This window comes from Eublepharis macularius, chromosome 8 (assembly GCF_028583425.1).
Source record: "Eublepharis macularius isolate TG4126 chromosome 8, MPM_Emac_v1.0, whole genome shotgun sequence".
In the NCBI taxonomy this organism is placed as follows: domain Eukaryota; kingdom Metazoa; phylum Chordata; class Lepidosauria; order Squamata; family Eublepharidae; genus Eublepharis; species Eublepharis macularius.
In genome coordinates, this window is record NC_072797.1 from 95,810,738 (window position 1) to 95,879,600 (window position 68,863).

The 68,863-nt window shown below is 40.7% G+C and overlaps 1 protein-coding gene across 3 annotated transcripts; it reads right to left on the bottom strand.

Moving 5' to 3' along the window:
* Window positions 1-22,186: 22,186 nt before the first annotated feature.
* Window positions 22,187-58,445, bottom strand: PSAT1 (phosphoserine aminotransferase 1). Of its 3 annotated transcripts, none has more exons than XM_054986625.1 (9): window positions 58,321-58,445; window positions 48,802-48,862; window positions 47,400-47,469; window positions 46,038-46,243; window positions 43,067-43,239; window positions 42,165-42,334; window positions 35,247-35,375; window positions 27,698-27,835; window positions 22,187-24,613 (listed from the first exon to the last, which is right to left on the bottom strand). In XM_054986625.1, the coding sequence occupies exons 1-9, from the start codon at window positions 58,378-58,380 to the stop codon at window positions 24,508-24,510; spliced, it is 1,113 nt and encodes a 370-aa protein (XP_054842600.1). In that variant the 5' UTR covers window positions 58,381-58,445; the 3' UTR covers window positions 22,187-24,507. The 3 variants fall into 3 exon arrangements, with proteins under 3 accessions (XP_054842600.1, XP_054842602.1, XP_054842601.1); XM_054986627.1 differs by having other exon boundaries at window positions 58,289-58,400; XM_054986626.1 differs by having other exon boundaries at window positions 58,108-58,400.
* Between the last annotated feature and the right edge of the window lie 10,418 nt (window positions 58,446-68,863).

Consider the following 68,863-nt stretch of genomic DNA (forward strand, 5'->3'; position numbering starts at 1 on the left):
GCATTGTCTGGAAATTCTGCTGCTCAGAGTGGTTTTCTACTTTTAGTAGTTAACAACATGGATGCTCAGAGTGTGATATTTGTGGTGATGGCTCAGATTGTGGTTGGCATGCTTTGCAGCACAGCCACGCGACACCACAAGATGATGCATTCTGTCTTTCGCACATGGTAGAATCTCCCACCTGTGTCCTAAGCTTTCAGGAATATATTTGTTTTCCGCACCTGCCATTTACTGGAGACAATCATTGTGGGAAATACAGGATTGCTCGGCTTGGCTCCTCACACTCTTAAAAATGGCAGAACATGGTAGGGGAAAGGTCCCTGTGTGACATGCGCATGCTCTGGTGATTGTTTCTTTTCCCGCGCAAACCGCTGCTCACTACAGTTGCTTTACCGGTATACTGACCTTTCAGCAATGTGCAAAAAAAAAAGCAGGGAGAAAACAGATTTCCGCCACTATCATGTGGTTTGGAAGGAAGGAGCAATTGTGGCGCGGTGATGGCGGGGAACACGCGGAATGGGAAAGCATGTGAGTATCTGCACGAACAGCGCACCACTTGCGAAAAAGGCGCGGAAACAAAAAGGAAGTGTGGATTCGGCCAAACACACTCCACATCACAAAGACAGCACAATTAGTCATCCAAGGCCAATTTCTCCACAGAGAAGTACCCAGGAAGGAATAAAGATGAAATGAAGACATAGATCTATAAAAATGAGCTATAAGTAGGATCAGATGCCTTGAATCTACTCTTATTCCTGGATCTTTCAAGCATTAATGACATCCAGAGACCTATTCTTACTTGAATGTACTATAGCCGCGTTAAATCCCATCTCTTAAAAATATTTTCAACTCTTTTTATTTATTTCCCCCAACTATCTCCATAGAATGCCAAAAACACTTCTGGAAAAAGGAGGGCAGTGCTCATGTTTTTAGAATTATAACTAAGAGTTACAGCTGAAGAGTCTGGCTGTGCACTGAAACAGAGTATAAAAGGATGTACCATCATGTTTCTCTCTTCCATTTCCTATTTAAACTCTACATTAAGCAGAAAATCATTGGGAGCAAATTACCCTGAAATCTACATACTTTAACTGACTATATTTTCAGCTGTTTTTATCCAATTTCATTCCCTTAAGCTTCGTTTCAATCATGTTTGCCATACTCACTGAACACCCAGAACAGAGTGATTGATAAACCTATATAAAGTAAACAAAAGTGTTTTATGCATGAAGCCAGTAAATCGGTATTCGATCTGAGTCGGCATGGCTCTCCTGCATTCTGCACGGTCAGAAGCAGCTTCGAGTTGGAGTCTGGGTGTAATTATGCACATATCGAATACCTCGTTCGAATGAATCTATGTAGTGGCATGTTTTCCGGGGGGTTGGGGGTTTTTTAATTCATGATTGCATAGTTTCATTGCTACACTACTTCCGCAGACCCTTCCTCATGGCCTGCGGCTGTGTACTAGTGGCGGCAGTGGCAGCAGCAAATTTCTTTTGGGGGACTGCGGAAGGGAACGGGGCAGAATATTGACAGAAGAAAGCAAAGGGGAAGGGGAAGGGGAAAGCGGGAAGAATCTAGAGAAACAGCTGCGCTTCAGGGTCTGCACTTTGAATGAGCTCTGAAGACGCAAATCCTTCTTCCAGGCACAAGCCCCCCTCCCCACCCCCAACTCGAAGGCATCCTGGGAGAGAGCAGCAGCAGCAGCCCACCCCGGAATGGTCTTTGGGTGCCCTCGCGTCCAGCAGGCTTGTGCCTGGAAGAAGGATTGCGTCTTCAGCAGCTCATTCAAAGCACACACCCTGAGGCGCAGCTGTTTCTCCAGGTCCTTCCTACTTTCTCCTTTCCCTTCCCCTTTGCTTTCTTCTATTATTATTCTGTCCCATTCCCCCCACCCACAGTCCCCCAAAGAACTTATCACTTTTCCTCTGCTCCTTTCCGGTATGTGTCACCACCCTTTTGTATTCCTGTTGCATAGCCTTGGTTTTTGTGCGGCATTCAAAAGCCATCCTCCTGTGCCCCCTGACCAACATCTCCCATGCAATCTTCTCAAAGGTGTTCTCCTCTCCCCATATATCAAGGAGATCAAGCGTCTTCCGCTCTCTCCAAGATACCCCTCTGCCTCCAGGGGCTCCAACAGCAGCCATATCCATGAACCTGTTATGAGGAGAATGACACTAAACAGCACAGTGAGGGGAAAATGCTTTTGGTGCCAAGAGGACAATTTACCTAACAGGATCGAAATCTACATCGCAGAAATGTTACCTCATTATTAGATTAAAAAGGCAGGGGTGAAGAGCTGCCATTGCAGGAGGAACACTAAACTTATCCCATATTAGCTGTTTTATGCTTCATGGCATTTTCAGTGCTGTAACTTCAAACACTGATGATCACTTTTCTGCGGAAAATCATGCATTACAAATGTATTACGTTTCACAGCAGCGTTACCACAGTACCCCTGACTCCCCTCCCCACCCAAAAAAAGGACGGAATTGTTTACATATCATAGCAGCGTTACTACTTCTTCACCAAACAAAAAAGAGTGGTCATATCATAGCAGTGTTACTGCGTTTCCACTAATAAAAAAAAATGGTTCTCACATCACAGCAACGTTACTGCAGTATCGCTAATTTTAAAAAAATGGCGGAAAAAGTAACGGGAGCTGAGGATGATAGACCAATCAGCTCCCAAGAAAAAAAGGGGGGGCTCAAAAGCAGAACTAGAGTATTTGAATCTGCAGTGACAGAACCCAAAATGCTTGCGGCATGTCATCGGCTTTTTAAAAAAAATCAGGGAATGAACGCAGGTGGAAAAACCAGTTAAAACCAGTCAAACCCCATTTCTGCTTCCCATGACCCCCCAACACATGCAGAACTCTGGAGAACATGGGAAGCAGAACTGATTCAGAGACGCTATAAAGTGACCATGCATAAAACACTAAAACAAAAACCCAACATCCATGCATACCACAGGTACAACAGCCCCACTAGATCTACCAGAGGAGGAGAAAAATAAAGTAAAATAAACACACTTTATGCAATACAGATTTAGCATGTACACAAATCTTCACAGTATAAACATCACATTTGAAGTGACATCTATTTAAATACTGAGCACCACAGAGATGCAGGTAATGGGGTGGATCCTTCAGATGCTTTCCTTTGGTATAAAGAGTTTTCTGTCAACATAAGACAGTTGTTCAACTGTAGGACAAACTGGTAGGATCCAGCCTACCAGGATCTTCCTGCTGTACGTCCTTGGAGCAGAACAAACAGAACAAACTGCTTCAAACGTGGCAGCAGATGCTGGCTCTAACGTAAGATGACCTTACAGAACGAAGAATTAGGATTTCTTAAAAACCAGATCCTCAAAAGTGGCATTGTTGGGGCCTAGTCCAGCATTTTGACCTTTGCTTGATAATGCTACAAAGCCCAAGCACCACTTTCTGCTTGTACCAGTGTTAATGAGTGATAGTGTGAGTCCACATTTAGAACTCCTATATGATTAACTTGAAACTGGGATTTAACACTGCTGAATTTATTCTGGATTGTTAGTTTTACAGGCCAGTGTTACAGGAGATGCATAACAGCCCCATACCATTGTGTGTGTGTGTGTGCACATGCACTGTAAATTAGGGGAGTCCGAGAATTTCCTAAAGGCTACAATGGAGGAGTTGGGATTTAGCGTTTTCTCAATAGGCTTTTTCCCCCAATCAGTGTTGGACTTGCCAAACTGCTTTTCTCCACCTAGGATAAAATACTTGACACTTTGCAAGACAGTACAGTGAGCAGGTTGCCTACATACTGAAATTTGGTTTATTGCCCATGTGCAGACCACCACACCACTTCTAATCTCTTTCTGACAGGTATGCTTCAGAGAGCAGCAATTGTCTTTGTATTAACTAAGTCTTTGTCTCCCTCAAGTGTTTGCAATTTGAATAGCAGATGAGAAAACCAAATCCTTCAGAAATATGTACGCTCTGCCATGAAATGATTACAGAAAGCACTTAGAATGTTTTAGTTTTTTAAAAAAAGCCTACTCAAAGCATACAACAAGCCCAGAAAAGGTAGAGTTGAAATCAGAATATAAGAAAAACTTTGAGACTGGACTGCACAAAATCAATTTGACAGATATGTGGCTGCCTGAGAGATTTGAGATTGATTTTTCCCGTTCCCCTCCCAATAAACTATTACATTAAATATTTTTAGTTTATCTTGCTATATTTCCTTTTTCAGTTGCTTCTGAAGCCCAAACCTTTAAAATGTTGCTTTCACAGCTGTGCAAAGAGCTGAATTTGCATGATCTCATCAAATAATGACTTCTAAAATGGCATTAATGATTAATCCTGTCAATATTACCCGAAGTAACATCAAATATGCTGCAATAAAACTTTAATATTATTAGTTGTAAAATTTTGTCATCTCCTGTATAGTGCAATTAAATGATTCCCAACTTTCATGTGCCTGCAAACTGTAATTATACTCATCAAAGCAAATTAGCTTCCAATCCACTAGAATACTATTTATTTATAAACTGTCTAATCGTGTACCAATTACATGAAAATTAGTTAACGATTAGCCATCATTGAGCATACTAAATACTGGCTGTTTAGAATGTAATGCATTCCGTGGGGTGAAGACTGTTCAAAGGTTGCAGGCGGATGAGTCCCACTCAATTATTTATTATTTATTTATTAGATTAGATTTTTAGTCCACCCTCCCCGCCGAGCAGGCTCAGGGCGGAGCACAACATTTTAATTTACATAAAAACACATAAAAGCAGATAAAACATTACAATGAAATTTAAAACACTACATACAATAAAAACTTCTCCTCGGATTGAGATGGAAGAATTACTTCATTTCAGACATGGCCCATATATCCATATCTATAGATATATATAGGGTGGTGGACAGATCTTTTCAAGTCAAGTCAAGTATGGCCAGTGGGGGGCCAGCCTAGACTCCACCATATGCTTGCAATTCAAATAATTCAATTCAAGGTGGCTTGCAATTCAAATAACAAGTTATCAATACCAAAACAATAAGCCATTCAAATGACCAGCTAGTTTCCTATATGCTGCATGTATCTTTCTTCAGGACTGCGCTTTTGTTATGGAATGACAACATCTTCCAAGTAAGTCAGTTTTATGCCTGAGAAATTGCAGAACTGTTTTCCCTGCTATTATGCAGGGCTGTTGCTCAGTGTTTAGAGCACCTCTTTTGCATGCAGAAGGTCCCCCAACTTCAATCCCTGGCCCTTCCAGTTAAAAGAAAAACCTCTGCCTTGAGACCCTGAAGAAGCAACACTGATCCTGACAGACCAAAGTACCACTATGAGGCAGCTTCTTGGATCCATGTGTCCGGCACGAATTGCTCATTGCTGTATGAAATGCCATTGAACCGTCTGGATATGGATTGTGATGTCATTACTAATGAACCAACTTATGGTGACCTCTCGTGGAGTTTTCAAGACAAGAGATGAGCAGAGGTAGTTTGCCATTGGTATTTTTCGCACTCACTGTTTAAAGTGCCATTTTTTAGCAGTCGTAGTGGCTTTGGCTTGGCACCCATCCTTTCACACTTCCCAGCAGTTTCTATTTGGCCTCTCGCGATTCCTTTCAGACAACTGCCCGGAAGCCTCTGTTCAGTTTCGGGCTTTCAGGGCATTAGTGCACTTCACCTCTTTTTTTTTTTAAACTTTGAGCATGCATGGTAACATCCCTGTGTTACATCTTCAGACAGACAAGCCTCCCCCCATGCCACCCCTTCAACCACCCACCCCCACCCTACTCTTCCTGGGGTAAGGTAGGACTTGCCTCCCCAGGGGTTAGGCACAGTGTGGGGAGCAAACTTATACTCGCCCCTGGCTCTGTTGAGACACACCGAGACAGGGCTTGGCTTGCCTTCTGAGGGGCTGCAAAATTCTCTCTTGTGTAGGGATTGCGCACGCACACTCTGGAGAGGAGAAGCTGTGGCGGCTCTTGAACCGCCAATGCAGTTTGGCTAAGCTTAGCGCCCAGGCTGCGTGAAGTTGAGAGCTCTCTCTGTGTGTGCATGTGTGTGTGTGTGTGTGTACGCCTCTCTCTTTCCCTCTCCCTCTCACCACTAATGTAACTTTAACATCCCCTCCATTCACTCTTGTTCCCTCACCTCGTGCTCTTGCTCACTGGCTGGAAAGGGGGGGGGGAGATGAAAGAGTAGCCACCACTGACTGACAGCTCATTGAGAGACACTTTTGAGAGAGTGAGAGAAAAGGAAATGGATCCACGTTGAGGAGAAGGGGAGGAAAAACCCGGCTTAGTAAACAGGCAGTGCTCGCATGAAACGTGCCGAAAACCTGGGTGCAGAGATAGCACATAAAGCAGAGAAAGGGGAGTGAAGTTAAAACAAGCCCACCCTCTCTTGCAGGTCCCACCCAAAGGAAAGGTATATGTCAGAGTCATAAAGTAGGAGAGATGGGTATACGCAGCCACGTTGAGGAGAAGGGGAGGAGTTCAGAGAGCTGAACTATGTGGGTGTGGTTAATTCCACACAAACCAATCAGCTCCCAGGGAAAAGAAGAGGGGGAGAGTGCTGCAAAACGTTCACATGGGCATTAATCGAGTCTGCCCCGACTGGGCAGCTGATTAAAAATTAATATCGGGGTACGTCAACAGGAAGAAAAATCGGGGTAATGGGGAAAAAGAGCGGCACCACGTCCCATGACTGCCTTGCAAGTCTGAAATCCCTGCAAACATGGGATGCAGAACAGATACGAACATGCTTTAAAGCCTTAGTGCGGAAAGTACCTTTGTCTTTCTCTCTCCTGTAATATATATGAAGCATCTACCATTCTTACCAGGCAGAAGTCTTTTTGCCATTATTTAAAATGTAGGCCCATTGTTGGATAATCAAAGTAATCTTCCAGAGGACCACTAGCTAAATTAATTGTTTGGCTGAGAACTGGACCACACATTGCTCAGCCAAGGATCAGTCTAATTGTAGCAGCAACCTGCAAAGAGACAGATGCAGTACAGAAAATCCTTCTCCTAAACATGAATGTTATATCTCCTTGACATATGTGACCTAGGAGAAATCAGTCTATTATCAAACACCTGGGAGTATATTCCCACACCATTCTAAAGATGTCTATCATTGTACAGCTTGCCCCAAAATCAATAGACCAGAGTCTGAACTCATTTATAATAGAGAGCGGCGTGTCAGCAGGGTGACACTAAAAATGTACCCCTCTCTTCCTATTACATTGTCACTATTCTCACTCATCATAAAGTAAGGATGAAGAAAGCTGAATAGAGTCCGTGGACTTTGTGAACCCCTATAACTATGGGATTTGTGAAGTCTTTAAGTGTTGTGATAACAAATAATCCCGACTCACCCTGACCCACATCTCAAATATTGAAAGTCATTCTTCATATAGAGCCCACATTGTTGAGACATTTATCTTTTCCTTCCATGTATTGAACCACAGCGCAAAACTAGACCATCCTTCATAATAGTTCTCTTTGAAAACAGGTCCTTCTGTATCCAGTATTGATCCAGAAGCTGCTTCAGAGAATTCTCAGCAGTTTTTCAGAGGTATTGGCAGGAGGGCTTCTCCTCTTAAAGGAGCAAAAGATCTTGCTGCTATGTTTTAGTGATTATTATTTTCCCAAGACTTAGAGATGGAGCAACCTACAAATCAAAATAAATAAGTACACAAGCACAGCAAGAGGGCTGTTGGCAGCCTCCATGGCATAGATAATAACAACATAAAATAAAATTAGCCCACACTTGCTTAATTTCAGCTGTTTAATATTTTCTTATTTGGTTGGCATTTAGGAAGCATACAGGCTCAGCACTTCAATTTACCTTAATTTGAGGAGCAGCCACCAATAACAGTTATTTACATACCCATGCTATCCAAACTTTCCCCAGCATGCTAAAGATCAAGGCAGACATAGACATAACATTACACATAGTTAAATAATAATTTTATAAGACATCTTTATTCTTTTTGTGATGCAGTCTCTGTGGTTCCTTTCTTTAAAGGGGAGAACATGCATTGATTCCGCGCACGTTGGATAATGCACTTCTAATCCTCTTTATAGATCATTTGAAACGGATTTTTTTTGTGTGCGGAACAAAAAATCCACCTCAAACGATTGATAAAGTGCATTGAAAGTGCATTATACAACGTGTGCGGAATCAGCCCAGTGGGAGGGAAGAAGGCCTCTTTAAACTTGTCCTGCTATTGTTGGAACAGACTCTCAAATAAAAGAGGCCTCTCCTCTCATGCCCTTCTCTGTCTTGAAAAAAACAACCACATCAGCTGCAGTTGGAAAAGAAAGTCTTTTAAAACAGTCACCAAACTGGATGCAGTTCTGCCTTTAATACACAGAGAATTCTGTATGTGCACTGGCTTGCATATGACTGACTATCTCTGCACAGAAACGCAGTAGCTGCCTCACCAGAATAGGAGCCAGGACATTTTTTTTCCGGCTCCAAATGCCATTACCCAAAGAGAGACTAACTATAGAGATGGTGGATTTAGCATGAAACTAGTAACAGTGTGGCTTTCATGGTTATGGCGGGAGGGAGACATTCTAAGACCTTGCGAATTCTATTTTACAGTTATAGAAAGACTTGACATTAAAAAAAAATCACAAAGGGACGTGGTTGTAAATGCCAATTATCTCTGTGGCAGTTTCCAGGTATCTTCTGACCTTTGGGTCCCCTCTGTAATCATAAGGCTCCCTTCAACAGTGAATATCAAGAAGTGCTTGAAGTTTTCCCTAGACTCAGAAAACTGGTCCTAAGAACTGCAGGATAGATAGCTGCTCTCGGTGGCATGGTATTGTAGGTTGCCAGGCATTGTCCATTTTTGAGAATGCAAAGTGCCTTCCAGGACAGGCAAATCTTCAGGAAGGAGCATAACATACCTTAGCATTCTTCAGCAGGGATGAACAAGATAGCTATTGAAGGCCAAAGGCAACCTCTCTCCTTTCGTTACTTTGCTTGAATTCCTACTTGGTGGCTGGTACTGATGACGATCTCAGAACTTCAACCTTAACCCGGTAACTTCATTTATACCACCACCACCACCTACTCACACACACATTGTCGCTCTATCTACATAACGATCAGGCACCAACTTTTGTGTTTACTTGAAGTTATTTTTCTGTCCTGTCAACTACACACCTGTTTTGTCTTGATCCTACTCTTACTCCAGTGCTATCAAATAGAGCTGCCTCAGGCCCAGTTATACAAATGCCATTTTTCTACAAAAAGATCGTTCTTCCCATATGAGCCTCTTAAGAGCTGACAAATATTTCAGACTTATTGAACAGATAGCTGAAGCAAGTTAAAAACTAGATGGTATGCCATGACTTTTTTTAAAGTAGCTTTGATAGTCATATATTCTTTTTACATTAGTCTTTGCTAGAGAACGTTCGTTTTATGAGAAATGTCTAATTGATCTTTATTGAGCAAAACCTTTCCTTCTGCTTGTAGAACAAATTATCCCTTCTCCTTCTAGCTCATGCTAAGGAAGTTAATAGTCCTGATTTTTTTTTCTTGCAACAGAGACAGTTAATGGGCAGTGGACTCATAAAATAAGCATTTATTGTCCAAATTACAATTCCATTTCTAGTCAACTTTCTCCATGCAGAGTCCTGCTTGAATTGGAGTTGGTGGGTGTTTCTTGTCTGTCTACATGGAATGAACCAGATATTTTGATGTTTCACTTTTAAAAAATATTAAGTCACATACTCTCTGCCTCCACAGTTATCAATGATACTAAAATGCTTGGTTAATTGTTCATAGATTTCCACGGAATCTAGAAATATTTGCTGGATTGCATTAAGTCACATCATCATGGACTTCTGCAACCAAATATCTGCTATTTGACTGCTGCTGAATCAACTGTGACCCAGTCCCTCTTGGAACATCTTTTTCATCTATGAGGGAATGCAGGGCTTTTTTTCAGGGGGAACACGGGGAAACAGAGTTCTGGAACCTCTTGAAAATGGTCACATGGCTGGTAGCCCCGCCCCCTGATCTCCAGACAGAGGAGGGTTGAAATTGCCCTCCGCACCGCTCAGCAGCACAGAGGGCCATCTAAACTCCCCTCTGTCTGGAGATCAGGGGGCGGGGCCACCAGCCATGTGACCATTTTCTCTGAGGGCAACCCACTTAGTTCCACCAACTCTTTTCCCAGAAAAAAAGCCCTGAGGGAATGGAATCTGTCCCATATTTGCGAGCTACAAAACTGATGCTTGTGCAGTTGGTATTTCTGTATTTTGAGGCTGTATTTTTTTACTTCTTTACTATTCAGTGGCTTGTTCACCAGTCATTTTTATTATGTCATTAGATAACCAAGACACATGATACAAAATTAAAATAATCAAATACAAGACTCAGGCACTAATTTAAAAAAAATTGCAGGGGTACCAGTTTAAAAATTACATAATATTAATAATTCATACTGGTTTAAAATGTATCTCTTTTTCATTGTTTTAAGCCCCAGAATATTGCAAATTCTTGGATGCACTAGTCTGATCAATCATCACCATCACTCTGCCTCTCTACTATTCCTGTACCTGTCTTTGTCCTGCCCATTTACTTAAACGATTAACTAACTGGACTGGTATCATGTCACTTCTGTGTTCTGTACAGATCCTTCAGCATTACTGGAGATAGGTAAGTGTTCACAATTAAAAGTACATTTCTAGCCTAGAATAAAATAACACAGTGTTCCCTTCTTCCTACCCAGTCTTTTGATGATGTTGTTTTTATGTCATTATGTCTTTTAATTCTGGTTTTATTGTTTTAATAATGTGTGATTCTTTTTTGGTTGGTTTTAGCAGTTTTAAAATGTGGTTTTGTGTATCTTTTAGTTTTTTAGATGGCTTAGTGGCCCTTGTGAGGACAGAACAGTGGAATATAAATTTTGTAAAATAAACTGGCTCTAGAAATCATGATTAATTAAGGATAGGTTTGTACCCAGGGCTTTTTTTCTGGGAAAAGAGGTGGTGGAACTCAGTGGGTTGCCCTTGGAGAAAATGGTCACATGGCTGGTGGCCCCGCCCCCTGATCTCCAGACAGAGGGGAGTTTAGATTGCTCTCCGCGCTGTGGCACAGAGGGCCGAGTGGCACGGAGGGCAATCTAAACTCCCCTCTGTCTGGAGATCAGGGGCGGGGCCACCAGCCATGTGACCATTTTCAAGAGGTTCCGGAACTCCGTTCCACCACGTTCCCGCTGAAAAAAAGCTCTGTTTGTGCCTATGCCCTCCCTTTTTACCTTTCTCCCTTATGTTACCATCTGAGAGTCCAATTAGACTATGTAAAGATCACATATATCCATCCATCTTTACAAACTGAAGAACAGGCCTAACTTAGCTTCTAAAAGTGCAGGGCTTGCAAGACCATAGACTATCAAAACAGGGAAGAAGTTGAAGGGTTACAGCTCCACTTGTCTTCCTGCATAGCCTCAGTCTGAATCAGAGACTGATCTGCTGTATTTTAACTTTTAAAGATCTCCATCTCCTGAAAGGAGCAGTGATAGTAAATTAAGAGAAACAAGCAGCAAGAGATTCCTCAATGTAGGACTCCAAGCCAGAGCTGCAAACAAAGTTCACATTTGTCCTTTGAGAGAGTCATCCCCACCAAGAGCTACAAATCCCAAACCTCATATTATATTGCAAAGTAGAAGTAGTATACCAGGACAGATGTCAGTAAACTTTCCATATAATTCAGACAGCCAACTGCTTTGTTACCCACTCTCCATTAATGAATGACAGCAGCAATTTCTCACTCCCCTTGGGAACATGCTTAAATTTTGACAGAATGTTAACTAACCACTTTGAGTGCTTTTATTTCTGCTATTTCTCCACAGATTTCTGTAGACATACTCCACTTTTATAACATCAAGATGTGCTGAATATTAAAGACTTAGGGAGAGGGGAGTAGCACCAAGGTGTTTTTTGCAGCTAGCTTTTTCACGGTATCATATAACATTTTAAAGGTATTAGTACTATTATTCTAATGGATCTGTCACCTTTTTTGCTGCAGGAAAGGATAATGAAAGGCATTGCGTGGTAGAAGGTAATTATTAAGCCTATGTTGCTGCAGCCTGAAGCTAGAATTCAGAAAGCTATTTTAGATCTACTGAAGCTTTGTGTGGGTGCACATATTTGACTTTTTCTTTGAACATCCAGCATCTGCACCATATAAACAATTGGTTTTAAAAGTGGTCTCAGTTTCAAAATGGTTTTCTGTGTTGCAAGGGGCAGTATTTTTCAGGAAGTGTGGGATTCCCAGACTCTCTTCAGATGTGCAGAATTAGGTACTTTTCACACTCGGTTTTTAGAGCATGTTTGTACCTGTTCCACATCCCATGTTTGCAAGGTTTTCACACTTTCAAAGCAGTCATGGGATGCGGTCCCACATTTTGTCCGCTGTATCCCCAATTTTCCCCCCTGCGGACATACCACAATGTTTTTTTAAGCCCGCTGCTGACTGGTAGCTGGCCTGCATTTTGCTAATATGAACACTTTTGCTCCCTTTTTGCTTCTCTTCCCCCCTCCTTTTCCCTGGGAGCTGATTGGTTTGTGCAGAATTAACCACTCCCATCTTCCTCAGCTCTCTGAACTCCTTGTCCACCATTTTTTTTTAGTAAAGTGAGGTGAGGGTCATAAGGCTGCTTCTCTGTTGGTTTCCTTCCTCCTGGTATGCATGCACTCTTTTATTATTTTTTTCCAAAGCCAGGAACGATTCCTAAGCTTGCTGCTAATTCCCTGCTAGCTTTAAAAGCAAGGAAAGGGTTAAATAGCTGCTTTCTCCTTCCTTCCTTAGGGTATGCACACACACCTTTTTTTTTAAGACAAGAATGGGTTGCAACTTTGTATCATTGTAATGTTATTTTCTTACTGGCTTTAAAAGAGAAAAAAACAACCAAGCATTTTGCACAGCCCTTTGGAAACAAAGCCTCAGCTTGCCAGGAGGGGATGAATCGGCAGCATTTTAACTCTTTCCTGTCTTGATTAAAAAATAAATAAATGAGAGAGGTACATGTTTTCCCCCAGAACTCTGCCACCAATTGCCTTTCCAGTGGGCAGGGGACAGCCAATCAGCAAAAAGGGGAGAAGGGTTCCAAAACTGCAACGTTACTACGCATGCTCAAATTTTTTTAAAAAAGTGTGATGTGAATTGCAAGGCCCTAAAAGCTGGAAACTGCACCAAGGCTTCAAAGTGGGTTTGAAATGAAGTGCAGATGCCAAATCGAAACGGCAGTGGACAGTGTGAAATGAATGGGTGCAATGCCGAAGCCACTGCAATCGGGGCGAATGCTCATAAATGGTGGTTTAAACTGTAAATGCAAAAAAGGCCTTAGTTGTGAGGATCTTCATTACCTGAAAGCAGAATTTTGTTTTCTGAATGCTACCTTTAATATATCTCTCAGCATTGCTGGCAATGGGTGGTGGCTTCCCTTAGAATCTGGATTGGGTAACTCCCGCTAATTGCTAATAATATTGATATATAAAAAAAACCCTCAGCTGTCCCAAGCCAGGTTCTAATTGTAATGCTCCAGATGAGAGTGGCTGAGGGTTTCCTAATCCTCCAATCTCCACCCCCCATTCTCTACCCAACTTTCCTGCTGCTGCAGAAGTAAGAGGCTACAGCCAGTGATGTGCTAGCAAGCTGACTGGGAAAAGTCTCCCTACAGCCTTCATTAGGCATTAGAATTTCATGCATTCTGAGAACTGCTGTAGCATGGTCATTAAGTGGTTGGGCACTCTGCTAGTTCAAATCTCACTACTGCTATGAGCTCAGCAGGTGGCATTGGGCAAGCTATTCCTTTCAGCCCCAGCTCCACAGCTGTATTTTGTGGATAATAACATTGACTTTGTTGACCACTCTGAGTGGGCACCAATCTGTCCGTGGTGGTAGAGAGTGCCATTAAGTCATAGCTGATTTATGGCGACCCCTGGAGTGGTTTTCATGGTAGGAGAGTAACAGAGTGGTTTGCCATCGCCTTCCTCTGCAACCCTGGTCTTCATTGGAGGTCTCCCATACAATTTCTAACCAAGGCTGACCCTGCTTAGCTTCTGAGATCTGGCTCACCTGGGCTATCCAGGTCAGGGCACAAATCTGTCTAGATGGGCGGTATATAAGCACACTGTTGTTATTATTATTAAATATCTCAGGTTCCTAGGGGGAAATGGACAAAGGGGGAGAATTTGTCTCTTTGGGGGAGCAGCCAGTAAGCCTGTCTACCAACTACCAACACAGTTTCTGCAGCAGCAGATAAATTGTACAGAACGGGGTTAAGTCACTGTATGAACATACAAAGCTGTCTTACACCAAATCAGAGTGCTGATCCATCTAGCCCATTCTTGTCTTCTCAGACTGTAAGTGGCACTCCTGGGTCTCAGGAAGAGGCAGAACTCCGTCTACACATTACAAAATCCTCACATTTGTTTGAGAACAACATGAGGACTTGTTTCCCCTGTGCAATGGGAGTTTTGTGCCTCTCAGGCGCTAATCGGCTATTTTCTGTTTGCAACCAAAGCTTGCTGGGAGAAGCAGCTGTAGCCTCCCTCCATGCTAGTTTCGCTTCACCCATGCACTCCCTGAGTGGACAGCAGTTCAAGAGGCAGGTTTATTTACCAAACAAAAAGAGTAGACCTTTATAACTATGACTTTCCAGATATTTGTGGAGCTATTGGTGTTCCAGTCGAATTCCTCTGTCTTCTTGCCCCTTTGGGGGGAAAAGCCACAGTTGGGAACAGGAAAGTATTTTCTTACTGAATGGATTACATATGAAAGTTCATCTATATGCCAGCTGCAGTGTTAGTTGGCTGCAAGGTTACCAGCTGCAGTGTTAGTTGGCTGAGAAGTTACTGAAAAGATGGGAATTAACTCTTTCTGAAGACTTCTTGTTATGTTTTAAGTAAAAGTGTTTTTGTGGGCCTGGTTGCAGTCCTCCTAAGCAGAATTACACATTGCCTTCGTTGAACTTAAAAGGATATAACTCTACTTAGGATTGCACTGTAGGCTCCTTGATGCCTGAACATTATGCTCTTCCTACATACTCAGAAGGGGGAAATGGGATAAGCTTTTTAAAGGCTGAATTGTTAGTGGATTGGAACAGTGTGTTTTGCAAGATTTCAGCCCCTTTGGCAGCTAAGTAAGATAATTCCAATAAGAAAAATGGAGTGTTGCAAAACTTTAGAATGCACAGATAATGACAGAATAGAATGCACTCATTAAGTACATCCCAGCACCAAACGTCGTCAGTTCTCAGCCCGCTCTCATCTGCCCTGTAACTTTAAAATGAATTGCTTGGTGAATACAATCCACACAGATGTTGTACAGGAAACCTGTTGTCATAAACAGGTGCCACTTAAAACAGCTACAATACTATTTAGAATATTGAAAGAAAAGAATATTAAGAAAGAGGAATCTCAAACTGAGGGCTGCGCAGGAAAAGTGATACTGCCACCTAGTGACTAAACTATAGATTGAACTAATTGTTTCACATGCACGCACAGAACGTGGCTTCATTGTTACACTTGCACTTTGATGCTATAAAAGGAGGGGGGGTGACTGGAAGTCTCTCTACACGAGATGCCTCAGTGCGTGGTCGTCAAGTGTAGGGAAACACAATGTTAGCCAGGAATTTATTTATTTATTTATTTATTTATTTATTTATTTATTTATTTTTCTATCATTTATAGTCCGCCTTTCTCACTGAGACTCAAGACGGATTACACAGTATGAGATTAGTACAATCAGTATCAAGGACATTTCAATACAGTATCAAGGACATTTCTTAAACAATAACATAGAGTAAATCGATATAAGTTTAAAAGATATATTATTAGCAAGAATCCAATATAGAGTAGATAAAATACTGCAGCAGAACGTAATCAATTCTAGGACTAACATTAGACAATATGGAACACTGGTGGTACATAGGAATACATGTTTAAAGCAGCAGATAATATGTAAGGGAATATACTGATGAAGTCTATCGTCCCTAACTCATTAGAGAAGCATCTGAGACCCCTTCCCTACAATACAGCCCTCCCATTTGAGTAAAAAGCCTTTTTGAATAGTTCAGTTTTGCATAGTTTACAAAAAGCCAGGAGAGTGGGGGCTCTTCTGAATTCCTCAGGCAGGTCATTCCACAGGATAGGGGCCACCACAGAGAAAGCCCGTGTACGAGCTGCTTCTGACTTCATTTGTGTGCAGCTTGACACCTGCAGGAGACTATGTTCAGATGAGCGAAGCTGCCATGGAGGAACATAGGGAGGGAGGCAGTCCTGTAGGTATGCTGGACCAAAGCCATGAAGCAGGAAGCGTAGTTTTAAAAGACAGAGCCTGCAGAGATCGCTTCTCAGAGGTTTTGTTAATTTTATCTTCACCTTCCCGAAGGCTCTGGCAATTTCACCTCTCCAGTTCAAAACTGTGTGGGACTGCAACCAGAGGGCAATGAGGAATGTAAATGGGCTGGAGTTACCTTCCAGAGCCAGGTTTGGAACTGGAAATGTTATAATGGACTAAAGTTCCCATAGCCCCTTCACACAGTTCCAGTGTATAGCAAAGCCTTTGCTCTGTCACCGGCTCTGTTTTTTTAAACTACCCTTCCCAGCTACCATTGCATCTATCAACACGTGTTCTTGACATGTCAGATGTATCGTGCAGAGAGACTTTGGGTAGTTCCACAAACATCTTTGGAAAAGTCATAGTCAAGTAAGGGGGGGCACTACAGATTACTTCCATACTCCCATGTTGTACCCTCAATTAGGGTTGCCGACCTGTAGATGGAGCCTGTAGTTCTCCTAGAATTGCAATTGGTCTCCAGACTACAGAAATCAGTTCCTCTGGAAGAAAAGGTGACTTCAGAAGGTAGACTCTATGGAATTGCATCCCTGATGAGTTCCCTCCCCTCTTCAGACTCCATACTCTCCAGGCACCACCTCTAAACCTCCCAGAAGTTGTCCAATTGGTATTCCCATCAAGCAATGAGCTGGTGTGTGGCCCAGAGTCTGCTGCTAGTGCAGACTGATAGAAGCAGCCTGTTCCACATTGTTAACGCATATAATGCATTTAGAGAATAGAATCAGAACTAAAGCTAATATAAAATTTAATTTAATTTATTCAATTTTTACTCTGCCCTCCCCACACCAGCGGGCTCAGGGCGGATCACAACAAGGCTTAAAACACATTACACAATTCAAACCATTATTATCATTAAAAACATAAAATACTACATACCACAATTTAAAATACCACATCTATATACATATAGAAACAAGAAGCATAGCAGCACAGAATTTAGACAATCACCTTTTCACCGTCTCCAAAGCATTTTTACCAGAAAAATATGTGGGAGATGGAAGGTGACATTGGACGGGAGGGCATATAGTTTATTCCCCTCAACTGGGGGGGGGGGCACCACCTAGCATCAACCATATGCCTGGTGGAACAGCTACGTCTTGCAGGCCCGGCGAAATGCTAACAAATCTTGCCGGGCCCTGGTCTCATAAGACACAACCTATAGGTACACCATCAAGTTGGCTAAAATAAAGTTATTGATACCATGTTAGTTGATAGCAAAGTAGCTAATTAGGCCCATCACACTTTTTAAAAGGCTGCTGCCTTCAGAAAGTTCAGCAAAATCCAGATTTTTGCAGGGGCGGGGGGAAGAGTATTGTGCTTGCTTTAGATGACACACTCTGGAAGTATACTGTTTTAACAGATTTTCCTGCTCAATTTACTGTAACTTTCCACCTTGCTGCTGCGACTGAGAGGCTGGATATTTGACCTTCAGACCTTCTGATAAGGAACATACAGTAAAACCTAATAAGCTGATAAATGCTAACAATAATTACAAACAACTTTCCCCAGCAGCAAGTGGAACAAACCAAATCTCATTTTACTGTAATGTGAAGGAATGGAATGGCTGGCTCTTGTCAGGCTAAGTACAATCTTCTCTCTCCCCCTCCCCCACATACATGCACTTTGTTTGCTAACACCAGAATCTTCATATGTATATATTACATTTCCCTTAGCACGTGGACCAAAAAATATAATAAAATAGCCTGTGCTGATAAAACAGAGCAAAGAAGGTCACTGTAGTGTTGCATGGACTTGTAGGCCAAGTTAAGATTGCCAACTACAGCATGGGAAATTCCAGAGATGAGATATACAAGGTGAGAACCTACAGGCAGCAACCAAAGCTCCAGAGAGTATATCATGCTGTAAGACTAACCTCTTCAGTTGTCATGTCTGATCAGCTCCACTGCTACTGCATGTGTACTACACACTTCTGTGGAAGCTCTTTATATTTACAGGATGAGAGGAAGATAGATCCAGAGGAGTTAGCAGTGTTAGTCTGTAGTTGCAAAATAGTTAACAGTCCAGTAGCACCTTTAAGACTAACCAACTTTATTGTAGCATAAGCTTTCGAGAACCACAGCTCGCTTTGTTAGATGCATAGAGGGTATGAAGAAACTGGCCAGAGCTTCTTCATACCCTCCATGCATCTGACGAAGAGAGCTGCAGTTCTTGAACCTTATCCTACAATAAAGTTGGTTAGTCTTAAAGGTGCTACAGGACTCTTCACTATGGTGAGAGGAAGCAACTGTAGATATGCTCCAGTGGCTGGTGGGCTGATTTACATTGTAATATTCACCATAACAGAAGCTGAGTGTTTGAGGAACAATTTAACCCATGTTTGAAGGTGAATGCCTCAAACATATCCACTGTAGAAATGGCACCTCTTGGGCATGAACACAAATGTATTCTTTTGGGGGGGGGTTCCCCACCGCCCCCATATTTGTCACATTATTAAAATAAAGGTTTTTTTTAAAAAAATCCTCATTTTATATTTAGTCGTTTTGTGTCTGACTGTCTCTGTCATCCTGACAAATTGTAGATTTAATGATTTGACCATGATCCCAGGGGAGACTTATTTCCCCTATTAAGCAGGCACAGAAGTGGCTACAAGACAAACATACAAAGATTAACTACCAAGGACACGATGCAGCTGCAAAGCTACCCAAACTTGGTGTTCAAAGTAGTTGGCTAATAATAAGAGTAAGAAAATGATATGACACCAAACTCACATTACTGGCTACAACAGTAAAAAAAAAAATGTATGCATGCCTAGGCAATTATTGTCTCTCATACTTCCTATTTACACCTGGAGCATATTGTGGTATAGCAGCACAGAAGGCCAAGTAATGTTTTCAGCAAGAGGGAAGTACCAAATGATTGCTGATATGAGAACTATCAGGTCAGCATTCATAAATAAACAAAACATTTTAAGCCACAAATGGTCCTTTTATGTGGAGAATCTAGCAGAACACAGTGGAAGAACAAAGGGAATCTGATTTGTCTAATAAAGAAAAAAACAGAGGAGAGGGTGTGAGGGTGTGGCTCAGCCCCAAGAGCAGCTGCTTTGCATACAGAAGGTCCCAGTTTAAGTTCTTGGCATATCCAGTTAAAATGATGTTGAGTAGCAGAAGTTGGGAAAGACTTTCGGACATCCAATCTCCATGCACATCAGTGAACATTTAGATTTTAAATTTAAACATGTACATCCTGAGCCACAGAAATAAAATGGAGGAAAAGAATAAATGTGAGAGTTAAAATTTAGCTAATTATATTTCTACAGATTAGTTTCTAAGCAACTTAGTGTTAATTTCTGGTATGATCGTTCTACACACATGTATCTCTAGTGTAAAAAAATTTCTGCTGAAATGCTGTGCACATTTGATAAAATATTCATTTCCTCTGCCTGAGCTTCCAGAAGATCTGATTTTTCATGCAATTCCAAATATTACATAAGCTTTTGTTTGTGCCACAAATACACACTTATTTAGCAGTTTTAAACTCCAATAAATCTTCATATACTAACAGCTTTTCTCTGTATCTCCTTCCACCTCTTTGATCAAGCTCTTCTAACCGTCTAAGTGTAATCCATGGGTAATTATAACTCCTGAGCTTCTTTTAGCTTAAAAGGAGCCAATTTATCACAAACTGTCACGAATCCTGATTTAAAATTATCTAGAGCCCAATTACCAACAGAAATAAGGGATACTTCTTTCCAATTAAAGTGATTGATTTCACATAAAACCAAGTAACATTTCACTTTTTAATTATGCACATTCTTATCAAATGTGAAGAGGTTCTCCCACATTTTATTTTCCATTCCAAGAGTGTAATATAACAAACATTAATCATATGCTGATATAATGCCAAGCGTAATAATGTTTTCACCTTAATTTGACAGAAACTAATCTATCAAAATATTCTGTCACCTTTAATGGTTCTTCCTGGTTACTTCTGCTAACATTTGCTCCAATTTGGAGAGGTGAAATAAGAAACTTGATTTACTTGTTATCTTCAGTCTCCTAAAACATTCAATTCAGCCCTCAGGTTTATTTAAATGGCCCTTGTGCTCATTCAAGGATCCAGGATCTCATGCCTTTTCCCACAGCTTTATTTTTAATTTAAAAACACGCTAATTTCAAACCACTTTATGCCAAAAGGCAAACTAACCTAGTTTCAGATAAACAGATACAATCCTTATTCATGCAAAACAAAGCCCACACGGTTCTATAGACACAAGCAAGCTGACCTTATTACATCATATCTTCAATTTTATCACACCAGAGAATTCAACTTCATGCCATTAATGCACGGTAGCAGTCAAATGTACTGTTACGTACGCAGGTGCTTGTAGCTTTCCAAGTGCATTATGGAAATACCATTTTTTGCTCTCTCCCTTTCACGTCAAATAAAAACAAGACAGGCTTAATAGTTGTTTATAGTACTTTGCTGGGGGCTAATGTGCATTTATGTATCAAGACCTGCTGAGGGCAACATGGTTGTGCATACAGCACGCACAGTCACAGGGCTTCCAAGAGCCACCACAGGCCCATATACAAAAATTCCCTCAGGGCCCATACTTTACAAGCTCCTGATCCAATCCTAACTTTATATAAAATAAATCCTATGACTTGCCAAATCCATAGGTCTTCTAGGTGAAAGGGGTGTCAGAATATTGTCCTGCAAGTTTTTTCATCACCCCAGCAGCCATACCAAGTCAAACCCAACCTGTTTCTGTTCAACTATGTGGGGAGGTAGATTAAGAAGCCTGTAAAGGTGATCTTTGTGCACCTTCCTGGTTCTAGTCCACTCTGTGTTAAAAGGTGCTGCATGTGAACTCCTGTGGCACTAACAGAGCTTCTAGAACCCACTTATGATCAGTGTTTGAACAGATAGGCCTAATTTTAGTCACTTTCACTGCATTTTCATAGCTCAAAAGTGACAGGTACTGGCCAAGATAAAACCACTAACCATATTTTCAAGACGGACAGAAGGGGAAATTTTGCATGAAGCAACAATCATGCAACTCACTCCTATAAGCAAACATTTCTGGATTGGGTCTAGTATGTTAGAGTTGGGTATTAGTGTGTGATGGCCAAACACTCTTAGACAGGGATAGCAGACCAGAATATTGGGACATTATAAAATTAGGAATGTCATCAAAGACAATCAAACCTAGACTGTATTTTTAAAAAGATTCAATCCCAAAACTAGGGATGCCAAATCTCCCACTATGGTGGGAAACATCTTGAAACTCCCATCCATTGCTTGCTGGCACCTCAAAGATGGGGGAAATTGGGGGGGGGGGGAATGTGTTCAGTGTGCTGGTGTTGTGTTGCTGTGCAATGTCACTTCCAGCAAAACCAAAAGTGACATCATGACATCTGGGGGGAGTGCTCTAGGAGTTGCCAAAAACTCTATGGTTTAACAATGATGTTTTGGCAAACCTGAGAGCACCCCCCTAGTCATGACATCACTTCCAGTTTTTGCCAGAAGTGATGTTGCATGTCAGCACACATCTCCCCATCTCCCAAAGCCCCATGGGAGTCCAGGCTGTTGCCTGGCATCCCTACTTGAAACTGCATAGAAAGCATACACATGGAGTTTGAATACTATAAGAATTCAAAGTTACAGCCAAATTTTATGCAAATATGTGATTTTCCAAAAAAATCTAGTTAGGGAAGACAGTAAGAATCAACAGAAAATAGTTTCTTTTAAAAAGTAGGATTGCTTTCAAGTGCCAGATGAAACAATTACCTATCATATCTGAGATTCTATTGGAGGAAAGTCATAAAAGAAATCAGATTACTTCATGCTGTTTTTTATTTTCCACCCACAGAGAAAGTAAAACATGTTTATTTCAAACTAAGGAGATAGGAACAATTCATTTTGTGCAGGAGAATAAACATATTCAGGCATTACACTAGGAATTAAAATTGACTTGTTAATATTGTGTACTATATACTTTAATTATTTTATTTAGTACATTTTTACCCTACCCCTCCATCCAAAGACTTCTGCATGGTGTACATTGTAATGTTCTCTCTCTTCCACTTTATCCTCACAACCCTGTGATGTAGTTTAGGTCCAAGGTCACCCAGCAAGCATTGTGGCAGAGTGACGGCTTGAACCTGGGCCTTGCAGATCCTCGTCTGACCCCTTAACCACTAACCCCACACAGGTTTTATGTTACTTATATTATGTTCCCAGTCTTCTGAAGAGAAAGGAATTGATACAGGAGACACTAGTCATGATTTTGCCAATAATTTGTTGTTTGCAGTAAAAATGCTGTGGGTTAACGATTGAAGGCTCTGAGAAGGTAATTGTTTTGGATACGTTTTATTTTTTAAAAGATGTTTTGGGCAGATGTGAGACTTATGCTAGAGAGAGATCATGATATCAAGGCGGAAGAAGAAAGAAGGATCATACATGTGGTGAATGGGAGGTTGGGTGTCAGCTTATGATTTTACACAGGATAGTTTTCCGATATGGAGTTGCACAACGGCAAACTCCTTAATGTCTTTAAAAATACACCCTTGGGTGAAATGCCTGCAAGGACCCTCTTTTGCTGATGGAAATGTACTGAGAAGCACAAAATGGACAGTGACCAAAGAAGTCCGTAACAGGCGGCTGAGCTGAGTCAGACAGCCTTGTAAACATTAAGGTGAAGTCAACTTCAAAGGAAGGGAGAACAAAGTGGTCATTGAACAGGAAAGCAATGTTGATTTCTGTGCTATGGAATAAAAGGATCCCAGGTGGAAACATTTGTAGGTCAGAAGCATCAGTAGTCAAGGAAGAAAATTTTTACCTTGGTGTAGTTAGAGTTAAGCGTAACAAAATAGAAAATAATGCCAGCAAAAGTTCATTTAAAAAATTTGATCACATTAAAAGTACCTTGTTGCAAAGTCTTTGCAAGGGCAAGGCCAGAGGTGAGCAACTAATGATTGGCAGCAGCTCCAGTGAGAACCTTTAATGATGCATGTGTATATAGCTTGTAAAAAGTGCTAATGCCAAGGCTGTGTACACAAAAGTATTGCTCTAAGGTAGAGGTGGGCACAATCCAAAAAAAAATACTGATCAAGCTGATCGTGGATCGGCGCCAGCGACGATCCCGAATTAACGATCCACACCGATCATCTCCCGTTTCCAATCCGTGGATCGTGGAGGCAAAAGCAGAGGGGTGCCCCGCTGTTCCCAGCGATACAGGAACGGTGGCTGATGCCAGCAGCATCTGTGTTTGTGTTTGGCAGTCTGTGTTTGGCTGTCAGAGCTACCTATCAGGGTTTGCAGGGATGAGATTGGAGTGCCCATGGCTACAGAACACCCCCTTCCCCCTTCCTCCCTTGGGTGACTTCTCCCAGCTGGTGACTGCTTTGCTGCTCCGTGGTTGGAAGGAAGCCCTGCTGATCAAGGCAAGCTGGGCTTCCATTTGGGTTTCTAGGGCGACAGGAGGGCAAACACAGCTCAGGCATTCCCCTGGCTCCGTTGCCAGGGCAACAGATTGCTGGCGCCTGAGTGTCTGGCTTCCCGATCCAAGCACGATCGCCCCGATCCAGCCCCCCTCTCGTCCGCTGGATTGTTGGCCGTGCCCGAGCACGATCCACCAGGTCACGATCGCGCAATCGCCATTATCATGGGTTTTTTTTTATCGTAATGCAGATCGTGCCCATCTCTACTCTAAGGTAAAGGAATATGGAAAAAAAAATTTGTAAGGAACACTGTAACATAGGTTCACCAGGAATGATTTAACACAAAACAGAATAGGTTGTGTGATCACTTACTCCCATACCAAATTCTAGTATTCTAGAGGTTCACCCACACTATACCTTACAAGTTATTCACTTTGAAATTTAAAAGATGGGTTAAATATCCCCACACTCCCACGCAGAGTTATGCAAACAATACACTTTGACATTGGGACCAATCTCCAGAATGCACAAATGGGAATTGGTATAACCGACCTGATACTTTACAACAGTTTCAGGAATTGAACATACAAGAATTGCTATTTTGTCTAAAAAAGTTTTACTGTGCTGTTTGGCCTTTCATACAATAACACTACTTCCACTATCCAGTTCCTTGCACTTTATTTCCAAGGTGTGAGGCATAGCATTAGCGTCTTGAGTTCATGACTGATGCATCTCCATGAAGCTTTTCATGTGTGCTGACAGCTTCTGAACATCTTCTATAGTCAAAGCATTATATAAAGAAGCACGGATTCCTCCCACAGACCTGAAAAACAAAGAGTTATGTTTTTACAAAATACAAAGCTATGTTTTTGTTTGCTTACTTTAAAAAACGGTATATTAATTGAAGGTTACTCAATTTCACAAGTTTATTGTATAGGAGAGCATGTGTATAAGTAAGAGACCGGACAAGAACAGTAAATCCCTGGTCAAAGGTATCTATGCTGAACCATTCTTCATTTAGCACTACTTTGGAAAAACATCAGATCTCAATAGGAAAGCTGTCCCAATGCCAAAAGATCTCAGTATTTAAGACTATCTTGTATGTTAAACTGCCAGTCTAAAGAGCAGGATATGAAGAAAAGGTAGTTTCAGTGGTGTATAAAAAAGAATTGGGAAATAACTCCTATAACATTATATATAATTTTATCATAATTATGGCTTCACCAAAAGAGGGCCTACATGCCATTACTCTGCCTCTTAGTCTAGATTTTCTCATCAAGCACCATAGGAATGAAGTCCCTTTTATTCTATACTGCCCCTGTTACCAGAGGATGGGGAAATCATCCAATATCCTTTTTCCATAGCAATTCCACATCATTTTCCACAGCAATTTGAAAATATTGTTTTTATTCATGTCTAACATTGATTTTGTTATATCGTGGCAAAGTTGTGAATTTGGTGGTGTTCCCTTATTGAACTGTTTAGTTATTTCCCCCTGATCCCTTAGAGCCAAAAGCTTGTGCTGTAGTTTCAGTTTCCCTTCTGGTTGTTGGCTGTTTGTTTCTACTCAGCAAGAGGCCAGGAAAGGCCCTGCTTTTGTTCCAATAAAACTTTCAATTCTTCTGGCATGGTGTGCTTATAGAATTATTACAGATTTATTCCACCCTCATATATTTCACATCTTTAACAGGAAGAAAATTAAGTCTTCCCTTAATTGAGTCACATTTTGAGCTTTAGTTGCCTTGGATCTAAACTTGTAGGGAACTTATTCTCCCTCTAGAGTTAATTCTTCTTTCCTTTCTAAGGCCTCTAGAATTCTCGGGCTTTAAACTGAGGGAAATATTTTTAGAACCTAATTTGGAGTGAATGTCTTGAATCTCCATTAGAGGGAGCAGTTGAAATTCTTCTTCAGGGATAGAAGAATTCTTATTCTGAGTGCTCAGTTCTGTAGTACAATGGCAATACACGTTCACATAACTGAAAATATCCAGAATGAAATAATATCCAGATTTTCACACGTTTCCATAAAATTAATGAAAGGCTGTCAGCTCAATAAAACATTTCCAATTGCTTATCACTGTTCATGATTATCATGGGCTGAATTCACACCAGCACAGAGCTAAATAGTCGGAATGACAGCGTCTTCCTGGCGCTTTTTCTGACATCATGCCATGACAGCGGCATCATGGCGCAATGACATCATAAAACGTGCCAGGAAGACGCTATCATTCCGACTGTTTAGCTCTATGCCGGTAAGTGTGGATTCAGCCCATGACAGAAAGAATAGTTAGAAGAATGCTCTCTCAGAATGAGAGAAATGCTAAAAAGAATAGGGAGTGATTTACATACAGAATTAAATTCGGACTACAGCACAAATTACTGAGTTTTAAAAGCCTATATTTACCCAACATATCCGTAATTAGGTTAAATCCTAAAAGGTTTCCTTTTATTTATTTAATTTATTTATTTGTTTGTTTGTTTGATTTATATTCCGCCCTCTCCACACCAGCAGGCTCAGGGCTAACTGACTGGTCAGGTACAATGATTTCGTCTATTATATTTGGGGGAGAAGTTTTTAAGTTCTGATGTAGAACCTTTACCTCTTGTGCATATATATGAGAAAGATTAAACCGTCTATCATTTGAACTTTGGAAGCTAAAACTGTCATCAGAGTTTTAAGATTTACTTTAAACATTCAATATCAGAAAGAAAAGATCCCTAGCTTCAAGGATCATTTTTTTCCAGTTCAGGAATCAGAAATTTTAGTTTGTTTAAAAACAGGGAGGGATCTCAACACTACTGAGCTTTTGAGCATCTTACATGAGAAGTAAAACTATAGTTTATATAGATTTCTATACATATATATATTGCCCTGTAGAGTGAAAATAAGCATTGAAAGATATAGAACAAACACTTTTCTAAAAATTTAGAGAATACATTTGAACTATATAATCCCAAACCAAACCTTCAACAATGTGAAAGTCTCTTAATATTATAAGACATAATTACAAAAAGCAGATTAAAGGATTGGCAACAATGGTATTGCAGAAACAGACAGTTGGATTTTGAGATTCCACATTCTTCCAGACTATCGAAGCACACACTGCTTTCACACGCTGATATAAAACTCACAATCCAGGTAATTTTAAAATTTTAAACTAAAACAAAGGAACCCAAACTGAAAAGGGAAGGGGGAAAATGTGTAATTGAGGTTAGTCTTGCCATCCCCCCTGCCCAGGGCAGGGAAAACCTGCTCCTACCTGCAGTGATCTGGCCCCACTCACCTCACCAGCAGGGATGGGGGGAGGCAGAGACCCAGTGGGAGGAGCATGTGATTTTCCAGTGCAATGGAGGAGCTGCAGGGCATGCTGAAACCCAGTTCAGTAAAAATCACCTCCAAGTAACTGGCAATTTTTACTGATCTGAGCACACTCCACAGCTACTCCATCTTCTAGTGAAACTGGAGAGCTGTGGTTTGTAAAGCTCAGTTAGTAAGAAATTTTGCATCAATATCAGGGGATGGTGTCCTTTTAGCAACTGCTTCAAAAGGAGCTGAAGTTCAGCAGGAAGACAAATCTATATGATCCTTGTTTAGCTTGAATCATTTGAGGAAAAAGAACAAAGGGGGAACTATGGGGGAAGGGGATGACATTGAGCAAAAGCAAAATGAAAAGGGAAAATTGCAACAAAAAACATCAAAACAGGTGAACATAAAGCATTTGAGGGGAAGCACTAATTCCAACCACTACACAAACTGGTACGAACAAATAATCAGTGCGGCTTAATAACAGTAAGTATTTTTTCAGACAATTCTGAGAATATGAGATAGTTTTATTGTGTATCATTAGCATTGTCTTTCTTGTGAACCAAGTGATCTCTGACAAACATTCTTCAGTGATTGGCTTACCTATGTCCTTTCAGAGATATCATGTTGTATTCTACAGCTTTATCAAGGAATTTCTTCTCCAGGGCCTCATCACCCTTAATACTGCCAATCCGGAAAGGAACATTCATCCTGCTTCGGTTCTTTCTCTCTACAGGGCACCTGAAAATTTCACAGAAGTATATTAAGATGCAGAGGCAGGCAATGGCAAACCACTTCTGTTAGTCTCTTGCCATAAAAACCTTGTAAGGTCGCCATAAGTCAGCTATGACTTGAGGGCACTCTCCACCACCATATTAAGATGACCTTTTATTTATTAACTAGCTATTAATCTACTACATTCTAAATAAAACAGATTGTGGCTGGGTTCAATGCTGTTGGGAAGTAGGTTTTTTCCAGCTTCCTCAGCATTATGGTCCATTTGAGCACATCCCGAAGTTTCACTATTTTTTGCCAATCTTTCTCAAACCTTCTTTGCTGTGAAGTTTTGAAAAAAAAATCACAGCAAACCTTAGATGATTGCAGTGTGGATGAAAATGTTCCAGATTTTCCTTGCCCCACCTACATGGCAGCCATTTTCCCTGTCCCCATGGCAGCCACCTCCCCCAACCATCATAGGGCTTTAAAATTGGCATTTGTTATAGCAATATAATGCTAGGACCATCTGTTTATCAAATTCTCTGAAATCCCAGCTTTCCTTTTTTTTAAAAAGCTAAGTGTATAGCCCTTTTATTGGGGAAAGGATTGTGCTAAAGGTAATGGTACACAAAAATGTGAAACACTGTAGACTGTAAGGGGAAAGAAGTTTATTAATATTTATTTGTATTTATTTACGTTGTATATAGCCTGCCTTTTCTCCTCAATGGGGACAAAAAACAACTTACATCGTGCTCTTCTCCTCCTGTTAGCCTCACAATAGCCCTGTGTGCTAAGTTAGGATGAGAGAATGTGACTGGCTGTGACAGAACCGTGGGATTCAATATGGCTCAGGAGCAGCACCCAGAGTGCCTGGGTTCTTGTACGCCTGGGGCTGACATAAGAAAAACACTTTATCCACCAGTATCAGGAGAAGGGAGCTCTGACTTTCTAAATCTTACACTCTGAAAATCATGTTGGTCTCTAAGCTGCCACTAGCCTAAAATTCTACTTTATCCTCCATTTCACATTGGTGTTGCCTGGCCAACTTAATCCCTTTTTGACAAAGAGCAACTGGTTTGTGCTAGATCCCTTTTTGTCATGGAAGTGTAGAGACATTAATGTGGGACTATCCTGTTCTCTGATTGGTAGCAGTAGTCTTTGACATCAGAGATGGAGCTTTGCTGGGGACTGGTTAGATCCACTAATCAATCTTGCTGAGGAGGCTGGCTCCACTGCCCATAAATATCTGGGAGCGCTGGACTTTTCTTTGTCCCCACTTCAGAACATCTGGAGACCCCAAAACCAGTGGGCCAGGGATTACAATCTCCTCTACTATCTTGGTACTGCAAGGAACTCTGTGTATGCTCTGAGGAACCTGCTATAACCCAGGTAAAAATGTCCTTAGATGAGTTAGATCAACACTATTGTTTTTATCTGAGAGACTGTGTGCTGTGTGACAGCGTGTTCTTCCCTGTGTTATTTTGTCCTCTTTCCTACCCCTTTTGAATCCACCCACCCCCTTTTTTTCTATAACAAACCTTCTTTCTATAAAGGCATTTGAGAGAGGGCTTCCATAGTACAATAGTTTTCTCTGGGATATTTCCCTGAATCTCTTCCCTATGTGCCAGACTGCATGGGTGCTACATAATTTGCTATAAGGTATTGTATGTAAGGAGTGAGCTGGAAGGACACCTTCTCAGAGGGTCAGTCTATATGTTCTCAAGAGGTTCCTGTGTGGCAGCAACTGATTACCAGGGTGCTTTCCAAGGAAACTTTCTCAGTAAGAAAGGTCACTCTTTCCCCCCTCCTAACCAAAACGCTGACCCAAAGTCACCCAATGAGCTTCCATGGCACAGTGAAGATTCGAACCTGGGTCTCCCAGGTCCTACTCTGACCCTCTAATTACTCTCTGCCTCAGCAGGACACTGACTTGGAAGTAAGGCACATTGAACTTGGGGGATACTTTCTAAGTTAAATGTATTATTGTTATTATAGGTATTTTGTGGATCATGCTGAACATTTGTTCTTTCCACTCAAAGCTCTCACTTCATGGCAAGTTTATCATTTGATAAGGGACTGAAAGCTGTATCTTTCCAAAACTAACACCCACATATCACAATGTCCTGGAAATGGGGGGAGGCAGTTTTATCACCTCCATTGATCGCCAAATCTGAGTCTCTTCTTTGTATTTGTATTTGCAGATGATACCCAACTCTATGCCTCACTATCCAGGTACCCACAAGATTCAGTAGAAATCTTGGGTTGCTGCCTGACAGCCGTGGTGAAATGGCTGAAAACATTGAAACTGAACCCAGACAGGATGGAAGTGATGCTTGTTGAGAAGGCAGAGATTCTGAAGGACATTGTCCTCCCCACTTTCGATGGAGTTCGCCTGACCCTTGCAGACTCAGTTAAGAGCCTGGGGATTATACTAGAACCAGTACTATTTCTAGAAAAACCAGTTAAGGCAGCCACAAAAAATGCTTTCTACACCCTCTCCCTAGCCTGGAAAATGGCTTCTCACCTTGACATGGCTGACCTGACCACCTGGATCCATGCTATAGTAACATCAAGACTTAACGATTGTTATGCACTATACACAGGTCTGCCATCTAAACTAACTAGGAGACTCCAATTGGTGCAAAACGATGTAGCTCAACTGTTATCAGGAGCGAGCAGAAGCATGAACATAATTCCCATCCTGCAGCCACGCCATTGGCTACCCATTAGTTACTACGCTCAGTTCAAGGTACTGATTGTCACTTACAAAGCTCTTCACGGCCTTGGTCCAGCATACCTACGGGACTCTCTCCCTCCTTATGCCCTCCCGGGGCAGCTTCGCTCTTCCGAACAGGGTCTCCTGCGGGTGCCACCCTGCACATCAGCGAAACCAACCAGCAGCCCGTACACAGGCTTTCTCTGTAGTGGCCCCTACCCTGTGGCCCCTACCCTGTGGAATGGCCTGCCCAAGAAGGTCAGGAGAGTCCCCATTCTCCTGGCTTTCCGCAAACAATGCAAAACTGAATTATTCAAAAAGACTTTTTACTCAGATAGGAGGGCTGTATTGTAGGGAGAGGATCTCAGATGATCTGCTAATGAGTTAGGAACCATAGACTTCACCACTATATTGTATTGGATTCCTGCTAATGCTATGTCTTTGCGAACTTGTATCTATTTATCCTATGACATTGTTTATGGAATGCCATACTAAACTCATTGTGTAATCCGCCTTGAGTCTCAGTGAGAAAGGCGGACTAGAAATTAAATAGATACATAAATAAATAAACAAACAAACTTTGTAAAAGCAACATAGAGGCCAATACAAATTGTTCCAGGAGAGGTTCAAAATTAGTTTTTAAAAAAACTGCCATTTTCACTAACTTTTAGTTCCAAAGGTTATTAGCCTCAGAAAACAAAGGAAGGGAACATTAACCAATGACCATTAACGAAACCTAAAGCAAACCAACAGATCTGCAAATCTTGCAGATTTGAAGGAGGGTAGTAGAGTGGTGTAATCTAGCCCCACTCCGATCAATAGCAATTCTTCCTCATGAAGACACAGCTTTTAACCATTAACTCCTCCCTTCTGCAAAGAAAAAAAAGCATCATGTGGATATTTTGCAGTTCTCATTTTGCAGATGACTCATGAGAGAGTCTAAGCGACAGGGTGTGCAGGAGAGCCACCCAAGCACCAGGTTGGATTCCCTACTCCTCCGTCTGAACCCAGCTGAGTGACCTTGGGTCAGTCACAGCTTCTAGGAGCTCTCTCAGCCCCACCCATCTCACAGGGTGATTGTTGTTGTGGGGACAATGATAACATACTTTGTAAACCACTCTGAGTGGGTGCCAAGTCATCCTGTACGCTGCTCCAAGTAGCGCCATCTTTTGCAGTTCTGTAGGTGTTATGTCAGAAAGCTGCAGTTTTTCCATATGAATTGCAAAGTTGTGCAGGAAAATGATTTGTCCTTAAACTGCGACTTCATATGTCCAGTAAAGCAGGTATTGTATATTCAGATGTACATTTTTTTATTCTAAAAAATTGCTCTGAGGAATCACAGCAGAACAGGTAATAGTTAGGCTAGAGGTCAGTAAATTGCCCTACTTGACCCCATCACCTAGACAAAAAGGCAGCAGTCAAGAATGCCAGCTGGCCTGTTTAGCCACATCTGATGACACAGTGGCAGGATAAGGTTGTTTCACCATGGCCGTCGTCACACGGGCCCTTATTTCAGCACTAGACTTATTTCGTCACTAGAAATCATTTTTTCTGTTATCGTTATTAGAACGGATTCTCCCATCTTTTGACGACTGCTTGCGCTTCCAATCAGTCACATTAAAAGGGAAAAGCACAATTTGACGGTCGGTCAAAGTGCCTCTGGAAACGGGGCCCGAAAAATCCCGCCCCTTTTAAAAAAAAATTTGTGCATATTTGTGCTATATCACTCTTCTATTATACCAGTGTTGTGCTAGGCCAACCCAAAAGCCAACCATGATAGGATAGCAGAGGTTTCCCGCCCATGGCAGAATAGCGCTATAGTGCTATAAGGCTGACGTTTTTTTAAAAAAAATTACTTTGAGGCTTAATTGCGGGTCCCGCTGGGACTTGTGGGAGTGTAGGGCAGGAGAATCAGTGTTAGGTGAGACAGATGATCAGGGAGAGTGAGCGTTTTGGTGTTGCAAAGCGTTCATAGTCGATCCAGGGCATTCACATGGAAGTGGATAAAGATGACATAAAGAGTCACAAAGCGTGAATTGGGGAGAATGGCAAAATCACAAGACAGCCGGAATAAGGTGAGCATTCAGCGGGAGATGGCGCTAGTTTGGCACTAAATTTATGTCCGTGTGACGACGGCCCATATGTAAGCTTGCAGATAAATATGAGAAGCAACTCCTACTCTTTACCACAATGCTCTCAAAAACTCATGAAATAACAAACAATTGCTGTCTATAACCACAGGCACAGAGAACAGGTATTGGTTATACAGTCCATGTCAGTTCTGGTCAAAATAGGTCCATATCAGAACAAGTGTTCTGTTCGCAAAACAGTTAGATCCTAAAACTGATCACTTTTTTTCAAATAACCTTACTTGTTTGAAAATTTCCACAACATTTTGTCAGGGCTAGAATCTGGTACCCTTCAAATTAACATGCATAAGACATTACTGCCATAGCAATTGTTCATACTGCCATATAATACATACAGGAAATGGAAGTGGCGGGGAAGGTTCAGAAAATCTTGCAAGGCAGGACACAGACAGTTCCCAGTGCATTAAAAGGCATGTCACATTTTGGTCTGTCCAGTGAAGCATTTCCTTGCCTAGGTGGCATTTCACAGGTAAACAGCCCTACTTCAGATAAGACTTTGCCTTCAGTCAAAAGCACGACACAGACATTGCCACCTAAGCTGCAAACTGTAGCAGTACTTACTGATAAGGTAGATACACAGCTCAGCAGTACTGTAATTTCATTGCAGTAATGACCACCACTTTCATTTTAAATTCCTAAGTTTGCTAGAGGCAAAAACTGAATTAGGTGTCTGGAAAGAATGCTCCTCTAGGCTATAATCCCCAAATACCTGATAACTAGATGTAACACACAAGATGAAGGTGCAAATATTACAATCTACAGACCATTCAAAATGTGTTTTTTTTTCCTGTATGATTCAATTCTCATCAGACCTTGGAATGAACATGAAGTTAACTTTTCTTTGAAAGCACCCCTGAAGCTCTCTGCATGATAAAAGCTAGCACATCAAGAAGGAAACCTTCCTCCTGATGTGCTAGCTTTTGTCATGCAGAGAGACCCAGAGTTGATGCCTTCACACAAGCCATTTCCTGTGTACATTCTGAACTGGCAAAATACCATAAAAGGAGTGCCTTTTATCTGAGTTGGTCCCAATTTGGTTAACTTGGTTAACATCACTGCTCAGAAGATCCCAGTGGAACCTGTGACAACCCCCCCACACACACACCTTATTTCCTCCCTCCCCATCTCTCTCTCAGCCTAAACTGCCTCAAACATTTTGTTGTGAGGATAAAATGGAGGGGAAGAGAAATCTGTATGATGCCCTGAGCACAGAAATTGAATGAAGGCATGCACCTGATCACCAGCTAAGGTGAAGGCAAGAACTGGGGGAGGGAATGACTATGGTACAGAAGTAAGGCAGAGGAGGGCTCTGGTAAGGGTTAAAGATCTAAAAGAAATGAAGTTTACGAAACATGCAGATAGCTCTCTTCTGGAGTCACTAACAAGTAACAAGTTAATCTAATCAATCAAATAAAATCCCACCACCTAAATATACTTAAAAATAAAAACAAAGCTAGTTCTGATTCATGATTTTATCTGAGCCAAGTTCCACTTTTGCTCCACAATGGAGAGTATTCTGCATTCATTTTAATGAAAACACAAACAAGTACTTCGTGGATGTGGACTGTTTTCCAATATCCCCCCCAAAGCTAAATTTCACACACTTACAGTGAGTAACATCGGGCAAGGGCAATTATAATAACAACATTCGATTTATTATTATGTGTTAAGATAGCTTGTTAACTCTAGTCTGAATTTCTGCAAGTCTGCCTACAGCTTTGTTGCCTTTTTGCCCCATTTTTACTTTCCCTGGTCAATCCCAGACCACTTTCTCGTATTGTACAGAAGTCTGGCATGTTTTAAAGGATATCAGCTCCTAATTATTCAACGTGAAGATTTTTTTAAAAAATCTAGCCACAGGCAATACTCTTCATCAGGGCTTTTTTTCTGGGAAAAGAGGTGGTGGAACTCAGGACCGCACAATGATGTCACTTTGGGGCAGCTGGAACGAGGGGGGAGTTTTTTAAAATTTAAATTGTCCTTGGCAAAAATGGTCACATGGCCGGTGGCCCCACCCCCAATCTCCAGACAGAGGGGAGTTTAAATTACCCTCTGCGCTGTGCCCTCTGCGCAGCACAGAGAGCAATCTACACTCCCCTCTGTTTGGAGATCAGGGGGCGAGGCCACCGGCCATGTGACTATTTTCAAAAGGTGCCGGTCGGAACTCTGTTCCACCGCGTTCCTGCTGAAAAAAGCCCTGCTCTTCATTACCTCTTTCTAACATGTACTTCAGCTAAAATTTAAGGCATGTTTTCCAGAGTATTTCTTCATATGTCCATATCAGAACAAGTCTGCACAGACAAATCATTGACTTACTGTTGCTAGCCAGTCATGTTCTTCCTTGCATACTTATCATAGAAGAGCAATCTTAGGTCGCCCTGGAGATCATTCGCTTTTTTGCCTGCTACTCACAATTCTAACATTTGGATATGTTTCAGCAGCAGTTTTATAAGGTTTAGTCCTACCACTTCATGAAATGAAGGACATGCAGGCAGTGATCTATATCTTACAGTAAGCCACTTTGCAGTACGATAAAAATCATGTAATGAAAAAAATGAAAACAACTTACACATAGAATCCATTGGAATTGTCAATGATGTCATAAATCATTTGGGATTTAGTTTGGCTAAGTTTGTCCATAGCCACAACTCCTCCATTGTTTTTTATCCACTCCAGGACCAAACCCATGATGTAGACACTAGGATCAAACGAGAGGAGGCACCCGTTACTTGAAATAAACTATCATCCGTTAATTTTGATCATGTTTCAATAAAACAGGAAGACGTGGTTTAGCTTACATTAGATCCAACAACTACCACAGAAGCAAAGGGAGAAGTCATCCGTTTCCAAGGCAGAAGCCTCGTTATCTCTTTTAGAAACACACACACACACAATCTATATAGATCATAAAGTGGTATGGAGGACAGAAATGTGTCTCTACAAGGTCTTTGAGAACATTGTTCAAGCATGTAGGCCAAAAACCAGTATAGTAGAGTGGTTAGAGTGTCAGGCTAGGGTCTGGAAGAGCTCAAATCTCCATTTTGCCATAAAACTCTCTTGGTGACCTTGAGCCTATCACACTCTCTCAGCCTCATCCACCTCACAGGATTGTTGAGATGATAAAATGGAGGAGGGAGAATGATGAGGTCCTTGGATTAAGTGCCCCCTCAAAGAGTACTTCATAAATAATAATTTCAGGTAGGTAGCCATTTTGGTTTCCAGTAGAACAGCAGAATTTGAGTCCAGTGGCACCTTAGAGACCAACAAGATTTTTAATGTATAAGCTTTGAGAGTCAAAGCTCTATCTGAAGAAGGGAATGTTGTATCTCAAAGCTTATACCTTTGAAAAATTTTGTTGGGTCTCTAAAATGCCATTGGACTCAAAATCCTACTAATAAATAATAATAGGCAAAGCATCCTTTAATAGAAAAGGGAAATTTCTCAGGCAATGCAGGATAACTTTGTGTGAATTTTTAAAATTTCTGTTTACAACAAATGTAAGGCTGCATATAAGATACAAATTTAAATAGGATAAAATTCTCAGTATAAACATCTTCAACTGTGCTGATTTGCAGAAATTAAGACTTAGACTTTAGAAAGAGAAGGAATGATTTCAAACATTCCTGATGTTTCAACAAGAAAAATCCTCTTTCAGTTTCATTTCTTCCATGTGTGAATTGAATTTGTGATTCTTTATATTTGTGCCATTTTTTCTTTCCTCACACCAAATTTCCCCATAAAACACATTTGTGCATCAATACATTGGCACAATCCATAGACATATAAATACATATGTTATTTTTATAAATACAGTACAAAAATAGCACATAAAAGGCACGACTTGGATACATACAACATGCATACACAATGCAGTTAAATCTACAAAACAGCAAGAAGTAGAGAAATTACCTCCTGACAAAAACAAATACAAAGAGAGACAAAACAGGGAACGTTTGTCCATCTCTAAATCAAAGTGCCAAGCTTTGAATGATCAGGTGACATTAATGAATCTTGCCTTGAATAGCAACTGAAACATGCCAAAAAGATATTGTCTACGCTGGTCTCTTCATTGCATGAACACAAATATTTTCACCACAAATGCATTTCAATCAAAACATAACTTTTTACTTGATCTTTTTTTTCAGTAACTAGATAGTTCCTTTGTAGCTTACTTTTCAAACCAAAGTTTCAAAAAAGCAAACACACCGAGAATCCAGTTGCTTTCATGTACTTATGAACTAACCAGTTATTGAATGAAAACGCAAACATCCATTGCTCACTTTTTTGTGATTTTAACTGCAGAACTCTGCTTGACAGAGCACAGACAGTTCCCACGGATGCCACTTGGCATAATACATAGCCAGCAAGTTTTTTTAAAGTGGCACCCGTCCAATAGGTCAGCTTTCATCAGCCCCACCATTAGACTCTCCAAAGCAGTGTTTCAAAAATAAGTTACGCTTAGAATTTCTCTCAAATGCAAATGCAAGTGTTCCGTTTTTCATTCTAATCTCTTTACATTATTAAAGTTTAGACTTTTTTCAGAGCCATATCATCAGACCTAAGGTCACAATCCCAGACCTATATGTGATTACTAAATTATAGTCTTGGGAGAAATTTAAAATTCATTCATGTGATCCTTGTCCCAGCATACACTGCAAGTGTCCACAAGCCATAGATTGCAATTACATTACAAACTTGCAAACTATGGTTTCTTTCTGTAAACTAGCACGCAATGCTTATTTGCAAGCACAGATCAGATCTTACTCATAATTAAAACCAAACAGTGGTTAATTATTTCATGGCATGTGAAGGCAAGAGGGAGGGACTGGGCAAGCAAACCTCAAGTTCTTTTCAGTATTTTTCAAGTAGTAACCAACTATGGTTTGGCACGGCATCTGAACCAAGTTATAATGTTTAAGACTTTTCATACAGTATCTCAGCAATCTTTGCAACAACCTTTTGATATTCCAGTACTGCATAAGAGAAGCCCAGGGACAGTAGCTAGCCAAGGCTACCTAGAAAATCTATGGCTGAAACAAGATTTGAACGAAGAACTTCCCACGTCTCAGGCCAGTGACTATACTACTTAAAAGGCAAATAGGAAGTTTTTCCCATTTAACTCAGTGTGGCCATGACTCGCACTTCCTTCAGATCCCTTCTCAAAACCTGGATTTCCTTTGCAGCCTTTCAGGACTCCTTTGCTCCCCTCTCCTACTGTAACTGAGTCTAGGCATAAGCAAATAGAATGAGCATATTCTTCCGCTATTTATCTGCACCTTCCTCTCTCCCTTCTGTTGTTTTCTTTGTCCCACAAGTTAAACTATAAAGCTCCTTATGGGAAAGTCCTGTATCATCTTGTACTCTGTTGATGACAACTATTCAGTATCAGCCCCATAAACAGCCCCATCTGCCTAGTCAACAATGAAACCTAAGCCTAGGACTTTCATTTTATTCATAAGGAGTTTATTGTGCCGGTTGTGGAAGAACTCAATATAGGACAGATCTGAATGTTTCTAGGGATGGGATGACACTTTCAGATGCCACAATGTAAGCCACTGTTTGTAGAGCAGCATTACAACAGATTTATAGGATCAGGCTATTTTTTATTTATAGGATTGGGCTATTTTTAATTTATAGGATCGAGCTTGTTTTGCTGATGCTCATGACGACCTGTCACAGGTGCAGTATAAGGAGGATCTTGCTTTACTTTACTAAAATACTGTTCTTCATTCACCCTCTCTTCTCTCTGCTTTGCAAACCCATTGCAACAACAACTCCTTCCAAAAAAATTCCTGCCAACCCATCAAGCTAGACTAATGCCAGATTCAGAACTCCCCCTATTTGGCATCAGACTAAAATATGAAAGTCTTTACTGTCTAGCAAAGTGCACCCACTTAATAACTGGCAAGAAGGGAGTGACCCACTTTAAAACCATACAGCAAGTTTCCATGCCATCCACAGGACAGCTTTAGTCACAGATTGAAATATCAGAAAAATCCTTGTAGCCAGAAAATGAGATTTCTCCCAGGGTAAAAAAACACTATTAATCACCACCCAGGAGATTAATGTCAGGAAGACAGGGCTCCTTTTGGCAAGAGGTTAAAATGATCAGCATTGCACTAATTTAATTCAGTGCTTCGCTAGGTAACTCATGGACATTCAGTTCAGGTTTCCAGTCAGTTGATGCCAGCAACATAATAGAAAGAGAAGCAGTGAAAAGGAGGGAAACAGTGGGGGCAATTTCTTGCAAGACAGAAGCAGAATTTTAAAAACAAGTCACAGGCAAGGTATCCTGCCACATTTACAACTTAATATTAAGACATCGATACAAATGTCCTTCAATATGGGCACCAGCACACACACAAAAACGATGGCAAACGTTTTAAACTTGGAAGGTTTCAGGTGTGCAAACTGCTTTCACCTTCATTGCCATACACAGTTCAATAATTGTACGTACTACTGAGTTTTGCGGCTATTACCTCAAGCATCAATCACAGGTTTTCTTAAAGGGGAGTTACCTCTTCCCGTGCATAAGAAACTCCACACTACCAGAACAAGTTTTATGCATTAAAAAAAAAGAAATAGGTCTTATTGTGACACTCGCCACAAGTCAACAATTAAGAACCAAAACTAGCCATTTAATTTGTTCTTGAATCTTCTAGTAATGTTGTTGAGGCAAAGCAGACAAGTGATACGTTCAACCTTTCCTCATCAACCCACAGGCAGCAGTTAAAGTGATACAAGAAATGTGGAAACATACATATAGTTATGTAAGGGAAGAGGAAACTATTTAGAGTAATAAATATTATTAAGTTAGAATATTAACTTAACTATCATTAAGTTTGAATTATGGTTAAGTATAAGATATGAGAAGTATGCTGTTAATTATGGGAAGAAGTATTAGTAAAATTAATTTGATAAGCATGTTATTAATTTTGGGAAGAAATATCAGTAAAACTAATATAGTATGTATACATTATAGAGTAATTAGGGCTTAGAGTAAGGACTGCTATGCAGGGATGCTTGATTGTCTAATATAGGATATGTTAAGTAATAAAGGGGGCAGAGGGTTGGAAAGCTGTTGGAAGTCAAGAAGGAGGGGGGAAAGGGTGGGGGTTAGGTTAGATTTAATCAGATAGGGTTTAATTGAAATATTGTTTGAAATTATGCTCACCAATAAAAAATTAAAAAAAAAGAAATGTGGAAACACAGGGCATCATGACATCACATCACATATCTGCTTCAACTCAACATTACTGGAAAAACTGAGGAAGAGCTGTGCATCAATGTCCATTCGGTATTAAGCATGTCTACTCGTCTTTGAGAGGACTATTTGAGGTGTTCAAAAGTAATGCATGCTGTGAACCTGTGCACAAGCACATGAAGATGGGAGTATGAAGGAAACCAGAACGTATTCCATCTAGCCTCTTCTCAGAACACATTTTGGAGCAACTACACCAACAAAGGAAATACAACTAGCTTGAAATGGACAAAAAAAATGCTGTTTGATGTTTTTTGTTTCCTAAGAAATCTCCTCTCTACCAAGATCTTCTCTATACCAAGGGAAATTTCTTTCCACTGACAAACATGATCAAACAAGGATACTATTATTCCAATCAATCAATAGCAATGTATTTATTACATGGACAAAATGGGGGGAAACAATGTTATAAGTTGCTTTGGGTATCCCTTGAAGAGAAAAGTAGAGCATAAATATTCTAAATAAAAATACATTGTTTAAAGTGGGGTAAGGGCTAGGTAAGAAGGGAGTTTTGGGTGGTTGTAAGAACTGCTTGATTTGCTGTTTCTGCTTGGAACGTTAATGTAGTTCATGCCTGTTAACTTGTTAGCCTCCTTGAATCCCTTGAAAAAAGGCAGCATATAAACGTTTTAATTAGTAAATACATTCTCAGCTTTTATCAGTGCCAAAGGTGGCACAGGGACTGTGGCTCTCTTGTAGCCAGAGGGGACCATTGCACCCGTCAACAACTTTCCTGGTGCCCAAGTGCTTTTAGAAAGTGGGTGTGGCCAGGTGGGCTTTTGCCAAGCATGGCTCCTGTTTGATTAGTGGAGATTTGATTGGCTATGCAGATTTTTAAAAACACTACTTTGGCAGAAACTGCTTCCACAACACAAGGATCTTCAATCTGTGTTAGGCTTCCCATTCTCCCGCCTGGGGTGGGGGATCCCCTGTTCCCATCTCCTTGCCCTCGCCCCCACTTACCTGGCCAGCAGGGGGCATGCCCCCCGGGGCACCCCCTGGTGGCACAGTGCACCCCCACACCCCGTCGTAGCATGCTCCCACACCCCACAACGGGCCCGTTTCAGGCCAAATCAGGCCCATGGGGGCAATTCAGCCCTTTGCTGAGCACAGGATCACTGCCCTTTGACCAGCGTGATGATGTCACTTCCCAGAAGTGCCATCATCATATACACCAGGAGTGCATGCATGCTGTGCGCACACGGGGGAAAACGCAGCAGCCTCCAAGGGGTAATTTCCAGGCTCCCAGGCTCTTGCCGGGGGACTCAAGGGACCTGGCAACCCTAATCTGTGACTGAAGGTAACAGCCATTTTGTGGCTGGCTGGCTCTGCCTACTGCAACAGCCCTTCTGTGGCAGCTATTTTCTTGCTGTGCCCATCACACCGAGTAAGAGCTCAAAATGTGCCTGCAGGCTCAAAAAGGTTGGGGAATCATTTTGGATTTTAATTAGTATCTTCCGATTTTAATTAATATCTTTTAATATTTTGTTTTTATTATTTTGTAAGCCACTTTAGGCAGGTTTCTGGAAAGGCAGTATAAATTTTTTCTAAATAAATAAATAAGGGGTAAATATTGAGAGTAAATACTGATATTGGTTTTGAAGCCCTGGATTTGATGAGGTTCGCAAGACGTTTTGAGAAGGTTGAGAAGGAAGGAAGGCCTAGATTTGAGAAGGTCCTCCCTGCCCCTGAAGCCAGAATAAAGAAGAACGGCAAAAACCCTCAAGTCAAGACAATTATTAAGAGGAAAAGGGCATCATCGCCATTTCCCAAGACTACAGCAGAAAAATGAAATCTGGAGAGATTAAACACTAAACGAATGAAGGAAGAATTGAAAGGATTGTGGAAATCATAGACAGAAAAAAAATTCTTCACATGAGCTCCTGAATTTAGATCATCCACAGAAGACTGACCCAGGAGAAGCAATACTGTATCATTTACTGGGGTTGAAAATTAGTTCTAGCCCACTAAAGACTTCCACCATGCCATTTTATACCCAGAAGAATTTTATTATGCAACTAGATCAGCCTGACATTACATTGTGACACTGGCAACATGGCACAATGCAAAAGGCTATTTAAATTCTGTTATAAAAATTCTCCCACAGAAGATTGTCTTCCTTCTCGTTACTGACCTATCAGAAAGCAAATACGTATTTTCTCAAGCAGCTTTACATAGTAAACAATATGTAAACAACTAGCAGGATATCATATTTTTCCAAATTACCTGAAGCAGGGAGGAGTGTTGTATAATGAGGCATTCTCCGACTGTGTTTTGTAGTCTAACGCTATCGGGCACTCTTTGAGTGTAAAGCCAAGTAAGTCCTCCCGAACTATTACAGCTGTGACTCCAGCAGTGCCTATATTCTTTTGGGCACCAGCAAAAATTACACCAAACTTTAAAAAAGAGAAAAATATTAAATATCAAGTAATTCATACATTATAAGTAGAAGTTCCACATATAAGTGCTTTCATATGTAAATGTTCAGTAGACCATAAATAACAGACATCAAGAACTTCACAGAACTGTTGTGAGATTGAGATTGGAGGGGAGGGGAATTCTATTAAGAATTAGCGAGGGGGCAAATTTACCCCTTTGCCTAGAAAAGTAAATACAATGACTTAATATAAGAAACTGACTACTAGTTGGCTTATAACATAAATGTAATAAAGTAATTTTTAAAAAAGTCATCTCCATGTTAGAATCCTTAACCCAAATTATTAATCTCATATGGCATATCCATGCAACACAGTTAAATTACTGTTAACAGTTGTTTTCTGCTCCCAGTGAATCCTTGGAACTAGAGAAGATGCTAATTTGTATACACTTAAAACTAACCAAACACTACAGAGAACTTGAAAAAATCAAGTCCCTGCCAGAAGGCTCAAGATGTAAATATAGGCAAGAATAAAAAACGACAGAGTAGAAGACCAGAATGCTGGGGCTTCAAACATAAAATGCTGACAAAACATTCCCAGGGTTCTTTGAGGGAAGTCATAATAATTATAGTGATATAAAAGCAATCTAGGCTTACAGTCTAGACATATCCTATCTATCAGCACAACAAATCCCTTCTTGAACCCAGGTCTAAGTTACACCTTGCAGAATCAGCCCTGTAGGAACTTTACCTTAGAGACATCTACTGGCCTGGAAAGGAAGTTTGAGGACATGTCGCAAACTAGGACTGCCTTTCCCACGTCAGGTACAAAATCAAACTCCACACCATGGACAGTCTCGTTTGCACAGTAATAGACATAAGAGGCATCTGGGTTAAGGTTCCAAGCGCTTGGGTCAGGGACTTCTGAATCAGGTAAGAAGACAAAGAAACAAGGGCGATTTCTCAGCTCAGCACTCTAATTGCAAAGATACATGGCTTTCATTTAAACAGCAAACTTCCAATTATGATTCTGCTAAACATATTTCTATTAGTTTGCCATCAGAGATCATCCATTCTTTGTTATTTTAACAGAAAGCATCCTATTCGCCAAAGGAGTATATGCCAGTTATTTTGGACTTCACTAGCTACCTTATGGATGAAGGGCCACTGTTTATCCAAAAGGATGCTAACTTCATGGCAGATGTCATCCTCTCCCAAAAAGATGATGATGCCCAATGTAAGATGGTGGTGGTGGAAAGTACCATCAAGTTGTAGCCAATTTATGGTGACCCTTGCTGGGATTTTCAAAGCAAGAGACTAACAAAGAGAGTTTGCCACTGCCCATCTCTGCATAGCGACCTTAGTCTTCTTTGGAGGTCTCCCATCCAATTATTAACCAAGGTCACCCTGTTTAGCTTCTGAGATCAGGGTCAAATCCACATTCACCCATTACCCGCATGTTTATCGGATATCTTCCGTTTGCCTCCAATCCGCGATTTTTTCCTCTTCGTTCACATTCCTGCTTCCAATCCGTCTTTCTCGCGCGTCCCTCCGGTCACACGGCCGCTCGAAAACTGCTTTTTTGGGCGGGACCTTTTTTTCCCGCCCATTTTTTTTTATTTTTGAGCACACTTTTCCGTTATTTCGATCTTGCCTTATAAAGAAACATCATTGAAGATAATGATGCCTCTCTTTCCCCCACTGACAGCACTGATGGCTCTCTCCCGTTTCTTTTTTGGAAATTTGGAAGCTTTCGTGGGCATTTCCTATGCAGGACAGTTCAGTGCCTGAATTTGACTGAAGTTTCACTTCCTTGGAGTGTCATTATTTCGATATTTCATAATTTCGAGATTACAGTAATATAAAATAAAAAAAAATAAAAAACAGTTAAAAAGGAAGTTTCGCAAGTCCGTTCTGAGGATGGATTCACCCCAAAATGATTTTTCAAACTACCAGATTTGATTCAGAAACAGCATAATCAATAAATCCAATGCTATGAAGTCAAAAACAGTCTTTTGCAGACTATGGAGCACTTGCAAGTTGAATCAGCCAATAGGAACTCTCAGAACGGCCAGAGAGACAGGAAGGGGGGTGGTTTTTAAAAAAACCGCGTAAATTGCGCATTGGCCCGTTCACAGCCACTGTGAAACTCCTGTTGAAAACCTGTGACCACATATTTGGGAGAAATGCGAATGAAATGCGTCTGTTTAATGAGGTAATGTGACCAGCACTCGGGATTGCGTGGGGAATGCGGGGAACATGCGACTTAGAATGAGTAATGTGGATTCAACCCAGATGAGATCAGTATGGCCTTGACTATCCAGTCAGGGCAACTGCAAATGGCCCTCACCAAAAAATTAGAAAGCCAAAGCGGGGCGGGGGGGGGGAGATAACACTGAATTTAAGAGAGTTTCAGATGGGTAGCCAAGGACATAGGGGGAGCAACTGATTTTAACCTCCCCCACTATTTTCTTTTTTCATTCCCTGAAAGCCCCCACAGCCTCTTCAACTTCCAGCTTTATTCTCTCCTTCCAACCACCAGCCAACAAACCTTTATCTGCCTCCCTATCTTCAAGCTTCCCCTCCTTCAATGGCAGCATCACCCTGGGAAAACTTGGGATTTGCAGCACCCGGTGGGGAATCTGCAAGGACTTTGGGTGACCTTGTCCTGTATCCTCATCCCCACACTATTTCTTCTTTCTCTTGTCCAAGCAGCTCCCATATCCTCTCCCCTTTCCCTGCTTTTTTCTCTCCTTCCCATCCACCTACCAACCTATCTCTTATCTCCCCTAGTCTTCAGCTATGTTCATTTACTTCACATATACCTCACCTTTCTCCACAATGGAGACCAAAACATCATGCGTCTCTCCTCCATTTATCCCCACAACAACCCTGTGTAGTAGGTTAGGCTGAGCATGTGTGACTGACCCTACATAGGGTTGCCAGGCCCCTGGGGAGATAAACTGGTGGATAAGAAGGGTGTGTGAGGGGAGTCCTGCAGGGGGGAACTTACCTCATGCACCTTTAAAGTTGAAGCATGCTTCTGAGTGCCCTACATCATGCAAGGAATGGCATCATTCCTGGCACAACACAGAAGTAATGGGTCATGTCAGGTGCTGATGGAGTGAAAATCACTCCCCCAATTTAGAGTCTGGAGCTGACTTTCATTCAGTCAACCCCTAGCCTTATGTCACTCAATGAGCTTTCATAGCAGACTAAGAATTCAGATCTGGGTCTTCCAGATCCTAATAAGAAACTCAGACACTACACCACACAGACTATTGCGGGGTGGCTGCTGTTAAACAGTAGCAAGCAGACAGGACTGTGTGAATCATGCAAGTCATGAGGAAGCAAGGTGGTTGCTTCTAGGCCTGGTCCCCAATGGTTTCTCCCCCAAAGACTAAAACAGTCCTGGAAAGAGCCCTGCATCTTCTCCCTGCCTTTGAATACTGTTGTGGTTGCAGTCCCAATTTCTGGATTTAAGTATCCACAGATGATGCCATGTTGAGAAATAGATAGGTTAATAAACCTGAGAGAACTATTTCTACTTACAGTGACTGAATCCTAATGAAATTCATGACCTTAGAATTTACTATTGTTTCTATCATGCTTACAGATTCATTGTTTTCAATTTAGTGTATATAACAATGAGCCATAAAAAAATTGCTAGCACGTAGGATAGAGTATTTTTCATCCATATGCAGAATCTGAAGAGATCTTACTTGTATAACTAGAAAGTTTAGGATGAACAAGGTTCACTTTAGCATATTTCTCCGCTTCTTTAGCAGCCTTAGCTGACCAGCCTCCAGTAACCACATAATCAGCAATCCTTGCTTCTTTTAATCCAATAAGATTAAGAGGAACAGCACTAAACTGTCCAGATCCACCTCCTTGGAGAAAAATTACTTTGTAGTTGTCGGGTATATTTCTGTGCAAAGGAGAAAAAAGTTTCCTTTTAATTTATCCCACCAATTCAGAACTTATAACATTCTACCATTTTTTTATTCAAATAAAATATCAACATTAATTGTTTATGTACAAATAGACATAACAATCTGTATTCATTCAAAGTTAACCTGATTTTTCCTTTGACTTCCCTACCTACAGCCCCACTCCCACACCCTCATAAATAGTCATTCAACAAATACAAGATGTATTGAGATGATATTGTTGGGTAAACAACAAACACTAGTTCTGTTGGAGTGGACTTATATTTATCTATTATTAATAAACTTACAGAAGGCAGTTTTAAATTATGTATTCAGTGCACTAGCCAACTTAAGTTTGCACAACTGTTTTTAACTGTTCCATTTACTTGCCAGTTGCAGTTCTCTTCAACTAGATCAAGACTTTTCACAGTTATGGCCCCCCATTTTATAGGGTGGCCTTTCAGAGGAGGTATACAGACCTCTCTCTGGCATTTTCCATTAATAATGCAAGACAGCCCTTTTAGGAAGGCTGTTTTATTACCTTTAGCAGGGTATCGTGACCTTTCATAACTTAAAGTACTGCTAACTATCTGGTGTAATTTTTTTTTAAAAATGATGCTGTTTTTTAAACTTTTTTTTGTTGTATAGAACACTTCAACCTTTCTGGAGACATAGGCCTCCAAGCTTCTCCAAGAAAGAAATAACATTTCTGCTTGTAGAAGAGGAGACAGCAATTTCTGCCAATGTCCCCTCCTGCTGAAAACAGGGCTAAATTCTTTAAATAATGTGTTTAGTTATTTCCCTATCTGTACAACAGACACCTTAAACTTTAACAAGCATGAGCCTTGTGGCATCTCAAAGACAAACAGAATTTATCCTAGCATAAACTATTGTAGACTAGAGCCCACATCTTCAGAAGCTAACATCTAGTCTATGAAAGTTTATGCTGAATACATTTTTGTTAGCCTTTAAGGTTCTACAAGACTCCCTATCTATTTTTGTTGCAACAGACTAATGTAGCTCCCCCTAAGGAACTGCTGTCTTAAATGTACGTTTCAGAATCCATCTCTCCCATATACATGAAAAAACGACCCAAACAGCTTTCGTCTCTTTAAGGAAGTAACTGTTGTGATACAATTCAGAATTATAACTTACAGAAGTTCACGCAAGAGGTTTTCAGCTGTTCTGATGATTTTTGAAAAATCAGATGTCCTGTGGCTCATTTCTATGAGGTAAAAAATAATGTGATAGAAATAAACTTGGTTTCACAGAACTTTAAAATGTATTTATTTTTCTTCAGACATCTTTCAAATTACCAGAGTTGACATAACAAACAAATACATAAACAAAATTAATTCAATGGTTAAAGTCAGTCTGTGGAGAGTCAGAAAGTAGAGCCACATCTGCATCAGCATTCCTCTGGGCCCAATACAAACTTATAACACAAACCCCACACACTTAGCCCAGCCCATCCATATAATTACATAAGTCACGAAAGAAAAAAAATCTGTTTTATTTCTGAAAGAATGTAAGTGGAGCACACCATTGTAACTGGCTTGCCAGACTCTGGTAAAGTGCATTCTTCTCTACCTCCTTCAATATTTATTCGTCACTTCTCTCTCCAATGAGGACCCAAAGCCACTTACAACATCAAGCCTCCTCCATTTTATCCTCACAACAACAAATCTGTGAGGTGGGTTATCACTGATGGAGAGTAACTGGTCCAAAGTCACCCAGCACGCTTCCACAGCAAAGTAAAGATTTGAACCTGGGTCTCCCAGACTCTAGCCTGACACTCGAACCACTACACCATGCTGGCTCTCAATATTTGGGCTCTGAGCAAATGGCAAAAGGCACTTTTTCCTAGGAGAAAGCCTGAGGCAATCTTTGCTTACTGGAGATCTATATATCTCAGCCTTGCTCCATATCCCAGTATGCATATCAGTAAGCACAGGAAACTTACACATATCGTCTCACACATTTCAATGAAAACAGCAGATCTGTGGTTGCGATTACTGCGCATATGGATCTGTTGACTCCAGGGTATCCCAGTGGGCAGGGGAGTTCAGTACATACATCAAAGCTCCCATACATCAGGAAATTGATGGATCAAAGTGATCTCTTCTCTTTCAGCCTCTTACAATATTTATAATTTGGTGCAGAAACAGCAAAAGTAACTAGATTCACCATTCACTTTATAAGTAACATGAGAGGGGCATAGCAAAGCCAATATGATATAGCAGCTGCAGTGTTCCATTTGAATGCTTGTTTCAATACACTTACAAGAGATACAAATATACAAACGAATCCACACAAATTGCAATCTATAGTTTGTAGAAATCAAGTTAAAGCTGCTACAACAGCTCAATTTGTTCCAAGTTTTTTCCTCTCTGTAAGAACGTTAACTTAATCAAAAATAAAGGTTTATTTTATCAAGTCAGTCTTTAACGCTTAGACATGACTCTTCCAATGTCTTGTCCATTCATTTTAAAATATAATTAAAGATTTTAAAAAAAACCTTTAAGCAATAGTAATAAAACTAACCAAGAAAACTTACCAAGAACGCTTATGCCAAGACCTTTATAATCCAGCAGTTCTTTTTGGGCTTCTAATAATACCTGCAAAAGAAAATTCATTCAACACGAGTGTTATGTATCAGCAGCAAATCACACACATTGTATATTCAGATGCACACACAAAGTATTACTTCTCCAAGTATCAACCCACTCACTTGGTGAGGTCCTCTGAATAGCTTCTTTTTTTTTTTTTTTGAAAAATTTTTTATTGGGTTAGAACATTTTTATTTTTACATTACAATCAATTTTCCCCTAATTTTTCGTTTCTAACCCCCTCCCTTTCCCCCCCCCCCCTTTTATTGACTTCCAACAGCTTTCCCACCCTCTGTCCCTTTTCCCTTACTTCTATTAAATTCCTCTGTCTAAAACAGATATACATTCTCCATTATATTAAGCAGTGCATCATTAACTCCTTTAATTATTATACACCCAAACTATACGTCTTTAGATAAACAATTTATCCCATTTTCCAGTTTTGAATAATTCTATATAAACCTATATATCATAAACCATAAAAATTTCCCACATTTAAATCAAACAATTTGATTTGTTCTCTATATATTACTCATTTCAACTTTTTATGGTAATTCTATATAACTCCTCAGATACTCAATCAATTTAACTCTTCTATACATTCAGTTTGGTGCATATAAATCTTGTCAAAGAAAGAAAATATTGTTAGTTAATCAATCCTCATGTTTAAACCTTATCATTAATTATTCTCTATCAATTGACCTATACATATCTATATATATCTCAATCAATTAATCTAACTGCTTATAAATTCACATTTCTCTTCCTCCCCCGGTAAAGTCACCCCTCTCTTTTATACTTTTATTATATTTCAGTAGTTCTCAAACTGCCACAGTTTTCCTCCCACCTCCCATTTCTTCTCCAGGTATTGTTTCAGCTTCTCCCAGTCTGTGTTGAACTGCCCTGAGTCCAGATCTCTCAGTTTTCTTGTCATCTTGTCCATTTCAGCCATATACAGCAATTTGTAGATCCAATCTTCAATAGTTGGTACTTCTTGTACTTTCCATTTCTGCGCATACAAAAGTCTAGCTGCTGCAGTCATATAAAAAATCAACGTCCTATGATGGGCTGGAATTCCCTCCATTCCCAAGTTTAGCAGCAGGAGTTCTGGGTTCTTATTTACTTGAAACTGTAAAATTTCACTCATTTCTCTTATTATTTCCCCCCAGAACTGCCTAGCTACCTCACACGACCACCACATATGATAGAGGGAGCCCTCATGTTTCTTACATTTCCAGCATTTATTAGAAGTATTCAAATTCCCTAGCGCAATCTTCTTTGGTGTCATGTACCAACGATAGATCATTTTGAAAATGTTCTCTTTAATATTGATACATGTCGTTGTCTTCATTGTAGTTTTCCACAAGTATTCCCATGCCTCCATTGTTATTTCTTTATTGAAATTTATAGCCCATTTCACCATCTGTGTTTTAACTATCTCATCCTCAGTATACCATTTCAGCAATACTTGGTATACCTTGGATATTCTTTTCTTGTCTTCTTTAAGAAGGGTCTGCTCTAGTTCCGAGTTCTCTGTTCGTATGCCCCCTTTTGCAAAGTCTGAGTTGTATAAGTCTCTAATCTGTCTATACTGAAACCAATCATAGTTAGGTGATAGTTCCTCTTGCGTCTTTATTCTAAGTTTAGATACTTCAATCTTAGTTATTTCTTTGTACGTTAAACATTGTTGTTCATTATCCACAGCTCTCGGATCTATCACCTCATATGGAACCACCCACAAGGGGGTTCCTTCTTGTAGGTAAGTTCTATACTTCTTCCAGATTGTAAATAGACTTCTCCTTACAAAATGATGCAGGAACATCGAGTTGACCTTTACTTTGTCATGCCATAGGTATGCGTGCCATCCAAAAAATTTTTTATATCCCTCTAGGGCTAATAGTTTCTTATTCTTTAATGTCATCCACTCTTTTAGCCAAACTAGGCAGATTGCATCATGGTAAAGTCTCAGATTGGGCAGTTGCATTCCGCCTCTCTCCTTTGCATCTTGTAATACTTTTACTTTCACTCGAGGCTTCTTGCCTGCCCAAACAAAATCTGATATTTTCCTCTGCCATTTTTCAAATTGTTTAGAGTCTCTGATGATTGGTATTGTCTGTAACAAAAACATTACTCTTGGTAACACATTCATCTTAACTGCTGCAATCCTGCCCAACCATGACAGGTTCAATCTATTCCATTTGATCAAGTCTCTCTCTATCTGAGTCCATAATTTTTCATAATTATTCTTGAACAAGTCTATATTTTTTGCAGTCAGCTCAACTCCCAAGTATTTCACCTTACTAGTTACTTCACAATCCGTTGTTTCCATTAACAATTGTTGTTTCTGCTTAGTCATGTTTTTGCATAATATCTTTGACTTCTTTTTGTTAATGAAGAAACCTGCCAAATCTCCAAACTCCTTGATCTTGTCTATCACTTTTGGCATGTTCTCCAGTGGGTCTTCTACAATTAACATTATGTCGTCTGCAAATGCTCTGACCTTATATGAATAGTCCTTTATTTTTATTCCTCGTATTTCCTCATCTTGTCGAATTTGTATCATCAGAATCTCCAATACTAAAATGAACAACAATGGAGATAACGGGCAACCTTGTCTTGTTCCTTTACTAATCGTCAATTTTTTGGTCAATTCATCATTCACTACAATTGCTGCAGTCTGGTCTCTATAGATTTCCTTGATTGCTCTGACGAATCTTTCTCCCAGTTGTAGCTTTTCCATAGTGGCAAACATAAAGTCCCAGTTTAAATTGTCAAACGCTTTTTCAGCGTCTACAAAGAAGAAACCAACCTCTTTGTCACAACGCTTGTCGTAGTATTCAATAGCATTGATCACTGTCCTTAAGTTGTCTCTTATTTGTCTGTCTGGCAAAAAGCCTGCTTGTTCTTCCTCTATGACTTCCGAGAGCCACCCCTTCAATCTCTCCGCCAATATCTTCGCAAAAATTTTATAGTCATTATTGAGTAGTGATATAGGCCTATAATTTTTCACGCTAGTCAGATCTTGGCCCTCTTTTGGGATCAATGATATATTCGCTTCGCTCCAAGTGTCTGGAATTCTTTGATCCCTAAAAACTCCGTTCATCACCTCTTTTAGGAATGGTGCCAGTTCATTAGCCATTGTCTTATAAAATTTAGCCGTAAGTCCATCTGGCCCTGGCGCCTTTCCTAGATTTGCGGATTGTATTGCCATATTTATTTCCTCATCAGTTACTTCACTGTTCAGCTTATTTCTCCAAGCTTCCGAGATCTCTGGAAGTTTGGTTTTCTCCAAATAAGATGCTATTGATTCTTTGTTTACTTCTTTTTTATTATACAGCTTAGCGTAAAATTTATAAAAGGCTCTGCTAATGGTAGTCTGCTCCAAATACGTTTTGTTTTCTTCACAAATTTTATTTATTATTTTCTTTTCCCTTTTCTTCTTTAATTGCCATGCCAAATATTTCCCAGGTTTATTAGCACCCTCAAAAGCTTTTTGATTCAGTCTTTTAAGGTTCCACTCCAATTCTTTGTTACTCATTGCTGTTAACTGTTCTTGAAGAATTTTGATTTCCTGATGTATTTTCTTTTTCCCTGGTCTCTTTTTTAACTGTACTTCTTTGGCCTTTATTTTCTCCTCAATCTCTTGTCTTTTCTCCTCTTTCTTTTTCCTTGCTCTACCATTTAAGTCCATTAGTATGCCCCTTACAACCGCCTTGTACGCGTCCCAAACTTTACTGGTTGGTACTTCTTTATTCACGTTGTATTGTATAAAAAACTTAGTCTCTCTTCTCAGTGTTTCCATATTCTCACTTTCCTGTAACAGGTCCTCATTTATTCTCCAGGCTTTCCTTTTTCTCCTTTTTCCAAATTTCCACATAATTGGGTTGTGATCTGAGCCTACCATCGGCATTATTTCTACCTCCTTAGTCCATAGCGCTAAGTCCTTTGAGGCCCAGATCATATCAATTCTTGATAATGTAAGATGCCTTGCAGAATAAAAAGTAAACTGTTTGGTTTTAGGATATTCTCTCCTCCATACGTCTTCGAGAGTCTCTTGTTGAATCAACTCAAAAAAAAGCTTTGGCAATAGTCCTCTTTTCTTTTGTGCTTTTGTAGTCTTTTTGTCTAATTCCAAATCTGTCACTCCATTGAAATCTCCAGCAAGAATTATCTGGTCATATACAAGATCGTCTAGGTGCTTCCTTAAGTCCTCAAAGAAGCTTTCCTTTGCACCGTTAGGTGCATAAAGTCCGACTACCAACACTCTCTTTAAGTTCCAATTACATTCCACTGCTACAAATCTAGCTTCCACATCTCTCATAACAAATTTTGGCTGCAGCTCCTCTTTTATATACAACACCACTCCTCTTTTTTTCTTGTTGGAAGCCGCTACAAATTCTTTGCCCAATTTTCCAGATTTTAAATATTTTACATCCTGTTTTCTAATGTGGGTCTCCTGCAAACAAACAATATCACATTTTTGTTTTAGTAGCCAATGAAAAATATTTTTTCTCTTATTCGGTGAGTTTAGTCCATTTACATTCCAAGATAATACTTTACACTCCATGTTCATGGTTTTGTTGGTAAGTCTTTTTCATTGTCCTTGATAAATCTCTCCATCTCCCGCTCAGATCTGATGCGTTTTTTTGCCCCTCCAAACTCAAAGGACACTCCTTCCGGTAACTCCCATCTGTATCTGATATTCATGTCCTTCAAAGTCTGAATTAGCACTCTATATTTTTTCCTGTCCAATAACACTGATCTGGGCAGTTCCTTCATTATAATAATCGTCTTGCCATCAATCTCCAATGGATCTTGAAATTGTTTGGTCACAATCCTCTCTTTCATATTTCTAGTTGTAAACTGCACAATCACATCCCTTGGTAGTTTCCTCTGGGTTGCAATTCTCGAGTTCACACGATACGCCACATCTAGGATAGCCACAATTTCCTCCTCCTCCTTCCCCAGGTAATCAGCCAACACCTCAGTCATCTGTTCTTGCGCTGACTTCCCTTCCACTTCTGGCAGACCACGAAAACGAAGCTGCTTCTCCATGTGTTTAGTTTCTGCAACTGACATCCTCCCCTTCACCAGCCTCATCTCTGTTTGTTGCGTGTCTATTAAATTCTCCATCGCGTCTTCTACTGTTTTAACTCTCTGCTGCGTTCCTTGTAATTCACTGCTAATCGTTTCCACACCTTTTTTCACTTCTAACAGCTCCGACTTTACTGTCTGTGTAACTTCCTTGACCTCTTTAATAAGCTCCAATTTCGTGTCCTTAAGTTCTTTCATCATGTCTATAAGTTTTTTGTCCAAGTTTTCTATTGCCGATTGCCACTCTTTTTTCGACATCGTGGGGCTTGCTTTAGCTCGCTCCCACGAATCTGCTCTCTTCCTCAGCTCCGTGGCGTATAATTAAACGTTTTCCTTTTTTTTAAATGTCCCAATCTTTGCCAAAATTAATTTTTTATATCCAAAATGTCGGGCGTCTTTTCTCTATGGTTTCTCTATGTTATTATAATCCAAGATGGCCTACTTCCTCTTCCGCTGAAGCCACGACCCTTCCACTTTCAAAGATGGCGATTCCCCACTTCCTGTCATTTGGCAAGGGCCGCTTCCCTCCAGCCACTCTATTGTTGTTACGCACTTCCTGTCTCCCGTCTTCCCACAGCAGGTCTCGCGATGGTGTCTTTTTCCCACAGCTCCAAAACCACAGGTATTCAAAACAATAGTCCGATTTTTGTAATAACTTCTTTAAACTTAGTCTCTTTTAAAATACAACTCCTGCCGAGTCTTCACCTCCTTTTCGCTAGTCTGTTGCAGTTTAAAAGTCTACTTTCTTTCCTCTCTGTTTTTGTCAATCTGTCCCGTTTCAAGAGATAGCGATCTTTACCTTCTCTCCAGCTTTCTCGGGTTGTAATCGCTGTTTCGATCTTAAATTCTCCTCTCGACTTCCCTCCCCGATCGAAGCTTGGGTATGTAGGTCTTATGCCAGCCGAATTGGCCCCAAAATTGCCGCAGAGATTATAGCCGACCCGTCGCAAGGTGGGACCTCAAGGATCGGGGGGGAGACTCCTTGTGTAGAGCCCCCCCTCGTCCGAGATCTAACTCACCCTAGGGTCTTGAGCGTTCTTTGCCTGCTCCCCACCTGAGAGCAGTCGGCCGCGGGTTATTTTCACCCCTCCGGCCGGTTAAAACGGCAATCCGGTCAGCTCCACAAATGGAGCTGCGTTAGACCTCCATGAATCCCAAACCGGAAGAATAGCTTCTTTTAGCCCTGCAGATTCAATTCTTGGTCAGACTAAGAGCTTATCTTACACAGCCCTGGTTCTTTGGAAAGTGCTCCCCAAAGAAGGTCATAAAGCCTATTCTTTCCCCCTGAAATTGTGTAAATAATCCTTATCCAGAAGGTTTTCAGTTCTGAAGTCATCCGGTGTCATTGTTCATTAGTAACACCATTCTTGCTTTGAATGTAACTGGCCATTTCATCATGTTTTCATGACTAGTTTGTAAGATGCTGATTTTTTAAAACAATTAAATCATTAGCTGCCAAGAATGTCAGAGAAATGGGATATAAACAATTTTAATATGAAGAATACAAATATAATTATAAATGTATCCAATTTCAAATAGATATCCTACTGAGCACTTCTAAATGATCCCGCAGGACATTTCAGGATCAAGTCTGCTCATGGTTATTGCTTTATGACACCCATATCTAGAGATGACCAGCTAGTCACAGAGTTCCAACTGTTTCAATTATACCATCCCACTCTGGGTTCAAGCAATGGACAAAATAACATATTGTATCAAAGTGTGTTCTTTCTCTCTGTTGACATGTAAATACTCTGCAAGAATAATTACATTTCCTGCAAGGCATTTTGGTCACCTGTTAAAAAGGGGATTTAACTATTTAGGGGTGCCTTATTTTCAGATAGCCTACAGAAGATGACTTTGCCAGGTTTTCAAAGATTAAATCTAGTGCTCCTTAATAACAAGCATCTTTGTTTCTATATGAAGTAAACTACTGACAAAGAGTTTCAGGTGGACTGCTGTGTTGGTCTGCAGTAGAAGAGCAAGATTCTGGTCCACAGCATCACTTTAAGACCAACTAGACTCTCAAAAGCTGATACCCTGGAAATCTGCTTGGTCTTTAAGGTACTACTGCACCCAAATCTTGCTTTTCTACTGACCAAGGCAATTTTTAAAAGCCAGACACATTTATTTAGATGCAAGACTTATTAAACACAGAAGCTCCTTTCTCTTGATGTCACCCCACCAGCTGATAGTGTTCAGAGCCATGCCAGAGCTTATCAAACCCCTGCATTATGTGACTTTGGAACAGAACTGAGATAAAACCCTGGTACTAAATCACTGAATCTTGTGCAAAGGTCTCTGAAGCGTGTGACTTCCAAAGGAAAATGTTAGCAGTACATTAATGCAACCAGACTTTCAACATTAACAGCAATATTAGTGTTTCCCAGGAGTACAATAGGACAACTATGCTTAGGTATGTAATTCTTATGGAAAGCTAGGAAGATTTATCCCACATGAACCACACCTCTCTCCAGATGTGACTGGAGACTGCTGCTGATGCAACTTTTTGAACAGATGAGTTTATTGCTTTCTTCTATTATTGCCATACGTTACTTAAAACTTATGCTGTCATTTAGCATGAAACCACCTGAAATTAAACGGACATATGTACAAACACTTATTACAGCATCTTTTTTTTTAAAAAAACGTTCTTTTTAGTTTTGAGAAGATTCTTTAAATCAGTCTTCCAAATATGCAAATGAGCTGTTTTTTTTTTTAAATTACAAGCACTCTGACTTTCCTAACTGGGAAAACTAGACAACCTATTCCTTTTTCATAGCTGCTGGTGGTGCAAGGAAGGAGAGATGGACAAATACAAAGAACTTTTCTGAAACCATGAAATAACTCAAGCTGATGAGCCTCCATTTAGCAGAGCTTTTTCTTGCAAGAAAAATCATACAAATTACTTGTCTCACAAGGATAATACGGATTTAGACTTGGTAATCCAGGTGAAAAATTTGGTAATATTCTAAACAGAAGGGAGAAGCAGGATACTTTAATAGCAAAATTGCAGGATACTTTAGACCCTTTGGAGACCAGTAAACATGTTAAAAATAGAAAGGCATATTACAGCAAATTGTGCACGTAAAACATAGAACGGTGATTCTAAATGCAGGTCTATCGGAACCTGAATATACTGATAGTGTGTGAAAAGGATCATATGCTTTAACAATGCATTTAGTAGATAAAAGGAGTAGGAACTGTTGGAATAGGCGACTCAACAGGAACGGGGCCATAATGGAACACACAGATATTCTTTTTGCCTGATGTTCTGGGATATTCTTGAAAGAAATTCCCTTTTCCCCTGTTACCACTGTGCTTGGGATAGCATCAGTAAGTGCCTCTTCTCAAGAAGTGCTCTAGATCTTTGCAATTCTGCAACTAAAAGAGAAAATTCTAAAAAGAATACCCCAAGCAGAAAATGTTTTAAACCACGATAAAGAGGCAAGCGAGTAGTAACATGCCAGCAAATTCAGTTTACTCAGCAAAGCTCTGCTCAAGGTAATTAAGGGATCGTCTATAACATATAATCAGTTTTGAAGCTTTCCAGACACCTGCCCTTGGTAGACTTTGCTCCACTTTAACCAGTGCAGTTAAAGTTTTCCTTTGTAACAACTTGCTAACTTTCCGTATTGGTCGATCCTTCACACGAGAACCTGAAATACCACAAGTTTGCAAACAGCCCCTTAGTTTAGAGGTCTACGAAATTGTTCTTTCTTCCATAAAAGTTCTGAGGAACAGATATACGATCACACTCACACACACACACACCATTTGTCATAGATCCAGAGGAGTTAGCCGTGTTAGTCTGTAGTAGCAAAATCAAAAAGAGTCCAGTAGCACCTTTAAGACTAACCAATTTTATTGTAGCATAAGCTTTCGAGAATCAAGTTCTCTTCATCAGATGATCAGGCATCTGATGAAGAGAACTTGATTCTCGAAAGCTTATGCTACAATAAAATTGGTTAGTCTTAAAGGTGCTACTGGACTCTTTTTGATTTTACACACCATTTGTATCTCTCGTTTTCGAAATGCTGATCTAAAAAATCTTCCCCGCATCAATGAGCAGCACAGCGCCAAACGCAAATATCGCTGACGGGCAATCCAAGGTTGCAATCTTGGGGCGCTTGCTTAGAAGCGAATTCAGCGGAACTTACTTCCGAGTAAACTATACTGGATCCGGCTGCACGCTGGAAACTCCCCCCTCCTCCGCGGTCTCTTAGGGCATCCAGTCAGCGGAACCTACTTCCAAGTAAACTACACAGCCTTGGGCTTGCACGTTGCAAATCTCCCCACCCCGTCTCTTAGGGCACCCTGCAGGATTCTCGGGAAAGCCACCTTCGGCAGTTCTGCTGCCGCCCCTTCCTTACAGAATGCGGCAACTTAGCCGGCCCCGCGCCGAAGTTCGTTACGTGCTTCTGGGCATCCATGGTCCCAAGCGCTGACCAGTTCTCCGCTTACTTTCTGCTTCTGTGTGCAGCGCTGCCTCTCTAGATATCCTGACTCCAGCGATGCCCTGAACCATAACAACACTCAGCGGTCCTGCTTCTCTATTGGTTCCTTGCACATCAGTATGGTAATTTACACGCTCCGATTGGTCCAAGGCTTGAAGCTTGTGCAATCATTGGCCCGGCGTCCACGAGCAGGCTGCATGATAGCCCCCGTCCTTCTTAGATGCAAGACGGAATGGAGATTGCAACATTCTAAGGTCTGGATGGAGCGGCGGGGAGACAGCGCCAACCTCGCGCACACGCCTCCGCCACACCCCCTCTGGCAGGGAGGCGCGGGAGGCGCAGTTGGCTCTTGTTCGTCTGTGCAGAGCCGCGAACTTCGTTTTGGGGAGTTTGCTCCCACGTGAAAATAACATACCTGTGTGTTTGCAAGGAGTATTTTTATGTGCAGTTATGGGAGTACATTTTAAAATGAGCGGCCGTCTACGGCTGCAAAGTGGATAGCCAGGAATGAATGGATCGGATCTATCCCCCACTGCAAAGTGGATAGCCAGGAATGAATGGATCGGATCTATCCCCCGCTGTCGCACGGCAATTATAGATTAACTCCGCGAAAGTAGCTGCATGACATTATGCTGGTATAGCCAATTGCAAAGCAGATGACGCATAAGTAAAAGTGCACTAAACCCTCCGAATCTCTTACTGAAAAAGGGCATCGAAGGGACATAGGACTTCTCCGAATATCCATAGAATACATTGAATTTCCAAGTAAGAATTGGAATGCAATAACACTGGATACATTTAGGGAATGGCTTCTAAAGACTGGCTGCTCTTAGCATGTTTTACAAGACTATAAACCTTCTACCAGCATATTTTTACTTTGTCAGTTCGAACCTGTGATCTTTCTTATCACTTACTATTCTTTCAGACATACACACTGCGAAATTTTGACAGGATTCACTCTCTCCCTTTTTCCTCCATAATGTGAATCATACTTAAAAGACTCATGACCGAATTAACACTCCTCCCTAATCTGCCCCATAAGGATTCTATCTGAAGTAGCAAGTAAACTCATATTAAAATAAATGTTAGTCTTAACGGACCCCTTAACTTTTGTTTTATTTTGCTACGATGGACTAATACTGTGGGATTTGCAAAATTTTAGTAGTAACTTTAGATCACAATGTACTCACACTAGTATAGAAAAAGAGACATTAAATGTGTTCTTTGTGCATGTTTTAAAGTAACTGTTCAGCCTTGGCCTCTCTCTCCTTGTATGGGAAGGCTAAAAACTTGAGGTTGCAGGCCACAAAGGAAAACTCTTGGCCTCCATTCTCCTCCTACTGCCTGAGATAACTTATCAAGAAAACAAAACACAGAAATGCTAACAATCTTATGGTGGTAAGAAGTGACGTAATCTGGACTACGCTCTAGGTATGCTCAGAGAGGCGATACACTTCCTCAAGGGAGGAGATCTGAATACTAGAGCTCTAGGCATTTCCAAGACAGCTTTTAACCAGCCTAGAACCCCTATGTGTGATTGCATGACTATATGAGGAAAAACACAGATATCTCAACATTTATTCCTTGCACAAAGAGCTACCCTTCAGTATACCACCATTGATGCCTGTGGAAAAACTGATCTGCCTGAAACTGCCAAAAGGACAAAGACTGGACTTCAGCAAAACAAATAATATAGTGGGACTGTTTTGGAACCAGCGCATCATTTGAGGCAAAGATGGCGAACAGCACCTTCCAACCTCATCCTTTTGTTTGCCGGCTGGTATAGATGCTCTTCTATCACAGGCAAATTCATCAGTTGGTCACAGGCTCTACATCCCATAATGGTTGTAAAGAAAAACTGGATAGGACCAAACTAATGGCTTTTGACTGCAATCCTAAGAATGCTGTCCGGGGAATAAAATAGGATTTCCAAGTAGACCTCCTTAGGATTCTAATTAATTCAGGGAGCAGAGATACAATTTTGATTAATACAACTGGGAACAACCTGGAGCTCTTCCATGCCATTTCTTTCAGCATCTGATTAACAAAAAGTTGGAAATAAGTGATATGATTTCAGTATAATACTAAGAAATTGGGGGGGGGGATCCTTCTTTATTAGTTCACGTAAAGGGTCAAGCAACTCAGACAAATGGCACAATCTGCTTCCTTCCACTGAAAGTAACAAGGTGAAGTCTCACTGATTTTAATACACTACACATTTCACAGATTGCGAAATGGACAAACCAACATCATATAGTAAAGGACAAATACTTTAATCAGTTATATAGCAACCTGGCAACAATTTTCTGAAATAACTGCAAAAAGATCTTTTATGGGAAAGAAGAAACTTGTGCTTCAAACAGGGTTCAATAAATCTTCAAACAATTGAGAAGCTGTCCTAAACAGTCATCCTAAGCAGAAACTTTTCCAAATTATTACAAAATGTCAGCAGAAATCATAGAGTGACAAACACAGCAGGACACATTGCGTAAAAGAAGGTGGTCAGCATATTGATTTAAAGCTTTGGCCCTTGCAAATGTGATATGCTCATAAGTAAAACATTAACCACCGTGCAGGGTACTTCTTACTAGAATGAAACTATACTGGACAGTTTTATTCCTTTTCATACCGACATGAAGTCCTCTGAAACAGTACAAACTTAAAAAACCAAGCCTTGAAATCTGAGGGAGAACATTTAAACTATAGCATACGAAGTAACGAACCAGCTTTGTAGATGTCATTTAACCTTAAGTAATATCAAACACTTATTTGTGACCCACATGTTCTCCAAAATCAAAAACTTTTTGAATTAATAGGGCTTGATGACTTTTTATTGTTGTGAAGAATCTGATATACTTTCTGCTAGAGTAATATTCATGGCAGTTTACAAAATATAAACCAATAAAACAAAAGAAATCCAGTGCTAAAATATACTAAAATACATCAAAGGACTGATAGCTTTTAATTTAGATGTCATGAAAACTGCAGGAAAATAGAACATACTTCCCTTGATGCCTAAAAATAATAAAGTAAGCACTAGGCATACCTGGTTTGGAAAGGAGCTTCACCATTGGGACGCCACCATGGAAAGGTCTTCTTTCTAATCACCACCCACTCAAATTCGGAGTGCAGAGGAATTTGTCAAAGAAAGGACTTTTGAAATAGGTTCTAACTGATGGGGCAAGTTCATATGGAAGTGGTTCTTAAGATGCAAAGCTTAAATGGTCTTGGACTAGGGTAGGTCAAAGCCAGCACCTTGAATTGTGCATGACAGCCAGTCCAAGTCATGTTGTGGTCCATCCCATGTACAACATATTGAAGTAATCAAGCTTGGATGACACTGGAATAGCATCAAAATATACTGATTACATAATACATGTTCCAACACTTGCTATACAGAACATACAGGAAGGCAGGATCTGTACAAACAGACCCCAAAATTGACAACTTTTTAAAAAATGGAGCACCATCCCTGGGTTCTTTACTCAACAGCAGGTAGCTAAATGGATTAACTCCATTGAAAAGCACTCCAGGTAAGTTGCTGTGACTCACCTGTAATGCTATACTCGGTAGTGATGGCCAATTGCCAGTCAAACCATTGCAATGAACATGCATACGCAGCAGCCATGAACCCCCAACCGAAATGTCACATGGCTTTGCAATGTTTTATAAAGCAAATAAACCAATAGTCCTCATCTTAACCTTTAAACAGGCAAATTTAACACAATTGAAAAACATTGTGATAAGAAAGTGCAGATAGTTTACTTTGAACCTACAAATCTGCCATTTTTGTCACACTGAAAGCAACATGCAAAGAAGAATTGCAGTTAGCTTTGTGAAAATAGTAAGAAGAGAAACAATAAAAAACACAATGAAACCTAAAAAACAGTTAAGCTGCTGAATGCAGTATCTTTTTAGAAAGCAACCAGAATCCTGCTTAAAAGGCTACATCCCTTTGTGTTTGCATTATAATTACAAAAAATGTTTCTTCAGTAAGTAAGTACCCCAAATGTTGTCACTAAAAAATCAAGGCTGTAATTAAAAGACAACAGGACTAGGATGATAACTTCTGTATCTCATGTAGTTTATGACAGAAAGTAAATCGCTTCAGGTTTTTTTTTTTCAGGCGAGCAGTGATAGAACAGACCAGGTAAAATTATGGCCTGGCAACCACTTTGCAATGGAGAGGTAGTATACCTCATAACTGACTTGAGACTCAGTAATCAGAAAATGGGCTAAATACCCACCAGTGCCTATTCAATAACCGACATCATCAATTGGCAAGGCCCTATGCTATCTTAATGAAAAAGGACTAAGAGCTACAGAGTTATCACCACATGGAAGATTGTACATCAATGGTACTCACTTCATAGCCCATGGAGAGCCACATTCACAATTACTAATAACCAAAGGAGCCACATAAGATGTGGCTGACAAGATGTGTAAAGGAAGGATAGTGTCAGACTATGGAATCCCAGTTATCTAGAGTTCGTCTCCCCCCTCTTGCAAGAAGCACAAGGTTTCTTGATTCTAAAAGGTTTATTGAAAGACTATGCTCATGATACAGGTGTCCATAATCCAAAGGCTTTTGAGGCCCTTGGCTGAATGAAAGCTTTGTTGAGAATGGCATGCAAAGCGAAAGTTACAATACTTCAAACACCCATTCCCGGCCTCCTCCCAGTTCCGTCTGTGAAGGCATGAGAAGACGAGGACATCAAGGTCGTTGGCTGGACTGGATAGATAAGGAATCTTCGCTCCCATGGGTATGAGCGACCTGGACGACACGTGGGCCTGGAGGGAGGAAAACTATACAACTACTGATTATAACACGAGTCAACATGGCGTAACTCTGGGTAGAGAACTGACATCCTGACAGATAGGCAGAGCTCCTGTCTCTTCTCAGAGCTGAAAAAGTGAGCTGTGACTCATGAAAGCTCATAGCCTACCACAAATGTTAGTCTTATAGGTGCTACTGGACTCTCACTCACAGCTACCCATCTTGATCTGTCCCTTCTTTGCAAAGCCCTTCACTTGGATTTGCAGTTACAGGTGCCCACTAGGAAGACAGCAAGAAGGCAGAGATGGGGGTAAAGGGTGGGCTAGGCTTCGACTGCAAAATGCTGCTTGGCTTGAGCCACAAGCGTTGTAAAGGGAGGCTCCAAGCCAGGGAGCAAAACCTCCACCTCACTGTGGCCAGCTTGTTCTTTTCCTGGGTGGCTACCATAGTGGTGGTGGTGATTTTACTCTCTCCCCCTGGAAAGGGTGAACCCCTCTATCCCTCACAGTCTGTCCATTCCTCCAGCAGCAGCTATGCCAAGGTGAGAGCCACTGGCCAACCATAAACCACAGGCAATGGCCATGCCCAATTTCTCGAACCACGAAGCAAGCACAACACTGGGGAACAGAGCTCAGAGAGCCACAGATGGCAAGTTAGCCAAATATGGTTCCTGAATCACAGGTACAGAAACATCTTTGCCCTTATAGAACCCATCACACTGATTACTTCTTGATACTAACTGTTCATACTTGTTGTTACAGGACACATAACAACTGTAGCTCTGTTTCACGTTACATTGAAAGTGTGTATATTCTGCATGTATGTGTAATAATGTGTCTAAGAGTCAACTTACAAATGAAACTGAAGACCAGTACCTTAAATGTGGGTTTAAATCACACACGGTTCATTTACTGAATGTAACTTGAAAGTTAATCAACATGTGTGTATAAAGTGTATATTGTAATCTGGATTGTATGCATGTTTACTGTGGCTTGTGAACAGGGCTCCCCTCTGGGTGTGGCAAAATACATCCATACAGTGCTTCTGATAACTGCCTATAGTGGCTTTCAGTCTCTCTTTGTGGCCCATCTCTCTGGTGAGGAGATATAGAACCCAAGCTCTGTCCTGGTTCTAACTACCATGTACTGGAGGCAGTGCAGGGCCCTTCCAAGATCAACACAAGCCATTTCCAACCCCAAGAAAGTTTGTCAAGGGGCTGCAGTGTAGTGGAGCGAGTCATTCCCTTTTGTCTCTTTCATCAGCTGAATTCCACTTGCACAGGAGGCAGGAGAGAGCAATTTGGCTTATAGCCTCCTCCCCACTGCAGCATCCTGACATGGATCTGAACTCTAAACTTTCCCACATCAGAACGGCTGCTGGGGGAAGGGGAAAGCACTTTATATCAAATGATTGCAGGATCAACCCCATGAGACTCTCTCTGCACGGTTATCTATGAGCCAAGCTACAAGTGCCACCTGACACAGGTTGGACACTTGTCAGCTTACCTCAAGTTTTGATGGGAAATGTAGGCGTCCTGGTTTTACAGCTTGGCTGTCCATTACAGCTGCAAGACCAGGATGCCTACATTTCCCATCAAAACTTGAGGTAAGCTGACAAGTGTCCAACCTGTGTCAGGCGTCATGTGTAGCTTGGCTCTCAGTTACCCCACTTTAAAAGGGACAGAACACCTATTATCCTAACAACTCAGAACACAGCATGTTCTTCTCAAGTGACTAGAGTACAAATTTCACAAGCATGTAAAAGCTTGAAGCAAGCCAAGTCACTTGAACAAGCAGACTGTAACAAGCTGTCTTATCAAGGACAAGATCATCTTATCTGAACTATGAGTGTTTCTGTCACTGGGTCACAGCCTTGGTTTCACTATTACTCTTAAGTACTTACTTCACAGTAGAATAAAAGTACTTGAAATCTTTCCCCAACTGAACACCTCACGGTTCACCAAATCTTACATTAACCAGAATTTATTGCAAGAGCCACAAGCTGTTGATAGCAACCATTCTTCTGTTCCTCAGAGGCCCTAACTTATTCATACAATCCTAACTACACATGATCAGTGATTGTTTTAAGAGACACTGGCTATGAAACATGTCCACTGGTAGGGGAACAAGTTTTCTACCACAAGTCAAGACAAATAGGTGAAGTGAGAATATATATGCAAAACAAAACTAGCATGCTTACCTTTTCTTTCTTAAGGCCATACAGTATAAAAAAACTGGATTGCTTACTACAAGCTTGCATGTTAATAATTTGCAGATCCCTTTATATAAGAAGAAACTGGAAAATCCAGAATCATCCCTTGCTGCTTCAGATGGGACTTGCAATCTTATGTATTTCAAGAACAGATTAAAAGGAGACCTAAAAACCTTCAGATTAAGTAACTCATAAAAGGAGAAGGCAGTTCTTCATTATTGCTATGCATAATAGAATAAGTTGTCTTAAATCACAGGAGCGCAGGTTTAGATTAAACATTAGGGAATTTTAAGATTAATAAGGACAACAGAAGAGTGAGCTTGTTCATAATGAACTGCTTCTCATATCCCACTTGCAAAATATAAAACTATAAAATTTCCCACAGATGTTAATGTTTTTATTATATAGCTCTATTCAGCTATCAAAATTTAGCTTTTCTCCCATACATGCAAATTTGACTATAAAACTCAGGTTTCAAAATGCAAGGAAAAATCCCAGTAATTTTTACATGCTCTGCTGCATCTAGAATAAGTAAAAATGTGCATTGTAAGCAAATTCCCTGTTTCTAACCAAATTACAGCCCACAGATTCTCATATCATAGTATTGTCAAATTTTCAAGGAAGTTTTCCTTCGCGATAAAAAGAATAAACGATCCATATAAAAGCACTTCTGCAACCTAGACAGCGCTTACGATTTTGTTTTTTTTTTCAGACTCAAGGATCACCATCCTCTGAAGCTTTCCAAGTTTGCAAAGGTACACATCCCTTATATTTCAACAGGATACTATTTCTATCTTGGACCTGCTCAAAATATATTATGGTTTGGGGAAAACATGCTATCTATGTTTAGTGGTCTTCCTAATACTTTCAGCAACATTTTACATCTTATCCATTCCAAAGACTCAATAGCAGTACTATTATAAATACTACATTATGATCTCTACCATTTTCAATCTAAATCCTGCCTTACAGTTTTCATGAGGTATCCAGGCCTGTCAATCAATGACAGATGTTAAATAGGGTTGTACTTACCTGTAACCATTGTTCATCGAGTTCTTCTGAGCAGGCACACATTGGGACTAAGCACATGCAGGCCTGCTGACCGGAGAAGTTTCTGTCACTTCCATGGAGTTCCATTAGGGAGCTACTTTTCCCAGTTACGCCCCAGATCATTTCCCCACCCAAATGAGCACGTGAGGGAGGAGTGATCCCTTGCCCTCAGTTCTACTGAGTCACAACCTCATACTGGATCTTGCCATAAAGTTCACTGCAGGACAGGAAGGAGGGAATGTGCGCCTGCACAGAACTCAATGAATAATAATTCCAGATAAGTACCACCCTGTTTTCATCATTGTTATTCTGTGTAGTCCCACATTGAGATTACGAAGCTAAAAACGAGGTGGGGTGAATCTCTCAAGGCATATTTTATTAAAGGCTAAAGAGGATGCCCAAGATCTGGCAGAATGAGCCCTCAGGTGTGGAGAACTCTGGACAGCCGCATGATGATATGCCAACTGAATGATTGAAAGAATCCATCTGGAAATAGTTTGGATTGCAGCCCTTTTACCCTTATTTGAGCCCCTGAAACACACAAATAAATGTGGATCTGTACAAAACTCTTTTGTTCTATACAAATAAAATGACATTCTTTTGACATTTAATTAGTGCTCTTTCTGCCCTGGATTGTGGGTTTGGACAAAATACAGGCAGGGTGACATCCTAAGATAGGCGAAAGTGGGACAGGACCTTTGGCTTGGATGGAGGACCACCCTATTCTCGTGAAATTAGACAAATGGTGGGTCAGGCTTAAGTGCTGATAACTCACTCAGTCCTTCTGGTTGATGTGATAGCCACCAAAAAACTCACTTTCAGTGATAGTAACTCCAACATGCAAGTGACTAGGCGCTAAAAGAGTGGTAACAAGGCGTGAGAACACTAACGATAGGGACCACTGTGAGACCAGTGGTGATCTGGGGGATAAAGATTGACCATTCCCTTGAGGAATTGGCGGAATTTTTGATGGGAGAGCACACACTTGCCTTCAACCTGTATGTGGAAGGTAGAAATGGCTGCACAAATGTACCAGCCAAACTCTGTGACTTTTAGGTGTATAGATATTCCAAGATCAAAGGCAAAGAACAACTGTCTGCAGTAGGGCCATTACTCTGTACCCCGTGTGAAGTGTTTCCATTTAGAATAGTAAGACCTCCTAGTTGAAAGTCTCCTAGCTTTCAGCAAGATTTGTTGTACCTGCACAGAAAAACTCATGGTCTGGGTTGAATGCGCCATGCTGTTAAATGCATGGAGCTTGGGCTGTGGTGAAATAGTGTTCCCAACTGAATCATGTCTAGTGTCTGGGGAAATGGAATGTACTTCTATTTGGACAGCGCACGTAACTTTGGAAACCAAATTTCCAAAAGGGGGCTATAATAATAATAGTAGTAGCAGCAGCAGCAGCAGCAGCAGCATCATTCGATTTATAGACTGCCATTCAGGACAACTTAATGCCCACTCAGAGCGGTTTACAAAGTATGTCATTATTATCACCACAACAAAACACCCTGTGAGGTGGGTGGAGCTGAGAAAGCTCCAGAGAACTGTGAGTAGCCCAAGATCACCCAGCTGGCTTCAAGTGGAGGAGTGGGGAATCAAATCCAGCTCTCCAGATTAGAGTTCCGTTCTCTTAACCACTACACCAAACTGGATGCAAGAGAATTTGTGGAAACACAAAAATAGGCGGCCTGCCCATACATGTTGGAATGTGTCCCCAATAGAAAGGATATCGCTTCCTGCCATACAGCAAAGCACTGGTACTTTGGCTCTGGCTACCATTGCGAACAGATCCATATCTGGAACACCCCACTGCAAGACTATTAAGACTTAAATATGGATCATTCACAGTGCACTCATGATTGGAATTCAGAACCCTGCTCAACACATCTTCTCTGGTGTTTTCTGAACCAGCAATGTGGATAGCACACATAGAAACATCATGAATCGCCCAACTCCTGATGGCAGTAGCCTGTGCACAAAATATTAGCGATACCGTGCCTCCTTGCATGTTGACATAGTACATCACCGTGGTATTGTTTGTAGACTTGTTTTGGATCTGAATGTTTTTGCCCCAGCGCATAGCTGTGAATGAGACAAGAACATAACGTATGGTTCTCAGTTCCAGTTCATTAATATGCAATTACTTTTCTTATCAGACCATATAGTATGTATCACAATCTTGCTATAATGCACACCCTAGCCATGTAACAGAGCATTGGTCATTAAAGTATTTTGATGTTGTTTAGTGCCAGAAGAGATATCCCTAAACAGGTTGCTATCCTTGCCCGGCCACTCCAGAGACTTGAGGACCTATCTTAGGACGGAGAGTTTGTGATTAGGGGAGTGTGAAGATGCTCTAATATTCCTCACAAGCCAGTTCTGCAAAGTACGCATATTCAGCCTGGCCCAGGGTACTTC

Excerpts from the sequence above, each read along its gene's own strand:
- PSAT1 (XM_054986625.1), bottom strand. The coding sequence starts at position 58,380 with ATGGATGCCCAGAAGCACGTAACGAACTTCGGCGCGGGGCCGGCTAAG. Across the intron at positions 43,240-46,037 it reads TAAACTTTCTAGTTATACAA|AAGTCCCTGACCCAAGCGCT; the intron begins GTAAGATCTCTT and ends TACCTGATTCAG. Across the intron at positions 42,335-43,066 it reads GGCCAGTAGATGTCTCTAAG|TTTGGTGTAATTTTTGCTGG; the intron begins GTAAAGTTCCTA and ends TCTTTTTTAAAG.